We start from the raw sequence: 67,075 nt of genomic DNA, 5'->3' as shown, positions 1-67,075 counted from the left end.
TCTCTCTCAGTGGATTCTGCATCCTTTTTCTCCCAATCTCTCAGGTTTTGTAAGGTTTCCAATGGCTTCAGATCTTTTCTGTGTGATGTATGGGCGCGAGTGCAAGTACGGAGCTCCTTACTTCTCCGCCATCTTGCCCTCTCTCCAAGGAGAAATATTTTTAAAATGTCTTACAAGCGGCACCTGTGTGGCTTAGTCGGTTAAGCCTCTGACCCTTTGTTTCAACTCAGGTCATGATTTCGTGGTTCGTGAGTTCGAGCCTGACCTAGGGCTCCAAGGAGCCTGCTTCGAATTCTCTTTCTCTCTCTCTGCTCCTCCCCCACTCGCTCCCTCTGTCTCTCTTGAAATAAATGTTAAAAAAAAATTTTTTTAATGTCTTGGGAAATGTCCACTTTTCCTCACTTTGTAACTGAACCCATATCTACCTCAGATGACTCCTCCTCCTCCTCCACTAGTTCTAAGTTGTTTAGATGGGATTACTTGACCACTAGTTCTAGGGGGACAGACATGTGACTGGCACGGTGATTGACTGAACTGAAGCACCACTATAGCATTCAGTACTGGGATTTGGATTTGAACTGCTGGGAAGAGAATTTCTTCTTCTGCTATGAGGGAAGCATGAAACTACTGGTCACCATCTTACTGCTCCAAAGGGACAGCCTGCCTCCTAATGAAGCCACCACAAAAGAAAGCTGATTTCAGAAATGAGCAAGAATACACATATGCACAATATGTACATATCTATATCATGAGAGAGATCAATTCCAGGTTTGTGCTCCTGGACCCAGATATACTTGCGACAAAAACTATCCTGGGGCTCTTGTGTCACAAACGAATAAACTCTCCTTTTGCTAGTGGTTTTGATTTGGGTTTCTACTTTCTAACCAAGTGAGTCCTAACTTAGTCCAGTAGAAGAGAGTTAGGATTGGTGAATGAATTAACTCATCATCAAGGAGTAAGGAAGGCACCAACACAATGATAACAAATTTCTACTCAAGAAACATTCATTGAGCACCTGCTAAGTAGTTGGTCTAAGTACTCCATTTGCTAAAATAATCGAGTCAGTACAGGATGGCAAGAAGCTTTTGGCCAACAAAAGAAACTGCTTTTCTTCCTTTGCTTAAATAGATTCAGAGGACCATTTCCAAAGAGGAGTTCATGACAGGAATGTCTTCGGCATAGATAGCATTCTTCTTCTTCTTCTTCTTTTTTTTTTTAATATTTTTATTTATTTCTAGGAGAGAGAGAGAGCGCGTGACAGGGGAGCGTCAGAAAGAGAGGGAGATACAGACTCCGAAATAGGCTCCAGGTTCTGAGCTGGCAGTCAGCACAGAGCCCGACGTGGGGCTCGAACCCACGAACCGCGAGATCATGACCTAAGCGAAAGTCGACGCCTAACCGACTAAGCCACCCGGGCGCCCCCAGCATAAATAGCATTCTTGAGCATTGTCAGAGCATGTTCGTAGTTTCCGGAGGTAACCAATTTTTTAAGAAGACAACAGTTATTTAAGATTATGAATTCTGTCTTTTTAAAAATAGAGTTCTATTTTCTCTCTGTGGTCATGCTTCCTGTGGAAGGTGAGAACACGGGGCAGTAAGGGCAGGATGATCAGCACAGAATACGTAAACTTATTTCAGAGCTGGAAAGACTCCTGGCCACTGTGGGATCTTACTTTGGAGAGGGAGGGTCAGTGAGTGGGGAAAGGTTAGCTCTGTCCCCAGTTCTAAATCTACTTTTCTCAGCAGCATGTTTATCACTCGAAGAGGCTTTTCCTCACGTTAGTTTTTTGGGGTCTATTCTGAGGATAAAAAAAATCCAGAAAAATAGAGTGTGGTTTTGCTCTGAATGATTTCCTGGTTAGTAGCCAACATTTTTAGGTCACTCAAATGTTCCTGTCTCTAGTGATAACAACTCTTACAAATTTTCAAAGAGTTTGTAAGAAGGCAGTAAAAAGTCACCTCTCTACTTCAGTAAGTCAGCAAGTAGAAAAAACCATGATCATAAGAAGCAGCAAGCGATGTCAGTGGGTGGTAAATTGGCAAGGTAATCTACGGAAGGGCAAGGAGAAAAGAAAGAGCATGGAGAAACAATTTGGGGCTGAGAAATATGCCTCAGGAGGTCTTCAGTACTGTGCCCTAAAGTCGAGCTGTCTTTGTTCTACTCTCCCCTGCACACTTATAAGCTAGAGAGGTATTAGGTTCCATAGGTCAATATTTGGGGTACCCTACTGCTTAAGTAGGCTAGTCTGGGAAACTTGCCACCATATATGACTTTGCTCCTATAGGAAAATGCACCCCCAGGGTTGAACAATTGACTTACAAATGTCTTTGTGGAACATAATTGCTGCTAAAATTGGGAACTGCTAAAAATAGATTGCAATCTGGGATTTTCACTCCTAAACCACTAGAGAATTAACAGCTTTCATGAAAAAGCTTCTGCTTGCCTTTATCACAACCTATTTGCTCCAAGGGGTTAGCCAGGTTTAAAGAAGTGACTTTAACTGTGAGCTAAAAGAGATTTCCATGGTTTCTAGTAACGGGATTAAAAGTAATTCCAAATGTTAAGGCCAAAGTGATAAAAGAGTGGGAGATATTCTTTTGGTAGAGAAAAGGCAGCCATATCTCTGTATCCCTTCTGTTTTTCTCCAGCTTCCAGAAAGGGTAGAGAGATAACATTCCCTTCTCTCTATTCCTTTCTGCACTCTACGCCAAGAGGCTAGCTATGTCAGAAGGGGCAGGGCTGTTCTGCCTACTAAAAATGTGTTAGGTAGCTTTAGGCCAAAAAAAAGCTCAAATTTAAGTGTGATCAGAAACACCTGGTGAAGTGGTAAAAAATCCAGATCTTCTCCTATAATTTGGTCAGCAGGACTGGGGTGTGGCCCAGGAACTTCAGTTTTCAAATGAGTACCCCAGACAATTCTGATGTAGATACTTCATGTACCATACTTGAGAAAGAAAGCCTGGACCCTGGGGCAGAACCTAGATGTACAGCTAAGCTGCCGTTTGTGTGTGCATGTGTGTGAGAGTGTGTGTGTATGTGTATGGTGTGTATGTATGCACGTGGATGTGCAGGTGCTTGCTTCGCTTTAGTTCTGGGCTCCAGGAGATCCTCTTGCTCACGCTGAGGTTTTGATGGTACCTAGCTCAAAAGAACTCAACATTTGAACTGTAGCCTAGGCCAAGTGAAATAATAGCTCCAACCAGTTAGGCTGTAGACCTCTGATCCAGACCTTGCTGGGTAGAGCAGTCATTCTCAAACCTTGTTGCACACTGAAACAACCTGGGAAGCTTTAAAAAATATTTGGAGCACCTGGGTGGCTCGGTTGATTGAGTGTCTGACTTGAACTCAGGTCATGATCTCGCAGGTCAGACCCTGATGCATGGGTCTGAGCCCTGCATCAGGCTCTGTGCTGACAGCTCAGAGCCTGAAGCCTGCTTTGGATTCTGTGTCTCCCTCTGCTCTGCCCCTCCCCCACTCTCACTCTGTCTCTCTCTCAAAAACAAATAAACATTAAAAAAAATTACTGATGCCTGGGCTCTGCTTTCAGAGAGCTTGATTTCATTGGTCTGGGTATAATCTGAACTTTTTGGAATTTTTAAAGCTCCTTGGGTATTTCTTAAGTGCAGCCAAAGGCGAGAAGCATTGTGTTAGAGAAAATGATTTTCCTTTTTCTAGGGCCCTAGCTAAAAATAGTATTCACTCTTTTACACCATAGACACCATAGAAGAAAAATTGACACTTGCATTTCTGCAGGGCAAAACAAAAAAGTATCGATGATATATAAGTGATAATATCTTGAATAGTGTTTACTTGTAAATATAGTTAAGGATAATGAAAGTATTTTTAGTCTGGCTTCTTTTGTCCTTTGGCATAAAAGAAAGGCATGGCATGATATAACTCAGAATTCTCTAAAGTATCTTAGAGATAAAGTCAACTATGACAATACTGTTCTCTTCAAAAGCTTCCCCCAAAGAAACAGGGAAGTGTTAAATCTTGATGCTTTCTTTCTCTTTTTCCCGAGACATAGATGAATAGATTCATAGTTGATGTGGGTATAACATTTCAAGACTGTAATTTTATAGTCCTTTTCTAGAGATAAGTGAACAGAAACATATCAGTAGACTACAGTTTTTGAACAAATGGACAATCAAATTCTGATCATTAGAGGAATAATGTCTTTATTAGATTGATAATATCCTAATAGGCACACATTTAGTGACTAGTTTGCTTTAAGCTTCTTTTTCATAGAAATTTGATGTATTTGGATTTTGTGAAGATTAAACCATTTTTGTCAAAATACAGTACAATTCTGTATTTAAGAATGATGACATTTATCTTAGAAATAGCCTACATACGGTATGTCTGAGCTATCTTGGATCTCTGATGAAAAGTTTAAGAGCCTGTAAGTCTGTACTCAAAATTAAGATTCTAAATTGGAGGTCCTTGGACAGAGCAATCCATGGATATTGGGGAGGTTCACAAACTCCGAAACTGCGTAAATTTAAAGATATGTGGAACTCTGTTTTCCTAGAAGAAGGTCCGTAACTTTCATCAGATTCTCAAAGGGGTTATAACCACAAAAGTTTAGGACTCAGACCTCCATATATTTAAAATGAATCCTCCACTCTAATTCCCTTCAACACAGTGTATCACTGAGAACAAGATAAAGAAAAGGAAAAATAACAATCTACTTTGTTTTTCAACATGGCTCTTCTTGGGTCTGGAATTACAAATGGTTAAATGATGTCCTGGCAGTCCTTATGTCTTAGGTGAAAGTGCTTTGCTATAAATGAGCATCAAAGGGACCAGCAATGGCAAATATTCTGCACTTTGTTTCTTTTGCTGTAGGTTCCATACCATTCCAGGAAGAGTAGGCAGTTCTGACCAGCTGAGAAAAACTGCCATTGGCCAAGGGCAATGCTTTTAGTTTACAGAATGGGTACGTTTTTCTAATTGTAGGGCAGAGAATAAATTTTAATGTTTTCCTGGCTGATTCCCCTTCCTATATCTAATTAGATGGTGTCAGCTTTAGGTAGTCATTGTCAAAAGCTGCAAATGCAGCAAAGATGGACCTACCTTTAATCACACCCAACATAGGAAATTATGCTTTATAAAATGGTACAGAGTAATGACTTTATGAAAAAATTACTTTTAATAGAAAGTTTCCTTAATGTTAAAATTTATTCAACTTGCAAATATTAATTCTAATTCCCTTGTAGGATTACAAGGAAATACAGTTTTAGTTTTATTCTAGGTGACATTTAGCCTCATTTTGGGGAGAAATGTGACATTTGTTAAAACAATATTTTTAAATTAAATTTAATATTATATAGTATTACCTTTTCATGACAGAGTAGAGCCATAGGTAAGAAGCTAAATTTTCCCCTGGTGTGAGAAATATGATATCTGAAGTTAATTTTTTATTATAAAGGCCAATTCCAAAATACATGATCTGTATACATAGCTTTCATGGGGACTTAAGGAGTGATAATTACATCTGTACATATTTAGATATGAAGTTAAGCTATCATGCTTTTGTAAACTTTAATGTAAATAATAATGGTTTTAGCCTTTAGGAAAGTTAGTTTGCATTCGCCTAAACATGAAGAAAAAGAAATCTTATTTAACATTGAAAAAGCTGTATCCTTTATTTTGAATTATTGGACTAAATGTAAGATAAAGATGGAAATATTATAAAGATGGAAATTCCTACAAATGTCTAAAATTGACACTGCTGTCATTCTGAAGTTTGAGTAACCAGAACCCATCTAAAGACTGGTCTGTACTTGCTTTTGGTTTTCTAATCAGTTATTGACCCAAGCCATTTTCAGAGACAATCTCTAATTAAAACTTGAAAGTGACACTATATTTGAACTACTCCTGGCTTATGTTCTTGAACAACAAAGACAGACAGCTAAAGATTCCTGTGTGAGAAACTAATCAAATGAAAGCTAATGCTTGCAGCTAACAGCTAATGCTGTTAAAAATTAATGATTTTTTAAAATCCAGTGACTTTCTCCATGATACATAGATGACTGTGGTGGCAAAAATAAAAAACAAATCAATTCAAGTTATCTATTTGCAAACTAAAAATGAACATGACTGACTGCAGGACTCGTTAAAATTAGATATTAATTCTTCTTGAGGAATATGAGTGAAGGTACTATTCTAGGTGACATTTATCCCCATATGGAAGAGTGTAGGTTTTTAAAATTATTGTAACTGGCGTTTTACACCAAGTTAAATTTCTCAAGTATTTTCATACTATTACCACTTTAAGATCTTTGATAGTGGGATGTCCAGATAAAATCCCCACTGCAATTTTGGATTATAAGTAGTAGAGTAGAAGTACCCTTAGCTTATAAAGCTTAGGAAGAAATTCTGACCTATGTGTATTTTCTATATTGTTTATTTGAACTCAATTTAAAAAAATGCTATCACGCTACTTTCCCCAGTCCTGGCTGGTGTTCTTTTGGGGGAAGCTACAGTGGCCCATTGTTTAAAACAACATACAATCTAGCAAGGCACATGTCAACAAGGCTTTAGGTTAGAGCCAAATCTGGGAAATGTTTTTCAAACAATCTTGTCTCTATCCCTTCAATAAGAGGAGGAACTCTTGAAAGTGTGATGGAGGGGCACCTGGGTGGCTCAGTCAGTTAAGCATCTGACTTCGGCTCAGGTCATGATTTCACTGGTTCCTAAGTTCGAGCTCTGTGCACAGAGCCTAGAGCCTGCTTCAGATTCTGTGTCTCCCTCTCTTTTTGTCTCTCCCCTGCTCACACTCTGTCTCTGTCTCTCAAAAATGAATGTTAAAAAAAATTTAAAAAGTGTGATGGGAAAATTGTCGGGCCCTATAAGGGCCCTACTACTCTCATATTCTGTAAATGAAACGGGTGGGAAGAATTGTGTAGGTGCTAAAGCCTCCGGCGACTTCCTTCACTGAGCTTCCTAACATTAGAGTCCGGCTGCTGCCAACGTCATGGCAGCTGGGACCTGGCCTTTCTAGTGGTAGCCACAAAGAGCCGTTAGGCTTAGCTGATCGGCACTGGGTGAGGAGGTGTCAGGATCACTGTAGATCTGAGTCAGGGCTAAACTCAGGATTTCTTTCTTTTCTTTGTAAAATCGCAGTTCTTGTCCTGCTTTCCTGGCTTCCTCCAGCTCCCTCAGGGCCATCCGGAGCTCTTGAGAGAGAATTCCAGGTGATTCCTTTTCTTTCATGATCCAGTCCAGGGCCATGTGGCTGCGCATCTTTTCATCTAGGGAATACTGGGAATAGTAGGAGATCACTTCCTGGGAGCCAAGAGATAAAGTACAGAGTGTCAGTGAAGAGCAACAAAGGCACCTGTGTTCAGGGCCTTCCAACACCTCATTTCCTTTGTCCCTGACAGTCCCCATATCCACACTCAATACAGGTTTTACCAACAACAGAACCGCTCTGATGTTTACAGACTGAAGCCAAATCCCATGATATACTTCTTAAAGCAAATGAAGGACCAAGCTGGTCAGGCAAAGCAGGGTCACTTCAGGCTAAGTCAAAACACACTACCACCAAGAATGACTCAATAATGTTCACGAACAGAACTCTGATCTTGCTAGAAAATGTCTTCCTTTGAAAATGCATTCCTTCACGCATTCCTTCATTTATTCCTTAAACTCTTCCTGCTCAGCATTATCTCCTTCAGCAAGATGGAGAGATGGAAACAGTTATATGGGAGGACTAGGACCGAACTGGATTTGGTCACACCTCCTGCAGAAAGCAGGAGGCTTTGAGTCAGGACAAGACTTAGAAACCAGGAGAGTCCACTTCCTCACAAGAGTCAATTTGTTAGCATAAGGAAGATAGATGACAATCCAAATGGCCCACAGCAACTATAAAAGAACTTTGAAAGTGTATTGTGGAACATAGGCATTATCATTAGTCGATATAATGGTATCTTCATGTACAGTATCTCTTCTGCAAACAATTAAAACTTGGTCACCACTTGTCAATTCTTATGTGAAAAATTTGCCAATACATTGTAACATAATGTATAGGTTTGATGGATACACTTTAAGAAGATCTTATAGAGTGGATGCTTTGCTTATTTTTATTTTCAAGAACATATGGTATTTATTTATGACCTTAACAAATTAAAAACAACCATGGAAAAGTGTTTATAACCAACCCAGTGAATTTCAAAGGGCTTTTATAAAATCAAAGGAAAAGAAAAAAAAATAGCCAAAGCCATTGTCAGCTACTTATTTCTTTTCCATCTTTGACATTTTGAAAGCCAGACTTTCTAACCAAAGAACAACTAGAAACTCCTGGGGCTGCAGTGCATGGAAAACTCTTATATCCACCCATATCACTGACTAGTAGAGGCTTTATTCCTTGTACAAATTCCTGTTAGCAAATTCTCAAAAATAAATGGCCATCTTTCAAAGTCTAATGCTACATAAAGGAAGAATAAACCTTGGAAGATAGCAGGTGAAAGCTGTTCAATACACAGGAGAGGGTTTGCCTTTGCCATTTAAAAAAAAAAAGGCGGGGAAGTGTGCCCCTTGGGGACTTTTGGTGGAGGTGAGAAAAATCTTCCTGCTACTATAAGCTTTTCCCACTCTTCAGTGAAGCAGTTCAGAAGTCGTACATTCTCAAATTTCTTTCTGCATCTGAGAGTAGAAGAGAGTGTAAATTCTTTTTTTCAAAAAAATATAAGGTATTGTCAAGTTAGCTAACATACAGTATATACAGTGTGCTCTTGGTTTTGGGGTAGATTCCCATGAGGGGACAAATTCTAAGGTTTGGCAGGTGCATAGAGTAGATTCACCACTTGACTTAGAAATCAAGTGTGTCTTAATGATCCCTCCATTCTGGCATTTAGTACAGGTAGCTAAATCAATCCTATGTCCAGGCAATATTCTCCTTAGTATGCCTAGGTGGTCAGTCCCTGACTTAAATAGACTGTTTTATATTTTTTCCTGTATCTTCTGCTTTTAATAAATAAAGTACCAAATTTAAACAGAAAAATCCAAATAAAGGAAATCTAGGAAGATGACGAGCTTGTCTGCTCATTCTATACGACATAAATCCGTTCTTAATTGGAAAATCTCACCTGTCGGGAACACTTTGTTTCACGAAGGGCTTTTAGGCTTCCATTCCAGTGCAATAGTTGGAAAATGGTCATCAGCTCCTACAGCAGAAATGTGAAAGAAAGTGTGAGAGCTGGGCAGGGCATAACTCTGATTACCGGCTATCTCAGGAAAAGAGAATACTCAATATCATCAGAACACTTTGAAACTTTTCAAACACCAGAGTCTCTAAGATTCTCAAGCATTCTTTCTTCCTTCCTCTGCCACATCCATATTTGCACAATAAAATGACTAAGTAGTTGAAAAATATCTTTCAACATTAAAAATACATACGCTCGAACAACTCTACACCCAATAAGTTATCTAAATATACCAGCACATCTCAGAATGATGTGCAGGCAAAGTTATTCATTGTACTGTTGTTGAAATTGCCTGAGGCTGGGAATATCTTAAATGCTCATTTTTAAGGGAATAGTTTTAAAAAGTATGAAACTGAAGGGTAACAGAATATGCTACCCCAAAATATGAGTTGAGGACATGCCATTCCCAAACATGCCATTTTGGTATATTGATTATTTTAAGCTATAAGGAACTCAAAAACAGCAAATGCAGGGAAAGGCTTTCTCTGAACTCCCCTAATCTGCCTAAAGACACATTCTTCAAAAGGAATTCTGTTGTGATAAATCTCCTCCTGAGGAATTTCATTAACCAGGGAAGATTGACTCTTATTATAGAAAAGGAAACTGGAGGTCCACACCATACACAAACTTTGTCACAAACTATTATACCTCCTCTTTTATCTACTAAGGGCCTATCTTTCTTAAAAATAATTTACTATCCCCTAAAAGGCCTACATCTCCCACCTCCCCTTTCCCTATTAAGATGGTATTTTACCAAACATTCCAAGCCACCTCAGGAAGATACTTATATTTCTCTGAGTATCTCTTATCTATACATGAGGTATATATGTTAATAAATTTCTGTTTTTCTTGTATTAATCTATCTTTGATTACAGGGGTCTCAGCTAAGAACTCAGAAGGGTAGAGGGAAAATTATTTTCCTTCCCTACAGTACATTCATGCTACTGAATACTTTCATTCACAGAGAAAGGATGAGAAGGACCTCTAGGTTCTACTATAAAGAGTCTTTATGATGTATTAAAAGAAAAGCAAGGTGCACAACATGTATACTATGAGCTGGTATTTCATTAAAATGAATAGAAAACCTCTATACATGTTTGCTTGTAAATGCCTATGAGAATTCTGGCAAGATACAAAAGAACTGGGTAACATAGTTGTCTCTGGGGAGGGAACAGGAATGTCTGGGAGGATGGGGAGGGAGACCTCCTTCTGACATTCTTTGGTACCTATTGAGCTTTGAATCATGTGACAATATTACATATTAAACCATTTAAATTTTAGCCAAAAAGTAAATATAGGTATCATATAATGGACAAACTATAGAAACTATAAAATTCTCCTAGGTTTATAAAGTCAGTCAAGAAAATGCCTAAAAATATGGGTAATAAAGTGGAATTGACCTCAAAACTGATCCACAGTCCCTATATCCAGTGTCTAACACTGAGCCTGGCATTGAGCTTCTATCAGCATCTTTTCCTTTGATGATATGAAGGGTAAGCTAAACTGTATACAGATACTCAAGATTTTATTTCCTTATATAATTAGACATAACATCTTCCATTGAATTTGTCTGCATTTTTTTTTTTTTCTTTTTCGGTCAGAGAGACATCTATTGTGGACTAACAACACAAACCACACACACAGTACAATTAAAGAAATTCCTGGTAAATGATGCTAGTTATGAAAACTTAGCATTTAGACTGATGTCCTACTGACCGTTAAAAAAAGCTGATTGCTATTGTCTTTACCTCTGCTTGCTTAGGAAGAAGTTTAAATTATGAAAATGAAGAGACCTAAGACATTCTAAGATTTCAGACATCTTAAAATTATTGCATTTTAGGGGCGCCTGGGTGGCTTAGTCGGTTAAGCGTCCGACTTTCGCTTGGGTCATGATCTCGCGGTTCGTGGGTTCGAGCCCCGTGTCGGGCTCTGTGCTGACTGCCAGCTCAGAGCCTGGAGCCTACTTCAGAGTCTGTGTCTCCCTCTCTCTGACCCTCCCCTGCTCACTCTGTCTCTCTCTCCTAGAAATAAATAAAAATATTAAAAAAAAATTATTGCATTTTAAAGCTATAAGATGATCAGAAGAGCAAATATCACCATTCTTATGTCTAAAACTGCCAGTCGAATGTAATGGGGTTTTTTTTCCTTCTTTTCAGTTTGGGGTTTTGTCTATATTCTATTATTTGAGTAAGCACTCAGAGCCCCCAGAAATTTCAGTAAAAGCAAAACCATGTGTTTCCATTAATTAAAATAGGACATGGATACCAGTGGAATTACTCCTCCTACCCTAAAGAGAGATGCCACTATCTGCCTAGGGCTTTGGGTCCACTGCCCAGGGAAGCTGCCCCACTTATGCCCTCACTTCTCCACTTCTCCCTATCCTGGTCCAGATTTTCACTCTGTCACATCACTCTGATAATTTGGAAAAGTGAGAGTTGGTTTGTTCTGTAGTTAAATCTTATGTAATCTGCTTCTCACCCCTGTGCTTCTCATCAAAGTAACCCCAGTGACTGAAGCTGGTAAATCTGTGCTGTCTTTCTCACTGTACCTTTAAAACTACTCACTGGACACCTGGTAGCCATAAAAATGAAAAGGAACACTCTTTATGTGGTGATAGGAAACAGTCTCTGTGATGTTACAGGAGGGCAAATATTTCCAAATAAGATAGCTCTTTGCATTTCATGTTTTATTTTGCGTTCTATTATATATATCCAGATTTTAAAATAATGCATACCACCTCCACTCCTCCACTTTCCCCCCAACCTAAGTTTAGAATGGTTAAGCTCAGTTTAACCCAGAAAGATATAGTGAGTTTCTTCTGTGACTTTCAATAGCCCTCTTGGTATTGTCCTTGTGGCCCAGTTTGAGAAACAGCCTACAGGGCTCTTAATTCCATCATCTGACAATTTTTGCCTTAGTAACATATTCTTCCTCCAATGTCTTCGAAGCTCTCATTCTTACCTATACACTAACTGCTGTCCCCCTTCCAGATAAACTCCTGTCATTCCACCCAGCAATCCTCCACAATTCTGCCACGAACAGAGCCAGAAACCATACCCATGTCCCTTGGCAACCTACATCTCTCAAAAACTTCCTCACAGAGACTTGACCTGTTTTTGACCGTGGGAGAGCCCTTCTCCTTGCCCCTTCTGGTTTGTCCAAATTTCTGTTCCATCCCCAAGGAGTTTTTGCTGCAGCAGTAGCACAACTGCCTCTTTCTCCATGATGTTCTTGTTCCTAAAATCCCACAGGGAAGATGACCTTCTTTCTGCCTTCTTACATTAGACCCCAATCTAGTCATTGCCTTCCTCTGTAGAGTTGCAAATCTTACCATCATTATGTAAAGTATATTGAAATATGTCCACATTCCTCCTGTCCTACTTTTATTTCCCTTCCTAAGACCAACTTTACTATCCTCAGATCTTACTGAAGCTGTTTGAGCCCTTCTTTTAACCCCAGGAAATCCTTGTATGCCTCTCATTGATTCCATCAGAAATCCTTGCATTATTGCAGATTGGCAAGGAGAGAGCTGCTATGGTTTTCTGTAAGGATTCACTTCCTAGGTCATCATGATTCCCTGCTGCCTGGTTTTTACGGTTTTGTTTTCTACCCATCAAAGCCTTATCACTTTAAAGGAAATCTGTTTGGCAGACTATCTGCCCTGTTCCTCATTCATGTTTTTGTGCAGTGCTACTTGTTATGCGGCTGCCCTAGAAGCCGGAGAGTCTGGGTAGGCTGACAAGTAAACAAGAAGCTGGCCTATAGGTTGGGTTGGGACTAGGGTGAAGTGAGTGAAACAAGATTTCAGGTGAGTCATGAAAGTTCAGAGTCTTTTATTTAAAATTCTTGTCTGTATTTAAAATTTGATATTTTTTTATGAATTTTCACATTTATTTTGAGTTTTTAAAACACTGCATTATAGGGGCGCCTGGGTGGCTCAGTTGGTTGAGTATCCAGCTCTTGGTTATGGCTCAGGTCATGAACCCAGGGTCGTGGGATCAAGCCTCATATTGGGCTCCATGCTGAGTGTGGAGCCTGCTTAAGATTTTCTCTCTGACCTCCTCTGCCCTTCTCTGACTGTGCAGTTGCTCTCTAAAAAAATAATAAAAATAAAATATTGTATTATAATATTGTCTTTATCACTGAATATTTTGACACTCCTTTAAATTTTCTGTCTGAGGTGAATGCCTAACTCTCCTTACCATAATCTGGTCCCTTCTGGTGAGTCTGTCTCAGGGACAAGGCTGACTTCATGAATTTGTGATCTGTGCAGTCACACAGGACCCCAAGCTTGATTTAAGGCTCCATTGACTTGAAATTCTTAGTAATTTTTTGAACAAAAAGCCCTGCATTTTTATCTTGTTTGGGCCTCAAGAATTATGTAGCCAGTCCTGATCAGTAAAATAAATTTGAAATCAAATGGAGAATCAAGTCCTGTGTTTTCTTCATCTTCAGGAAAAAGTGCAAATTGCAGCTTTTATTCTTCAGCTTTCCTGGTTTGATTTGTCATTTATTCACTTTAAACCACCACCAGCTGGGCTCTGTCCTCACAGTGCTTCCTGGTGTTGCCTCCTTTAGGAACAACATTTGCCCTTTCAGCTACTTTGTGGGGAGAAAATGCATGCTGTTTCTCTCTAGAGCTCTGTCTGGGAAACTCGCTTGGTTCTGTGATTCATCAGAAATAAGAAAAACAAACACTGTAAATGGAGAACTTGAAAAACAGGTGGGCACCATCTCCCCACCCAAGAGAATGGATTTAAGAGGAAATTTGTTTATGGGATGAGGTTTTAAAAGGCGACCTGGAGAATTTAGCAAAGATGTAAATAAACAACTCGTCCTTGGACTGCATTAGGCTTCAGAGTAAATATATTAACCAGCTTCAGTCAAAGTCTGCCTCAAATCTGACCTTGACAAGACCCAGTGGCTAGTGCTGTCGCCATCCCTCCCCCCAAACATCAGGCAGTTTTCTGTATGGCAAGGCTACCCAGCTTCCCTCCCACGAAGTGAACGTAAGCAGAAGCCTATCACGTTTCCTCTGAGTGCTGCCTCCTTGACAGCCCCCCTGGAAAGCCTGCAGGCAGTCAGGAGACACCAGCCTTGTTTTTATATGGTATAGTCATCCATAGCTTAGATACAGACATACATCTATTACCCACCAGGGGTACTGAATTGCTGTGTCAGCTACAAACATCCCAGGTCTGTGGTCAATTCCCATTATGTGCAGAAACAAGCTGATGCATTTAACCCAGGCTACCAAGGAATGTGCTGGGACCCAGCAGGCAACCTAGAACTGGCGGAAGGAAAAGGGATGTGTTCCATGGCCCTCCTCCTGGGTTGCCAGCATCCCTACTGGGGGAGTGAGTTTGGATTTTTCTTGCCCTCACATCTTCCTCTTCCTTTCTCCCCCATCCTGTGCCCAGCTTCTGTTCTGAGAATTTATGAACCATTTCCACAGTTTGAGTCGTTATTATTTCACATATTTAAATACCTTACTACATAGACCACACAGAAAACATACAGCCCATTGCAAGGTATATTAAAGTATTACTAAACGGTAGTTGACAGCCTTTCACAGTACTTGAACAAAATTTTGAGAATTTTTTAAAATCCTGCCTTCCCCATCTTTGGCAGACTAACCTAACTGCACTCAAAAATCATTCTTAATTTTCTGAAAATAGCTACTAAATCACATACAAGCTACTATGTACTGGGGCAGGCAGCATTCGTTTTATAATAAAAGAAGTGCAATTTTCTTTGGTTGGAGTTGAGAGGGGAGGAATTGAAATAAATGAGGTTCATCTTAGATGCTTTATAAATGTAATGTTATGTGCATTCCACAAAAATCCTACACAATGGGCATATGATTCTTATTTTATAGATGAGAAAACTGAGTCTCAAAATAGATAAATGCCCAGGTGGGAGGTGGTAGAGTAGGTTTACACAGAGTTTGTTCAGTTTTGAAAAATTGGTATTCTTTCTCTTGTGTTATACTCCTTCCTTTGATTTTGTTCTCTTTGACTTTAGATTATATATGGGGGAAAAGCATGGACTGTTTACAGTTCCGCCCTTTTATTCTACATCAAGAGCCCTGAAACATTTAGTGCAGGGAGGTTTCTTTTCCTCATTTGAAACCTTTAGGTTAGACAAAGTTGCCAAGGGAACCCATCTGGCAGCCTTTGGCATTTCAAGTAAAGTAGTCTTTCTTCACAAGTATATATATTAACAGTTGTCAATCTTCATTGAGTATTTACTATATGCCAGGAACTGTACTAAACTCAATATTGTCCCATCCAAAGCTCACCATGGCACTGTGAGGTAGTGCCAGTACTATTAGTCTCCCTAATTTACATACAATGAGGAAACAGATTTAGAGGTGAGAACAGAGCCAAGCTAAATTGGACCAGCCCACTTCAGAGTCTGGGCTCAGAATCACTGAGCTGATGCATGCCCCTGTCTATCCCAGAGGCTGTGCTGTAGGGATACCTAATCCTCTTCAAAACCAACACAATGAACATCAAAGGTCAGTGAGACCACTGACACTTAAAAAGAAAATCTTGGTGGTAGTTGGTTAAGTGTCTGACTACGGTTCAGGTCATGATCTCACAGTTTGTGGGTTCAAGCCCCACATCAGGCTCTGTGCTGACAGTGCAAAGCTGTCCTCAGATCTTCTGCCTCTCCCTCTGCCCCTCCCCCACTCATGAGCACTTTCTCTCAAAAATAAATGAACATTAAAGAAAAAAACCCTGGGTGACCGAATGGAGAGAGTAATTCTGAAGGCAAACAAAGGACTAATGAGGGAAAGTACTGATTTTTAAAAATGGGCAGGAAGGACATATCCACCTGCAAAGTGGCTATGCCTTTACAGTCCAGAAAATAGTTGAAAGGTATTCGAAAGCCGTGGTTTCAAGGCTCAGGTGTAACAACACCACTGTAAATGACACCATGATGAACATTTGGGTCCATAAAACATTATAACTTTGCTTCTTGCAATCTAACAATAGAAATACTGGGGGTATAGTCTCTTCATTATAACATTGTGTATTGATTTCTACTAGCATTGCATAAATATGGATATTCAATGTTCAAGTTTAGATTTTTTAGAGGGCACACATTTCATGCCGAATCACTGCTGAATTTTCATCTGCACAGCCCAATAAAAGATAACAGTTGAGGGTGTGAGCTCAGAAATCAGACCCTGTGGGTCTCCTTGCTCTGCATTTGACTGAATATGGCCCATTTACTTCCCTGATGACATGGGGATAATAAATATTCATATATTTATTGTAAGTGTTTAATTATGCTATTTGTTAAAAATGCTCAGCTCAGTAAGCACAGTGTCAGACAAAGGAAGCATCCAACAAGTGTCAGTGAGTATTATTCTTACTGTTAATGTTATTAAGGTAGTTACTTAATTTGCAAATAATAGGTCTTAGAGTTCTTCAGCTCTATTATTCTTTGTCAGCAGTGGATGAAACAGAGTTACAGCTTGCTAAATGTTTTGATTTAGTTAACAATGGGTGGTGGCAGATCTTGTTTAATGGAAATACCAAAAAGGGGGGGGGGGCATTGTTCAATATACACTGTGGGCAACTTCATCTAGGACTTCTGAAAATTAAGAACCAAATGGTCACAACCAACACTTCAAAGTGCTCAATTTGGCTTAAAAGAAACTTTGTACTGAAAAGCTGGTGAATTGTTACAAGGTCTTAAAGTGGTTGCGTTCCCCAGCTGTTCCCTAGGCCTCAATCCTTTACTTCCCTTTAAGAAAGCAAAGACTGCTTTGTTTGCTTGTTTGTTTTAGCCTACTGAGGTGTGGCTAAGCTGGAGCTACGATGCTGAATTCTAAGAGGGTTAAGTGAAAAGGCCCAAAACAAAACAAAACAAAAATACTAGATTATTGGAACAAGAGATATAAGAGTAACATTCTCCAGGGTTTCTGGATTGTGTGGCAAAGTAAAACGTATAGCAGGAAGTCAGGTACCTGAAATTCCAGCATGGTCTTCCCCATGTTTGACTCCAGCATGTAGTGGTAGGCTCCAATGCTGGTGCTGGGGTCATCTGCATCATCCAAAGTGCCCTTGGGAGGAAAGCAGCAAAGGAAAATATTAGGATTTTCCCCCCTCTTCTTTCGGTGTTCATGAATTAATGCTGTGGCCCTACAGTGAAACTTCTACTGTCCTGAACCTTCAGGTGTACTTTCTACCACCAAGTCTCCTGCTGATTTGGGATAAAATTCTTAATCTCAGCATGACTCAGAGTAAAGAGGAGGATTTCATAATCAATATGAATCTAGCTTTTGATTAGAATATTAACTAATTATATACTTGCTAAAAGAATAATTTTCCCAAAGCAGAAATTTCTGTATCTTTGCACAAGGTCTTTCCTGTTGATAGTGGTTATGTTTGAGTAGGTACCCTCTGAGGCCTTCATCTGTTATGAGAAACTTTGAAATGCTGACCCTGTTCTGATTTGATGGCAACCAGGCAAGATTACATAACAGAGGGCAAGAATTCTCTGGTTGTATGGACCATTCATATTTAACTGCTACGATTCTTAATGGGTGTTTTTATAATCCATTGCTGTTTGACCTGGAGACATGGATCTTGGTGTATATTTTTTTTCACTTCTGGACTGTTTAATATTTAGGAAACAAGGTGGGTGGGTGATGAGTAGAAATGAAATTTCCCTTCAATTTGGTTAGGGGTAATGACAGTAAAAAAAACCTAACACGCACACACACACACAAAACTCTAATTGGGGCACGCATCCCCTTTAGTATCCAGGACCTTAGGTTTCTGGGAAAGTGGGCAATGCCTTTGTGAGACTGAACAAACAACTGCCAGCATCAGATAGTAGCAAATTTATAGCTTTTGAATGCAATAACATTAACATGCTGCTGCTGAAATATTTATGTTGGCTTTTTAAATATCCCAGAGGAAATCCATTCAGAGCCTGCAAACCTTATATATTCTCTTTCCTGAGAAATTTCCATGAAAAAAATGATAAATTACATTTACACTGAGGGCCCCTCCCTGCTTCTGAGTAAATTCCACACATATAAATCAGGCATCATTTTCCTAACTCTCTTCCTCAAAGGCACTTGAATTTTACAGGGCAAGAAAATAAAGGCTTCCTTTCATCCTGACAGCAGATACAGAACAGAGCTCCCTGATGTCTTCCTGCCGGGTCAACCACTCTCTGTCCCTTGCCCCCTCTCTTATCTCTCTTGGGGGTGACAAGAGCATTTACAAGGGGCAAAGGAACAAAAAGGTCACTGCTAGTGTGATAATGTGTCCTTCATTTTCAGCACCTTCTCCAAAATGACAGAACCTTTATAATCAGATTAAGGTAATCAGAGAATGTAAATCTCAGATGGGGTTTATCCATGCTAAAGGCAAAAGCAGGAGGTGGCTAATTCCCTCAGTAATGCCAAGTTCCTGTCTTTGGAGGACACACATGGAGATGCTTGCCACAGTAGGAAACCAAGTCTCCATCCATTGTTTGTAGGCAACAAGGATCAGAAGCTCCAAATCATCAAGGGGCAAAACATCTACTCCTGGGTTGCTAAGAAAATATTCTATCTAAATTTCTAAGACAGAGCTTTTGTTCCTAAAGCATCTTGAATTAATTATGTCCATTTTAGAAATTTTCTCTGTAAAAAATTTTCAGCTCTCTGAAAGAAGTAATTCCTATTAAGCATGATAATTCTAAAATCTAACAAATATCGGGCATATGGCTTTTCCATATGTAAGCAGTCAGTCTTTCCTTAAAGATACAGATTGCCAGATCCCTACCCAGACTGGGGAATGGGTACTTTTAATAAGCGCTTAGGATAATTTTTATCATTAGTCAAGTTTGGGGAAAAAAATGAGCTAGCTTATCTCTAGATTAAAGTAGTATTCAGTCGCATGCATTCCCAGACCCTAAAAGAATCAATGCTTTTCAAACAGCAAATATTCAAATAAACAAATCAGGATGGATCAAATTATCTACTTTGATTTAAAGTTTGATTAATGGTGATCCAGGGTGGCTAAAAACTTCTGTGATGTGGCATAGGAAGCCAGTTCCAATTTCTTGATTTCTAGTCCATGTGTTTGTTTTGTTAAAAATCAGTAAAACTTAAACTTGCACATTTTTTTAAAGTAAACTCTGTGTCCAGTGTGGGACCTCAACTCACAACTGAGCGAGCCAGGCTCCCCAAGCTCTTTTTAAAAAAGTTCCTATATAAGGAACTTCCCAAGTTCTTTAAAAAAAAAAAAGTTCCCCAAGTTCCTGCAGAGTTCTTGAAGAATTTGCTCATTTGAGTACTTCCCAAGATGGAAATGCCTCAGTGTTGCAGTGCAGCCAGCTCTCTACATCAGTGGGTACTCACACTGGTGGAGGCGACTGCCTCCTGCACACTCTCCATAATGAATTCCTTAGTGATCCTTCGAGAGGGCAGCTCATTGAAGAGGGAGTTGATGAGGGCCACTTTAGCAGCATCCCGTCTGGCCTCAGCTCTACTTAGACAGCACTTAAGAAGGAAAGAGAAAAGGAGTCATTACAGGATTCAGCATCTCACCATTTTTGTGTGTGTGTCTCTCTCTCAGTGGATCTCTGGACATTTCCATTCATACACTTACTCTCTGTACTTATTCTTTCTTACCCATTGCTAATAATCCCCTGAAGATCATGAGATTATCTTTCTCCCCTAGAGTCCATGCTAATGTCTTGGTTTGTCTTCCATTGATTTTTGTCTTATTTTACCATCATTAAATGTCTACTCTGCACTAGAGGCTTTGCATACTGTTAATAAACAATAATAAAAGTAATAACGGCTACTACTGTGTATTTGGTGATTACATTCGTTTTCAGGGTCTTCCTTAAATTCTTATTTCAGAGAAAAAAATGTAAGGAAAGAAGGAAAATTATATATATATATATTTTTTTTTTTTTGAGAGAGAGAGAGACAGAGTGTATGAGGAGGGGAGGGGCAGAGAGAGAGAGGGAGACACAGAATCCAAAGCAGGCTCCAGGATCTGAGAAGTCAGCACAGAGCCAGACATGGGGCTCAAACCCATGGACCATGAGATCATGACCTGAGCTGAAGTTGGACACTTAACCAACAAAGCCATCCAGACACCCTGGAGATATTTTTAACAGAATAATTAAGGACACAGTTTCTGGAGTTAGACTGCTTAGATTCAGATTCCAGCTATGGTACTTATTTGCTAAAAGACTATAGGCAAGTTAGCCCTTTCTGTGCCTCGATTTCCTCCTCTGTAAATGGGAATAATAGTAATTCATATGTCATCAGGTTGAAGATAGGCACACTTAGTTAATATAGATAAAACTCTGAGAATACCTGGTACATGGGACTATCTCAGTCTCATTTATATGTGCTTCCATGTCCAGGTTAGGATAAAGGAGCTGATGTCAAAATCGATTGTTTTTCTTTTCCACCATTTATCCCCCACTTTCCTTCTAATAATGATTCTCTAATTTTCTTGAGGTCCATCCTTTCCACCTTGCTCACAGTCCGTGTAGTTGTAGTTTAGGTGAGACATGCCCTGTTTGGCCTTTCTGAAGTTAGGAATCTTAGGCAAACTATGATTAGTAACTCATAAAAAAAAAAAAAAAATCCTCCTAAAAGTAATATTGCTCTCCATTCTCCTAACCTTGCTTTCCTGTGGCTCACATGAGTCACTCAATGTATCTTGATTCTTTTCTATCCTGTCTCTTTTGTTGTCAGCTACAACTCCTCTTATTCAAATTCTGGCTTAGCATGCACCCTGGGGCGCCAGGTAGAGGGATGAAGCCCTGTGAGAATTGCACTGTCCTTGGAGCCCACTCCTACTGGAGGGTGAGATGCCATTTCTCCTACAGGTTCCTATGAACTGTCAAGGGTCAGAGAACCTCCTTCAAAACTCCTGGTGGGAAACACACCCCGGAAAAGAGAAGCCCAGAATCGGGTCCTGGTCAACAAGGTGGCCAGGCACCTCTGGGTCTGCTACTTAGTGATCGTGAGACCCAGGCTTCCTGAACTTTGGGACTTATTTTCTCACTGGACAAATGAGGGGGGCCAGGCACTCTGGTGTCCAAGGCTTCTACTGCCTAAAATGCTTGATTCTCAGAATCAGTAGTGTCTGGTGACTGATGTGAAAGAACAGGAAAAATATCAAAGATCCCACTTTATTTTGTAGTGTTGTAGCCTCAAGGATTCACTAATTTTACAGGGAAAAAGCTAACCACATCCACCCCAGTTTGCTTTCCACAACCCCCTCACTTTGCTTTCCATACATCCCAGCCTCTACCTCATCTTCCCCGCACTTGCTATGCCTGCACTGACTGAAGAACACTTCAAACTCATGCTCTTGTCTCCTCCAAGGCTAGCCTCTCCTCTCCATCTCCACAAAGTCAGTATGAATCCTTTGAGGTCAGGCCCTGGCCCTCTGTGATTTTCCCACTTCAACCTCCCTCTTTGGGCAGTTGTGATGACTATTGTAATGATCCCATACTTGGCTACGGACCACTTCTCCGTGCCTCCCTCCTAGCCTCCAGGCCTGGGAAGGCAGCTGGTATACTTCTTGAGCATCCTCCAAAGTGCCTGCTCACAGGGTCAGCACTTAGAAGTGCTCCACATGGCTAGGGTCAAGGTGAAGTAATGACAAGACTTCTGAAATAGGAACATGACCCCAGGGAGGATGGAAAAAAATGTGCAGGAGCCTTAAAAAACAGCAACTATATGCAGCTATTTTAGTTTACAACACAGAGTTCTAATATCTCCTTTTTAAATAAAGAATGGTACTGGGGTGCCTGGGTGGCTCAGTTGTTGAGCATCTGTCTCTTAAAAAAATTTTTTTTTAATGTTTATTTATTTTTGAGAGATATAGAAAGACAGAACGCGAGCAGGGGAGGAGCAGAGAGCAGGGGAGACACAGAATCCTAAGTAGGGTCCAGACTCTGTGCTGTCAGCACAGAGCCCGACATGGCACTCAAACCCATGAACCGTGAGATCATGACCTGAGCTGAAGTCGGACACTTAATTGACTGAGCCACCCAGGAGCCCCTGAGCAATGGTCTCTTGATTTCAGGTCAGGTTATTATCTCACAGTTTGGTTTGTGAGATCGAGTCCTGCATTTTAGGCTCTATACTGACAGTGTGGAGCCTGCTTGGGAGTCTCTCTTTCTCTCTTTCTCTGTCCCTCCACTGCTCTCTCTTCTCGGCCTCTCTCTTTTCCTCAAAATAAATAAATAAAATAAAAAAAAAAGAATGGTGCTAAGTTGTAAAATATATATGAAAGTGGTTCTAGTTTTTTCTCCTTAGAGTTGAGTGACAAGCAAGAAGGCTTTGGAATAGCTTCAAGCAGCAAAAGCCATTCAAGATTTAGCTCTCTCCTGAGGCATAGGCTACCTGTATTCAATTAGGGGGATCTGGACAGATAGGTTGATTTTGTCTTATGGACTTGGCTGTGAATTTATGGAACATTGAGTTCTATGTCAGAAAGCTTTCACTGAAGCTCAGGTGCTACCTCTTCCAGGAAGTTTTCCCTGACCACTCCAAGGTGAGGGTGGATCACTGTTCATGAGAGGCATTCACTACACTGCCATGTAATTATCTGCCAGTGCTCTGCGCCATGACTCTAGGCTCTGAGCATCCTAAAGGCAAAGTCAGTGACTAAGTCATCTTTATGTCTCTGGTCTTGAAATATAGTTTGTTGAATGAATAACTGAATACAGCCTAGAAAATTCAACGAGTCTTTTTTTTTAATTATTTAAAATGTTTTATTTATTTTTGAGAGACAGAAAGAGACAGAACATGAGTGGGCAAGGGGCAGAGAGAGGGGGAGACACAGAATCTGAAGCAGGCTCCAGGCTCTGAGCTGTCAGCACAGAGCCTGATGCAGGGCTCTAACTCACAAACCCACGAACCACAAGATCATGACCTTAACCGACTGAGCCACCCAGGCACCCCGAAAATTCAATGTCTTTAAGGCACCTGAGAAAATGCTTAAGAAATCCTCATAAAGAAGAGAATTTAATATACGTACTTATTATTTTAAAAATCCCATTTCAATATACCCTGTATGATATGTATTAACACAGTAATATAAAAATATATTAATATGTGAATTTCAGAGGGATAATTGGCCATTAGTTCAGGCATGCTAAGATTATCATTTTTGCTTGAGTGTAGAATGTTTATTATTCTTTGTAAAATCAGTTTCCCATCAGAAAGCAAAGTTTTTGCAAATATTACCTGACATCTGTAGGAGTATCCCATTTTAAAAGGTATTTTCTTTACAAAATCTATAATAGAGCCATTGGGGTTTTAGACTTTAGAGAATTAGATTCAGATCTGGGCAATCTTAAGAAACTTTATATAACTTTTTATCTAAATAATAGCAATTTAAACTGTCTTTCATAGAGAGAGACCTAGTAAACACTACTTAGATAAAAGAAGCTATCTATTTTAAATAAGACCAGCTAAGTAGTAGATCAAAGGCGCCACATACATTTACAACCAAATGGCACTGCTTCTGAGATCAAAGTGCTGCTGGGCTGAGAGAACAGAAGAGCCTTTTTCCAGAAAGCATGAAAAAGGACTATGGAGACTTCACCAATATCAAGATTTTAAAGCAGACACATGTCTTTACTTATTTTACTGTTTCAATGTACAGAATCTTTGGTTAAAATGGGGAAGAAAGTGTACCAATTAATAAGTACATAAAATAAAATAAATTCTGAATCATCAAAAGGCTTTCTTGCTATTGTTCTTCGCATTTCTAAAAGGCAAGTACTTCAAAATGTCTATAATGTTAACCAGGCGCTTTCTTCTAAAATTTAGAGCTACAAATCCAAGCCAGTAAAGGCTGTATATTTTTCTTTAGGGATATTTAAATGAGATCTCTCAAACCATAAGGGCCTGCACTTGGGCAAGAAATGTAGCCAAAAGCAATCTGCTTGGCAAATCTAAATCACAGTGTGGATTCTGCTGTAAGAATAGGCACCGTTAGAGTTACCATCAGTAGGAAATGCTGCAAGAAAATAAAATATGGTAAGTGACAGGTCATTTTATTGATGTGTCCAAATCAGTCATCAAAGACATCAGTTGGGGAGTGAGTGAAGTATGATGTTATTTCAAAACAACTTCCTGCTAGAATTAGACTTCCCAGGTCGTATGGTTTATTCTCGGTTTTTCAGCCAGACCTCAATCATAAATACAGATTCGTAAACCGTGCCTTGTCCGCTAACTATTCTTACTTGTTAATATAGAGAGACAACTTTTGTCCTTTGCACTTTGTTAAAGTGCAGAGCTGGAATATTTAATAGTTGAGATTTTACTAAAGTCAGCTGTGGATTTCTCAGGCATGTGAAGCCACATGATTTTCAGGCGGCTAGTAGACCCCACTCAGACATTTATCTTGATGCTCAGATGCCTTTCATTTGCTGGTACATTATAAATCACTATAATAATTTCAAAGCCTCCTGGCTCTAATCTAAAATTAAAGCAAAAAATAAAAAACTAAAATAATAATAAAAGAGTCTGGCAATGCTGAAGAAAACTATTGGAAGGCAGCGGTACTCCTGGCATCCACGCCCTCACGCGGTCCCCTCCTACACTATACCAGGGCTGGTCTTTGTAACCAACAGAATGTGACAGAAGTTATATGGTATGTCCCTTTTAATATTAGGTTATAAATGACACTGTGGTATCTGTCTTGATAACACTTGCTTTCTCTCCTAGATAGCTTCCTCTGGGAAAAGTCCACTGCCATGTTGTAAGCAGTGCTACAGAGAGACGCACATGGTAGGGAGCTAATGCCTTCTGCCAAGAGACATCTGAGTGACATTGGAAGCTGATCCTCCAGAACGGATCAAGACTTCAGGCGACTTCAGCTCTAACTGACAGCTTGAATATAAACCTCCAGTATGAGACAATGAGTGTAAGTTTTGAGGCAATTTGTTACCAGCCATAGATCACTAATATAAAGGCATTTCTCTTTGTTATCCTACTTTGTAGACAAGGAAACAGAGGCCATATCCCAAGGTCATAGAACTTAAAAAGTGACGGATAAAAGATTCAACCCCAGGTCTGCCTGACTTGAGAGTCCAGATTTTTAATTACTACATTATTGTGCCTGTCACAGAAATTGTCATATACCTTGGAATAGACAGAATTTGGCTAAAATTTAATAGCACTCCTCAAATCGATATAGTTCTTTAGCCAAAGCACCTACTTTGATATTCTATGGGTCATTTTGACAAAAGACTTCAAGATTGTCTCCTTCCATCCCTACATGACAAATTCAACTTCATTCAGAACAAAAGGCCAAAGAGGAAGCAGTACACTGTGGCAAGCAACTGTGCTCTTCAGTGAAGAGGGGAATGTGCTGACAATTATTCTATATCTGCTTCCCTTCTACTGTCCTTTGGGTACTTTCCTGGACTATAGGAGAAAGAAAAATGGAAAGAGAGGCCAGCTATGATTAGATGAGGAGATCATATGTCATCTCCTGTAGAAAGTTTCTCATGCTGGCTGGAAGTTAGCCCTTGATGAAGTATGGGACCAAGAGAATTTGCAGTTTTACCAAAGAGTGACCAATAATTTCAGACATGTTTGCTAACTCTTCAAGAGCAAAAGTCATTTGAATGAAATGTCCCCAACTCCATTAGATAAGAAATTACCCCAATATCAGCTCATTCTTGCTTGCTCTTATATTTTATTTGCATGTTAGATCACCAACAAGCCACTAAGAGCCCATAGGGTACACTATGAAGATCATTAAGAAGCTTAGGCCAGGAGTCTGAACCCAGAGTTCAGAAAGTATAGTGTTCATAGTAAGATCACTTGGGGAAATGCTTAAACATGCACATTCCCAGGCTCTAACCTGACCAGCTTAATCAGTTTCTTTAGGTGGATTGTAGTGGGAGGTGGGGGGACTCTGCATTTTAACTTTCTAGGTGATTCTGAGGCAGGCGAACCCAGTATTATTCTTGGGGGCCTCTGTCCCGTTAGCGTCTCATCTCTAAATGTCAGGCGCAGAACCAGGTTTTGCAGGACCTGAAGTTCACACAATTTGGTGTGAATTTGTTTTTTTTTTTTTTTTTTTAAATGTTTTATTTATTTCTAGGAGAGAGAGAGAGAGAGACAGCGTAAGCGGGGGAGGGTCAGAGAGAGAGGGAGTCACAGACTGAAACAGGCTCCAGGCTCTGAGCTGGCAGTCAGCACAGAGCCCGACGCGGGGCTCGAACCCACGAACCGCGAGATCATGACCTAAGCGAAAGTCGGACGCTTCACCGACTAAGCCACCCAGGCGCCCCTGTGTGAATAACTTGTTTAATGAAAACAATATGAAACTATAAATTGAAAAAGTTGGCACTGTGCTTTGGAAAGAACCTAGATAGAAGCTTCACTGGCTTCCTGAAAAGGATAAGCCTCTCCTCTACTATGTGAAAACATTCTACACTACTCTGGTCACCAACACAACTAATTCCCCCATGCAAACGAATTCTCTGTCACCAGCTGGGTGTCCTACATTGTAACATGATTATTAAACTATCTACCTGGAGATAACATCCCACAGATTAATGGCTCTGTCCTACAAGACTGCTCCCACTTCAGACATCAATAGCAAATCCAGGTTGTCAGCTAGGTTTCTGATTAACCAAACAGTTACAAATGAGTAGTTCCCATGACTCCTCCTCTGGTTCTGTCATTTTCTAGAACAACTCCCAGAATTCAGGAAAATGGTTCGTTTACTAGCTTACTGGTTTATTATGAAGGAATGCAACTCAGGAACAGCCTGAGGAAAAGGTGGTTGGGGCACAAATGTGGGAAGGGGCTCAGAGCACCATAGCCTTCCCAGGTGCACCACCCTTCCAAAACTTCCATGTATACACCAACCAAAAAGCTCTTCAAGTTCCAATACTTAGGATTTTTATGGAGATTTCATAACATAGGCATGAATGATTAGATATTTGGCCATCAGTGATTAAGTCAATCTTTAGCCTCCCTCCTCTCCTAGAAGGTCAAATTTTAGGTGTGAAACTTTCAACCTTCTAACCATTTGGTTGGTTCCTTTGGCAACCAGCCACCATCATTAGGGGCTTTTCAGAAATCACCTCATTAACATAAACTCAGGTGTGGTAGAAAGGGTTTTGTTATAAATAATAAAAGATACCTTTTCATTTTTACCACTTAAGAAATTCTAAGTGTTTTAGGAGCTTTGTGCCAGGGACCAAGAAGGATAAAGACCAAATATGTATTTCTTATTATAAATCATGATATCACAATAATAAGTCCACCTCTGCTAACATCAAAACGTTAATTTCTCACTAATGAAGTTGCTTCTACCAAAGAATCAAGGAATGCAGTGTTCAGGTTGAAAAAAAAGTTCTCTATGACAGTTCTAAAATTAGGTGCTTAGGAAGTATATAAGCACTACTGATTTAAGTAAATGAAGTCTCCATTTTCTTCTTCTGCCCAGCAATTTTTATTCCTTTCATGATAGTTTCCCAAAGTGTGGCACTGTACAACGGGAAATTAATCGACCAAGATAAATTTGTGAGCCAGTAGGTTGTCCTGAAATACTGTAGGATATATACAAGTTCTTAAATTAAGTGAAATAAAATTTTGGTAGTCATGTACATGTTATTAAAGTAGAAATGCCTGGGGTGCCTGGGTGGCTCAGTAGGTTAAGTGTCTGACTTCGGCTCAGGTCATGATCTTGTGGCTGGTGAGTTGGAACCCCTCATCGGGCTCTGTACTGACAGTTCGGAGCCTGGAACCTGCTTCTGATTCTGCCTCTCCCCTCCCTCTGCCTCTAACCTCCCTTGCACTCTGTCTTTATCTCAAAAACAAATAAATCTTTAAAAAAATAAAAAAAATAGAAATGTCTAGTAAGAAATTAGTTTTATTGTTAATTATTTATTAAATACTTTAAAGTATTGACAAATGTGTTACTGTTCATAGAAACCTAGCTAGGCTGGCACAATTTAAACTCTGAACAGTTACTTTCCTGAGAGCCTTCATTTGATTAATAATTTTCCCCATGCTTAGTACTAGGAAATAGGCAGAATACATGTGTTGAGTAGCTGTTTCTGGACCTCATAATTTTAGTGTACGTACATCTCAACTACGGTGTTTTCTACAGGAAAGCATGTGGAAAGACATCAATATAAGTAACTTTTCTCCATCTTAAACATCAGACATTTTAGGATTTTTCATGTTTGTATTTTATTGATTGATTGATTTTAATTTTCTTGTGGTTTCAGGTTTTGTTTTGTTTAGTTTTGTTTTTGAGAGAGAGAGACAGAACACAAGAGGGAGAGGACAGGAAGGGGAGGGGCAGAGGATCTGATGCAGGCTCTGTGACGAAAGCAGAGAGCCTGACACAGGGCTCAAATTCACGAACCTTGAGATCATGACCTGAGCCAAGAATTCAGAGCCTTAACCAACTGAGCCACCCAGGCGCCCCTTTAATATTCGTATTTTAAAGGCATTTGTATTTGAAAGACATCAAGAAAGAAAAAAAAATTTGTAGATCCAAAATGTACAAAACCAAGTTAGGCACACTTTACTAGTTCCCTACTAATGATAGCCAAGGAGCTGAAAAATAGTCTATTAAGGAATGAGATTTTTGAATAAGAACAGTAATAGCAAATGAAGCAGATTGAATCTACATATGAATTCAAACCTGAAAATGTTGTTCCCCCTTGGGGTCAACAGCAGGTCAGTGTTATTTAGGTGGCATTCCCTGAATAGCACATTTACCCAAGAGATCTGAGCTGGGACTTTGCAGGTGGCAAAACCAAATAAACTGACTCTGTTAGAGGTGAGAATTCTTGCCCAAATCCGTTAGGCTGTCAAGTCTGTCATCCAGGTGGTTGAGAACGTTTTGCTTTTGGGAATCAGAGTTCAAGTCTCAGCAAGCGACTTGCAGAAGTTGTGTGTATGGGCTGCCAGTTCTGGTCAGTGTCACCAACACCTCTGTTGCATCCTGACAGCAAGGCATCAGCACAAAGAATGCCGCAAGCTAGGCCCTGGTGCTAATTGTCCCCTTTTCAGTTCAAGACCTTGACTGCCCCTGGTCTAAGCATGAACATTTGCATGCGTTCCAATTTATCTAATTGTGGATATATTAGCATTTTTTTCTCCTTCCAGATGGTGATGTGAAAAAGGGCAACCGTTGAAACTCAGTCACCCAAGTTAATATTGTGCCTCTTTCTCTGTAGGTCAGGCTGCTGCAAATATGTTGGGAACAATTTGGAGCTCTGTGTGTGCTGGGAATGGGGGTCTTTGCTAGGTATGGGGGAGGGGAGTGGTCTGGGAGTCCAATTTTCAGAGAAAACTCACCAGTTCCTGTCAACTGAAAGAAACGTTTCATGCACATGGTGGGTCAGAATGTTATTTTTATAATATAAACCACCTGGCCTCCTCCTCGTTTACCTCTGCCACAAATGCTATTCTACACACATACCTAGACCAAGGTCCCTGGTAACTATTACAAAACCATGTTGTGTTTGCTCCTTGAGGTTTCTCTTTCCCCTTTTTTCTTTTCTTCTTTTGCTTTTTTCAAGTTAAGGTGAAGACAAGATGAATTGATCAGGGCTCAGAGTTTTGGTTTATTTTTATAGTTGCTTTGATGTAAAAGGACTTGGCTCTGATTGCACTGAGAGGGATGGAAGGGGGACGAGGAAAGATGGAGTCAGCTTTTATTCCTCACTCAGCAACTCAGGAGACAGTTAGCATCTTCCTAAAGCTCATTCAACTAGGGACTTGGAGACTCCTGCAAAGATAATCCCAAGTCTTTATTTAGTGTGGATTCTCTTCCCAAGCATTCCTTTCACTGAACTCTGTTGTTCTATCTGGAGATCAAGCATCTCTATTCACTTTGCTTGCTAAGAAAAGACAGAAATTAAAGTTAGGGAACAGGGCTGGGGAATAAATACAGCATCTCATTAAAACAATATGTACTCTAAGTTTCATGGCAAGTCATTAAAGCCTTGACATATGACTTTCAAATGGGAAGGGGCTATAACTAACCTTCCTATCTTTGGGTCTCATTAGTTGCAACACAGGGTGCTTTCCTGTGGAAATTTCTACCAGGAAATGCCTCCTTTAGAAGTTAACATTGCATAGTGTGTTGTGCATTTGAGTCAAGGTGTACAAGTCTGGAGACAGAGAAGAGGTCCTGGATGATTTCAAATAGAAATACTTTGCATTAAAACAGCGTTGGTGTAGGGCAAGAGCCTCAATTTTATGGCAAGAATTAAATCTCTATTTGGGACACAGAATGTTGAGGCTAGGACTTATTTAATGATCAGTGAAAAGAGCATTACCATTCCATTTAGCCAAGTCTATGAATTAATAAAATTTTCTCTTAGTCCATGTCTCCTGGTAAAAACTTAATTTCATAAACTTAGTTTATTGTGATTTAAATATACTTTTAATTCCATGGACTTTGAGAAGACTCATTCAATGCATGAAAGTGTAAAACATGTGTTTTATATCTGATAATACAGGGAAAGTGTGCATACTGCCTCAAGTAACTAAAACACAATAAAACCAAACAGCCCTCTCCTTCTTTTAGGTCATATATATCTTGGAAAAGTAATTTTTCTAGGTATCTTCATAGGCAAAGGTTTTGGTTTGAAAACTAAGAGGCATAAAAATGAAAGGCCTTTTAGAGACACAGAGCTTTGCTAGGAGCTCATCTACTCTGTGTGTTCCTCTCACATCTCCCAACTGTGCAGCCGTATTATGCAACACCAAACATTTGTTGAAAAAAAAAATCAATCAACGGCTTGTCTTTAGAAATATTAAATGTCTCAGTACCATGGGGTGCCTGGCAATACACAAACAGCCTAAATACCCAGACCATGTTTAACACCTATATTTATTCTCCGTGAAGAAATATTAACAACAGCAAAATGTTTACATGAAAAAGATGTGATACCCAAATGACTTAGTGTCCTGCCCTTCAAATTAAGCTATCACATCAATGTTTTAGCCAGGGGATACATTTTTTATTCAATCCCAACTTATGCACATAAATAATTGCATAGTCTAGTACTACACTCAAAGGAATTTTTGGTTGTTATTCCAAATAAGAATGAAGTTTCATTAATACAAATCGCTCTAGCAGACTACCTGGAAGGCCGCGTCACTGGTTGGAAAACAAAAATTGAATCAAACCTTTTAATCAAAATAGAAAAGAAGATAAAATATTCAAATAAGTTCTCCTTTTGCGTTTGAAAACAAAAACAGCTGCTGAAGCAGTGAGTGGCTTTCCTTCTGAGTTCACCAAGAGGGGAGCCAGACGTTGATCTGATGGCCTCTGTGTTGCTCTTATTGTAAAAAATGGAAATTACTGCAAGTTTTCATGGTCATGATATGTGGCTAGGGAGGGATTAACTGCCTAGACAAAAATGGCATAAAGAAAATAAGTCCAAAGTGCGTGAATTCCTACCTAATGCTTGTAATATTAGAGGACGATTTCTTTTATAAAAGACACAATACGAACTAAAGTGTTCCAATGTAACTCTCTAAAAAAATAACAATATCAATAGATCATTTTATTCATTGTTTTGAAATTCAAAAATGAATCATATTTTCACTTCTCTTTTTCTAATACTGTAGTGATTTAGGAAGGCATAGTTTAAACAAGATTATGGCTGCTGCTTTTCCCTCCGGCTCTCTTTTTTTTTGTGGCTTGTGGTGTCAAGACTAACTGAAATTCTTTAATTAGTCTTCTTGGACACAAGCCTCCCATTTACTTCAGTGGGAGGTTTCTTTGCATAAAACCAGCGGTTTGTGTCCATCAGAGCCTTTTGACTGCTTTCCTTTGATTAATCAGAAAACTAAAGCTAAGTCTGAATACCATTTTTCTAAAGAATGAATGGCCATAATCTCTTACAGCTTTCATGAAACCAGAAGGATTAATCCTTCAATCCAGTCCCATACTCCACTTCAAGTATTTTCAATTACTTGGCACCATTGGAGGTGACGTCCATGGCTCAGTAAGAAGGCTACTGCTGGCATAATGGTTTCTCCATGTCTCAGCACATGGTCTTGGCATTAATAATCCATCACAAAATGATTTACAATGCACAAGGGTGACATTTGATTATGCAAAAAGCATTGCAGGAATGAGCATATAGGCTCTTACTGGCCAACTGCTGGCAAAAACATGATGAAATGTTATATGGTGAAAATAACATTTAAGATGGTTTCTGAACCAACAAAGAAAAGAGTAAGGTCATTGCTTTAAGAGAAATTTTCTTTCTTTTTTCTATTTCCTAGTTTTCCTTTCTCAAATCATATTTTGGAGGGCCAAATGGGTTAAGGGGCCATATTTGTCAGCCAATCACCCAAACACATTTTCAAAACATTTGATTCAGGAAATTCTGCATCCTTTAAAGCAACGATGTTAACAATCCTCCTGAGAACCTTAAAATATAATGATTTAAACATAAGGTAAAGGAGACCCTGAAATGATTACAGAAATCACCAAGAGACCTCACTGTTGAAGAGTTCAATTTTTTCATTTTGTATTCTATTTTTTAAAGATCACAAGGAGGATGTTGAGTGTACTATCTAGGGGAAGCCCTATCATTTTGAGTAGAAATTTATGAGATGGTTGGGAAATTCATAATTCTCAATGTAGTGAAAGCAAAAACAAAAACAAGAAAATTTGAATTTCTTAAACTAATGTGCTCTAGACCCATTCACTGATTTGTCATCTACATTATATTCTAGATAGGTTGTAATGAATGCACTTACCACATAAGAACAAACAAAATGAACACGTGGGTGAGAGGATGGCCAAATCTTGGTTATTTGTGGGCAGGGGTATAGGGTGGAAGGAAAGTTAGTGACATAAATTAAAGTCAGAGAGACTTAGATGTTTTTTTTACATCAATATTTTTAAATTAAGCCACAGATATGAACGTAATAATATTACCTGATTTTAATGTTCCTGCCTTTTCTTTGCCAGCTCACCATCTTACAGTTAGGTAAAATACCTTAGCTGATATATTGTATTGCATATCGTAATATATATACACACTATTTTATACATCAATCAATAGTGATCATATACAATAATGGACAAATATAAACTTCAGTGATTTTTTTAAAGTTTATTTTTGAGACAGACAGTGAGAGAAGGGGAGGGGCAGAGAGAGAGAGAGAGAGAGAGAGAGAGAGAGAGAGAGAGAATCCAAGCAGACTCCACACCAATGCAGAGCCCAATGTGTGGTTTGAACTCACTAACCCTGAGAGCATGACTTGAGCCGAAATCAAGAATTGAATGCTTAACTGACTGAGCCATCCACGTGCCCCTAAACTTCAGTGATTTTTGAGATTTGTTATTCATTCATTTAGCTATTCCTTCAACAAAATGTATTAGGCACTTATTATATGCAAAGCACAGTGCTTGGAGTCATAGGGATAGAAGGATACAGACTCTGTCCCTGAGGCATTTACGTTTTATTATAGAGACAGACTATGCACATACGTAGTAGCTAGAAGAGGTCAAGGCATAAATTAAGAACAGGTAGGCTGAAGCGCTGAGTGTCAGGAGAGGAATTCAGGGAGATAAAGTTGAAAGGGAAAGTTGGGGCCAGTTGTTGAGCCTTTACTTCCAGTCTAAGGAATTTAGACTTTAATAAAAAGGCAATAGGGAGCCACTGAAAACCTTTTTTAAAATTTAATTTTGCAATTATTTTAGAGTTATAGAGGAATTTCAAAGATAATACAGAGACTTCCCAAAAAGTAGTCAATATCACCTAAGTTTCTTTAAAAAATTTTTTAAATGTTTTTTTTTAATTTATTTCTGAGAGAGAGAGAGAGAGAGAGAGAGAAGACAGTGTGAGCAGGAGAGGGTCAGAGAGAGAGGGAGATACAGAATCTGAAGCAGGCTCCAGCCTCTGAGGTGTCAACACAGAGTCCGATGTGGGGGCTCAAACCCATGAATCATGAGATCATGATCTGAGCTGAAGTCGAACGCTCAACCGACTGGGCCACCCAGGTGCCCCCACCTAAGTTTCTTTTAATATCATCTGAGTTTTCTTGTTTTTCAATATAATTGCTTATGTCGTATTGTTATATTATACTCCTATGATTGTGTTCCTTTTATCATGTTTAGTGTAGTATATGCTTTGTCTTTTTTCTTACTCAGAAATGCCAAAGATTTTTTTTAATTTGTCTTTTCAAAAGAATAGTTTGGTTTTGTTGACCAGGTTTGCTGGTTTTTGCCCTATTATATCAGTTCCTCCGAAGCTGTCTTACATTGAAATTCAATCTATATTAAAATGAAACCAAAAACTAAAACCCAAACCATTGAGATCAATTACAAATTTAGTATAAAAAAAAGCCCTTGATCCATCTTTTAAGCAGAATATTTTCCCTAAGTCCCACGGAGCTCTGTGATTCTTTCATCATGATCCTGTATGGAATATGGTAAGCCCTTTCAATATGAAAATTTGTGATTTCTTTAACTCAAAGAAAATTGCTTCTGTTATTTATTTCTTCCCCACTATTTCCTTTGTTTCTTTCTAGAACTCTTATCAGATTAATGTTTACCTCCAGGATTTATTCCCATGTCTCCTGTATTAATTTTTTTCCCATCTCTTTGTCTTTTTGCTCTATGTTCTAAAACATTTACTTTACTAATAATTTTTTTATTTTGTCATCCTTCACTAATTTGGCTGTAACCTATGTCCACTCATCTATTTACTCCTCTTTTATTTATTTATCTTTATTATTCTAATTTGGTAACCATATTTTTAAATTTCTTGTTCCCTGCTTGCTCCTTGTTTCACAGCTATTTTAAGGATAAATATCCTTCCACAATTTTCTTCTCTTATGTCATCTGTTGCTTGAATCCTTTATATCCTTATGTTTGTTTGACTTGGCCTTTCTCTTGTTTTTGGTTTTCCTCAAATGTTTGGTGGACTTTAGACCACTGACATTCATAGACAAAGACAGTCATTCAGGTGGCTGGCAAGACCTTGCTCTGTTACTGAGTAGGTCTGTTTGCCTAGAAGGTCTCCCCTGAATGAGAAGTCTGATGGAAGCTCTCTATGAGTAGGCAGATTTCACCTTAGAATGTTCGATGAGGGACTGCAGGTTCACATAGATTAAAGAATCCCTTCCTCAGTGGCTGCCTTTCTTCCCCTTCCCCTGCCCCTCATCCTTATCTAAATGTCTATAGTTATATTAAGCTCTGTTTTGAGGCTTCTAGACCTACCTTCAAATCATCCTCATCAGGCAACTCACTGTCATCAGTCAGAAGTCAAACAGAGATCCACTGCTGATCGATGTTCAGGGTAGGAGAAAGCAAGATCTCTGTGGCTGGCTGGGCCAGAAGTTTTGAAAACAGTTCTTTAAGTAGCCTTAAAATTACTCCCACGCTACTGCCAGAATAATCTTTCTGAAACACATTTGAATGTATCAGTCTCCTACTCAAAATCCTCAGGGGTTCTGATTTGATTTGGAATAAAACCTGTTCTCCTTTGCAAAGTATGAAGAACCTTTATGTGACTATTCCAACATCTCCTACCATTTCTCTGCCGCAGACACACTTAGGCTTCCCAAAGTCTGAAAGTGCTTGCGTTTTTCTCTTCCTCCAGGCCTTTTAATATACTGTTCCTTATGCTAGGAATGTCATGTCCCCTGTATTGCCTGGCAAAGACACCTTCAATTGCATATCTCAGCTTGTGATTACATTTCCCGTGAATCCTTTGACTTACTCTAATCAGACATAGGTTTGTAGGTCTATTTATTAAACTATGTTCTCCCGTCACTCCATAAAGATTTGAAATGATATATAATAGATACACAGTAGCAGGATAAAATAAATGAGTAAGGCATACTAGTTTCAAAGGCACAGAAAAGGTAGAAATATAAATAATCATGTATGATGTTAGTCCTTAATTATATGACATTAAGTTTTGTGGACTCACACTACAAAGAGGTACACTGTAAATTTGCCTCTGGGGTTCCTAGTTGTCAAACCTAAGAGGGAAACTTGAATGCTTGTTGAGTATATAGTCCATAAACTATAAATACAGGATTTTTACCAGTTATGGAAAACTGAGAGATAGTTACTGCACTAAAGGAGTACTTACAAAGGTGACTGGTAAACTGAGAAGTTTCTTCTTTATGCTTTCATTGATCCTCATATATAACTCTATTTAATTACTATAATTTTTTGCACACTGATTTCTTCAAGGTATGGATTATTCCCTCATTACTTGGCCCAACGCTTGATATTTCCAAGTCAGTGAATATTTGTCATATATACTGGACAATCAGAAGTTGATGGTTATTATAGGCAATGTTTTTGTGTGAGTTGGTATACAACTAGAATTGCATCATCATTTATGTTAATCATAAAGAAGATAAAGATTTAACCAACTAGAAGAGCCTTTATAATAATTACTAGGGGCACCTGGGTGGCTCAGTCAGTTAAGCGTCCGGCTTCGGCTCAGGTCATGATCTCATGGTTCGTGGGTTTGAGCTCCGTGTCGGGCTCTGTGCTGACAGCTAGCTCAGAGACTGGAACGTGTTTCAGATTCTGTATCTCCCTCTCTCTCTAGCCCTCTCCTGCTTACGCATGCGTGCATTCTTTCTCTCTCTCTCAGAAATAAAAAAAAAAAAAAAAACCCAAATACAATAATTACCAAAAGAATACTTAGAATACCTAGTATTCTAATATAAATATATTGCATATATATCTGATATGACTCCCAACAAACACCATGGATATTATTCCCCATTTCAAAATCAGTGAAATCAAGAAGTTAAAATAAGTTTCTCAAGAATATGAAGGTATTCAAAGGCAGAAGTTGGGCTTAGCCCAGGTGCCTGAACTCAGACCTGTGGGTCTCAACCTTTGCAGTTGGTTCATGCTTTGGTGTTTAGTAGGTTGCTTAGCATTTGATTACAAAATTGATGGAAGGATACTGATGGAAGGACTTTGCAGGAGTTTCCTTGTTCTTTATGGTTTATTCTAAAATATTTTGAGGGAAAAGGCAGCAGCTATCAGCCAAATAAAATGCTATAAAATTAATTTTCCGCAAAGAAATATCAGGGGCCACCCTAATATAAATCACTTACATTAAAAAAAAAATTGGAACACCTGACAAGTATTTTTGTATATATAATGGAATGCAACACAACCTATTTTTCACTACGACCAAGAAAGCTTATAATGTTACCATTTTATAGAACGACTTACTCTCTTTTAACCCAATTAACTTTTACTGACCAATTTATGGTTGTTTCTTACCTGAAAGTTGCCAAAACAGCTTCCCCCTGGGAGGGTCACATAACTCACAAAGGGCGGTCCTGGAGAAGGCAAGGACTCATAGACCACCACGCCTTCACTTGGGAATGCAGCCCTCTGCTGCTGCTTGCTTTCCCAAAATTCCTGTAACATTGACACAACATTCACTGAAAAACAAAAAAAAACAAACCATAATCAGTTTTTAAGGATGAATGTACTTTGGGAAAAACAAAATTTTATTTGCAGGCTGGATTGTGTAACATGTCATTTCCAATTTAAGCAGAACCGTATGGACGTTTATGAGTGGGAGGGAGCACTTTCCTATTTAATGCAAATGTGTTTATTTCTTCATGAGTATGACTAAAGTAGTTGGGTACCCTAATTCTAATAATGTTGCAGTATACTAAATTTACTTTATAAATTAATTTTTAACACCGAATTAAAAAATGTCACTCTTCTTCTTTGAAAATTTGCCTCAATATGCTTTGTTTAGGGCTGTGGTTATCCAGGGCCCATGCTCCCATTTCTCATAGATTCTTAAACCTACAAAGTGAAAGCCAAATTTGGAGGTAAAGCTATAAACAATACCATTTTAATTGGGACCCACGTATTATAAGATTTAAGAGGAGAAAGGCAGAAAGAACACTCTTTCATGCTCCTCTCCATCCCAATCGAAAAGAGAATGAAAGGCAATTGGGTAATAAGCAGGAGGCTGGAAAAAGCCATAAGTGAAACTAATAACATGGAGACCTTGTTAAGGACTACGTCTGTTAGATGACTTCAGAAAACACAGTAATGGCTATAGCCATGTGGTTTAGATTAAATGACCTGTGATAGCCTGCAGAAGTTTCAGATCAAATTTGGTTGGTTTGTTTATCCTGTACTGCAAATTGAATTGTGAAAATTAACAAGGATAATAGAATTGTAGCATCAAAAGAGACTTTACAGGTCATGCAGGCAAAGCTCTGCCTAATGTAGGAATGTCTTATACAACACTATTGACAGCTGCCTATCTGGTTTGTGCTTTAACACAGGCAAGGAGCTGGTACTTGTTACACCTTAAAGCAGCCAGTTTCCACTCCTAATGGTTCTGTGAAAAGATCCTTTTTGGGAGTAAACTGAAATCTGCTGTCCTGTAAGGTTCATGCAAGCGGCCTATTTCTCATTTCTGGGGCTTCACAGAAGTTTATGCCCTTACCCACGTGAAAGTCCACCGCATACATGAAAGCAATATAGAACATTTATTGCTTTTGCCTGCCTTGAATTTGCTTCTCCTCTTTGTGGGATAACACAAAAGTCTTCTTTAAACAATCATCTTTTCTTCAACCATGTCTTCTTCAGGGTTGAGGGATGGGGATTTGACCAAAGCCAAGTCATTTAGAACCAATGAGTTCGGGACTTCTGTTGGAAATGTTGGAAGACTAGATTCTCTCCTTTTTCTCTAGGGTTGCTGAGAGGATTGGAAGTAAGTGTGACACTGCCCAAGCAAGGAGGAAACTTGGCTGAGAAGAAAGCCAATACAAAGAAGGGTAAAACCAAGAGATGGACAAAGAAAGACTAAGTTTCAAATAAACACTTTGAGTCCCTGAGCTAACACATCTGCTTTTTCCCTTTAAATAATTTTGAGTTGATTGTCTCTCACTTGTATATGAAAGTATACTAATACAGACAACTCTCAGGTTTCCTCAAGTTCTAGATTAAATATTTTTTGTTCTTCTAAACAGTCTTTGCATAATATTGTGTCTATGTCTTTTGGCATTCTCCTGAATACATTCCTAACTGTGCTTCAAAATGTTTAGGTTTAATATTTTTCAGGGAGTCAGAAAAGTCACAGAGTTTGACCTGGAGGCAAAAACAATGCACAGCCACCTTCTAAGCTGTTTACTAGAGTACCTGGCTCCTTTACCTCATTCCTAGGTCGTGGATCAGCTTCATAGTGTGCAGTTCAGGCAAATTCTCAAGATACCTAAGGAATTAGATGCCTGTATATATTTTAAAACTGTACTGTTTAGTATTTAAGAAGTGTTTTGGCAAAAAAAAATGGGAAAACATTAAGACTATCAGAGGGGATAATTGAATTAACTAAAAAGTACATGTTGAAGTGGTCAAGGTGAGATTAGTCATTACAGAGTTTTTCATTCATTCAAAACTATTTGAATAATATTTTCTACTAGTTGATGTAATTCTAAATAAAACTTTTATATCTTAAACTGTATTTTGATTACCCATCTTTCCTGGTCTCCCAGCTCCAAGAAAGCAAGGATTTTTGAGCTGGTTGGTTTGCCTTTCTACTTGCATGTGACCTTCAGGACTTAGCAGAATGTCTTAAAGATTGAATCCTAAAACCAAAGCCAGTACCTGTTGCTCTGATAGTCCACAAGGCACAAAAAGCCTGCTATTTTAAGTTAGTTCATTGTTGAATGAATTTTAAGCTGAGAATTGGAGTTGGAAGATGAAGACGCATGTTAGTCTAGATATATTGAACAGAAGAATTTTGGCATGTAAAGCTATGTGCATTAAAGAGTTCAAAGGTATGTAATCAGTAGATTTCTATATGAATAAAAGTAGCAGTTTTCAAATTTTTCATTCTGCAACCTTGGAAGACTTCTTTGATAGTCTTGTGTATGTCATCACCTCTAAAAGTACAACATATGTACATGCACACACACAATCCATCTTTCTATCTCTATCTCCTCTTGTCGACTGGAAAACCAGATGAATGGAGTGCAGAGGGAAGAAGGCCAGCTTGCTATTTGAAATTCCAGAGATCAGTATAGCAGAGGGATACTCTATTTATGAAACATATGCTCTTTTATTTTTTTTTGAATAGCAACAACAAGGTTCATGGGCAATGTCAAAGAAAATGCAAGCAGAGGCTCAAGTTCCACTGAAGAAAACCACCCAAATCTGAGGACAGGCTTCACTACACAATTTAGTCCCTAGCCACAATTGCCCTTTGGCACTCAGCCAATGATTCTGCCTCCCTTGTTACAGAAAAAATTTGGGCTACCAAGCATGTGATATCCATCCCCACATCTAGTGACCCATCTGTGCAAGTGCCCAGCTCCACATTATTTCTTCCAGTCTCAGATGGCATTGTTCTGGTAGTAATTCTCTTTACCTTCTATTTTTAAAGATTTCCTATTTATTCACAACTTCTCAGCAGCCATAGGTATGCTCAAGATAACCAATCAATCAATCAATCAATGAATTAATCAGTTAAATGAAACACTCAACCTTGGGACTATTTTTGGCTACTAGTTATTAATATTTTCCTGTTGTAGGTAAGCGCTAGAAAGAATATTTTATATTACTATCTCTGATTCCTCATCTTCCATTCATTTTTTACCCTCCATAATCTGACTTTCTTCTGCACTTTATTCCACTGATACTGCTCTAGCAAATATCACCAATTCCTAATTTTCGGTTCTTATGTATTTGACCTCTAACTGTATTTGATATAGCTGATCAGTTTCTTCTAGAAACACTCCTATCCCTAGGCTTTTCTGAAATTATTCATCCTGATTTTGCTTTTCTATTCCTAATCATTTGCTCTCAGTTTCTTTTTATGGGTTTCTCTTTCTCTGTCATCCCTCATGTTGATCTGAATAAAAATCTTGTCTTTTCTTGCTCTCTATCATTTTCCTTAAATGTCAGAACCTATGTCCATGACTCCATATACCATAATATAAGCCAACAGTTCCCACACCATTCTCCTATAACTCCAACTTTGTTAATAGATACTTGCTTGTGAGATGTCACACAAATTCGACATTTCCCAAACTCAACTCATTTTCTTTCCCTAAAACTCTACTCTTCCTCCTGAATTACTTAGAAAGTAATATTATGACCTATTCAGTCACCTAAATAAAAAGCTGGCAGGAATCTTAAACTTCATGTTCTCTTTCCATCCTAATAAATGCCCAAGTTTTACCAATTCCATATCCTGATGTCTCCCATAGTCTCCACTTCCTCTCAATCTGTACTACCATTACTGCATTGGTTCATATCTCATCCAGTATACCATAATATCCTCCTGACTTCCATTATTCTCCTATGCAACCTATCCTCCAATTGCTTCCAGGGTAATCTAAACCTCACAGTTCATCAAATCATTCACATCTTCTTCTTTGTAAAAATTTTAACATATATTTATGTTTTTTGTTTTTGAGAGAAAAAGAGAGAGAGAGAGAGAGAGAGAGAGAGAGAGAGAGATGAGGGGCAGAGAGAGAGGGAAATACAGAATCTGCAGCAGGCTCCAGGCTCTGAGTTGTCAGCACAAGGCCTAATGTGGGGCTTGAACTCATGAACTGCAAGATCATGACCTGAGCCGAAGCTGGATGCCTAACCAACTGAGTCAACCAAGTGCCTCTCATTCACATCTTCTTAAAATCCTTCTGTGAATCCTTCGTTACCTACAAGATAAATAACTCCTTGACAAGGCATAGGAGACTCCATGTCTTGATACTTTCTTGTTCCATACAAGCCACCTCTCTCTTTTCTCCTCCAGGCCCCTTTAGACTCCCTTGGGTTTTATGCTACTGGCAAGCCCCTTACTTCTTCTATTCCTCCTCTTAGAATGCCCTTTTCCCCAGTGGCTGTTGACTTCCTGTATGGCCTACTTATCTTTTAAGATTCACTTCCAGCGTCAACTACTTAAAAATAAAAACAAAACCAAAATAACCACTAAATCCTTGCTACAGAAACTTCAATTCTCTGAGAAGCAGCATGTATACCACTTGGGGACATGTCAGAAATGCAGATGCCAAGCCCCACCCCAGGCCTATTGAACCAGAATCTACATTTTTAACAAGGTTTGCAGGCAATCTGATGCACATTAAAATTGAGAAGTCCCGTTATAGGAAGAAGTTGCTATTCTGATCTCCATGTGTACCTATTATAAGCCAGGCACTATGCATTTTCTCATTTAATCTTTATAACATCCCCTAGAAATGGGTATTATCATCACAGCTTATAGATTAGACATTAAAGATGCTCAAGGTACAATCACACAATGACTAAGTCTTAGACCTGGGATTTTTAATCTAGTGTTGTCTATATAGTCTATAGTCTTTCTTTATTCTGAGACACTCTCTAATTGTGCCAGAATTTAAGTTGTTTTCATATGTGTCTACCTGTACTGAAGACAGTGCTCTTTAGAGAAAGAATTACATCATTTCTTTCCACAGTGTCTGGAACATAGTATGAGCATAATAAATATTAGTTGAGTATTTAAATATCATCAAACCATAAAAGATGTTTTTTTCATTCAAGTTATATGACATATTTCCATCTTGGAACTGTCACAATGAATGAGAGGTCTTTGTTCATATGAACAGCTATCCTGATGACCAACACTTTGCTCTGGTTCAAAGCAATGGTGTAAATACTCAATGATTGTGTACCTCATAGAGGGTGGTTACTGGGCCTCCCATTCTAGTCCCTTCTTTCAAGTAAAGATGACTAAAGGAGGAACAAAAGGAACAAGAGAAAATGATAAAAGACTGATGAGGAACTTGGACAGGCTTCCTGGACAGAAGGCCATGAGCAAAGGTCAAGGTCAAGTCTCTCTGCCTAATTGTCAAGAAGCTGTAGTTTGGAACATATATCCTTTTTGGTTATGCATTATTCCTCTGAAAGTTTAGTAAAGTTTTTTTTTGTTTGTTTTTTGTTTTTTTTACTTTCTACTTTGTTTTAATGGACACTAAAGAAAAAGGGCTTTATCCACAGCCAGACAGCCAGGACAGGATAAATTGGTCATCCACAGTGAATCTGGGCACAGGAGAGAGGTAGTGTATCCTCAGCTGGAGACTGGGAGAAAGTAGATGGTTAACAATTTGCTTGATGCTGGAGTCAGGACAAGCTGAACAGCCTTCCTAGTTCAGGGTTTAACACCCACAGGTCATCAATGGTTTTATGTTTTTCAAGATAGCTGATGTTAAACTGGTAAAATTATTACAAAGAAATAGAATATCAAATGGCTGAGAGTAGGGGTGTGAGAGGAAGTAAAGGAAGAGAGAAATGTTGGGGAGGGCCTGAGAATAATAGCATGAAATCTAATTCCTTTTTGTGACTTCTATCAGGTTATAACATCTGAGAGTAAGGAAAGGAATTGAACCTATGCATTTACAGCACACGTCAAACTTCTTAATCCATTGCATTTCCCCAAATTGCTTTCTCAGACACAAGTGATTGACCTTGATATGGACTAAATATTTGTGCCTCCTACCTACCCGTCCTTCCTCCCCCAAATCACCAAATTCGTATGTTAAAGACCTAACTAACCCCCAGTATGATGATATTAGAAGATGGGGCTTTGGGGAGGTAATTAGGTTTAAATGAGGTCATTGGGTTGGGGCCCCCATGATGGGGTTAGTGCCCTTACAAGAAAAGAAAGAGACACCAGAGCTTCCTATCTTAGTGATGTGAATATACAGCAAGAAGGCAACCATCTGCAAGCTAGGAAGAGGTCTATCACCAGGAAACATATATGCTGATAACTTGATCTTGGACTTCCCAGGCTTCAGAACTATGAGAAAATAAATTTCTGTTGTTTAAGCCATCCAGTTTATGGTATTTTTTTGCAATAGCCAGAGCTAACACAAACCACTTTGGAAGTTTTGAATATTTTTTGTATCAAGAAGATAATTTGCATTGTAGCTTATAGGCATTAGTATGGCTATTTTCTTTGTCATTGTGTTTTGAAATTTGAATATGACAGAATTTTCAGAGTGGTAATTCGATCCCCAAACAAATCTTTCATAAATGAGGACTTCATTTTTCCCTTTCTCAAGCTTTTTTTTTTGGTTATAAATAGGTGAACATTAAGGTTTTCACAGAAGGCAGATGACAAGTGAAGACATCCAACAATGTGGAATACCTTGACCATTCAACCTTTGACTTTTCTATAGAAATCCTCAATCAGTTTCAGCAAAGTCTTTACTTGTTCCTAAACATATAGCTCTTATTTTTCACCTGTGCCTTGGTTCAAGTTCTCCCAGGAGTTTTGTTTCTGCTCCTCCTCTCTATCTATCCAACTTACTCCCATACTTCAGAGGAAATACCACCTATTCCATCATGCCTTACTCATGGGTTCCATCCCATATGAATCTCCTTTTCTGAGCTCTCATTCCATTAGTGGCTTTGTGTCTTAGCACTTAATCTCCGGTAAACCATGCTAATGAAATGGATGTGGTGTTCTAGGCTAAACGGATAAAGTCAGACTTGGCTGGACTTCTTTCTGGCCAGAGGAATAAAATGCATTCATCTTATAGAACAGTTTTCTGTTATTTAGCTCACAGCAGACTGTGAGTTTCAGGAGGGCAGGGACTCTGGTTCATTCTTTTCTGTACCCTTCTTGGTATCCATCACAGGGCTATTCACCTGGAAGCAACTGTTGAATTCACTTGGAATATGGGAAAACTCTACCTTTCTGAACCATCTGAGTGCAAATGAATGAATGTGTAGAAGGTAAGTGAAGTCATTACAATTCCTCGAGAGGTCAAGACTTCCTTCTAGAATAGGAGGTTTCATGTATGAACCACCATGGTGCTCACACAGCATAGATGTGGTGGTGGCACTCATCCCTCAGCGGGAGATGGTGGAGTAGGTGCAGAAAGATGAAGCCTGGTCAGAGAAGACACAGGATTGTTTGTGTCTTTCTAATAAGGCCTTTACTTTCTTAATAAGTAGGATTTAGGAAACCCCTGAGTGGAGATGGTAAGTAATTTTGTCTTGGAGTGCCAACTCAAATCCATTTATGTTGGCCGCCTAGAGCAATGTGTTGAAAAGGATTTGAAAGTAGCTTCTGGCATTAGTGGAACATAATTAACCAGCAAAGTGGTACTGGCATGGTTTATCTGATGAGCATGACCTTGACACTATGGATTTTTGTTAGTGTTTTTTTTTTTTTTTAACTTATTTCTGAAAGAGAGAGAGACAGTGTGACCAGGGGAGGGTCAGAGAGAGAGACACAGAATCCGAAACAGGCTCCAGGCTCTGAGCTGGCTGTCAGCACAGAGCCTGATGCGGGGCTCGAACCCACGAACTGTGAGATCATGACCTGAGCCGAAGTCAGACAATCAACTGAGGCACCCAGGTGCCCTGACAATATGGATTTTTAAAAAGTTCATAACAGGCTTCTTTCCATAAAACTTAACAATTTGGCTGCAGACATAATATATATTAATAGAATTAGTGAAGAAAATATTAGAGTGCTACATTGTAGAACAGATTATTTGAAAGTAATATTTAAAACCTAAAAATTTATGACACAAGAATTAAATCACCACAGGCGGAAAGCAAATGAAAGTGGACAGAAAAGTTCAGGAAAAATCTTCCCTGGAGGAAGGTCTAAGCTGAGACACTCAGCTATATCTCAGAAGAGTGAGATATAGACCATGGTGGGAGAGAAGCTATGTTCCCAAAAGAGTAAGGATGGCTTGACAAACAGAGTAAGAAAAATGATACATCAGCCAAGGAATGGTTTAAGGGGGCAAAGGAAATTAGGAAAGGGGTATAATTTGATAGGAGACAGGGTAAGGAGACTTAGCTTTTTTAATAAATGGAAGTCAACCACACTGTCCTAGTGCCCCAGCTTTACCCAAGTGAGTGAGAAAGACAGGAACACAGGATCTCTTGTCTAAGGCACTGTGCTCTTTGTGGTGGCTCCATCCATGAAGACACAGGGCACAGACACTTGGAGACAATGTATGGCTGCTCTTGTACATCTGGGTGAGCCCAAGAGAAGGTTTCTGGGAGGAGTTCGGGCATAAAAATATATGAGAAATGAGTAGGAGATGAGGCAGGCAAGAGAGGGCTCATTCTGCCCAAGGATTATAGAGCGTGTTATAGAAGAATCCTCAAATACAGACACTGGGTCAAACACAAAAAACTGTATACTGTGTCTTCTCCCTCCACCTTTTATCAACTGGCAGGCAGTTTACTTAGCAGTTAAAAGCATGAATCCTGGAGACAGAATGCCTGGGTGTGAATGCTGTCTTTACCACTCTAAGGTACCTACCTAACTGCTCTAGTTCTTTCTGTACATGCCACACAGTTTCTGTAAGTCTTAAATGGGAAATGCTCAGAATAGAGCTTCACACATAGTAAGCACTAGAGCATTAGCTATTATTTGTGGTTAGAGAAGGTGATGGAAGAAAGAAAAAGGCATGATTATATACTTGCATATTGTGTCTTTGAAACTGACTGTTCCTGGGTTAGAAACCATATCATTAAACATTCTAAAAAAGTCTGCACATCTGAAAATTCTCTAATTGTACACATTGTGCTATTTATTTCCAAAATATGCAAAGAGTTCAAAAATGGTAAAGAGAAGGCTCTTTTGATACTATTCACTGGTAAAGTCAAAGCTTCATAAAAGCCAGAAAATAAATGGATAAAATGCTACATCTCAAAATCTGGAAACAGGGATGTTTGTCCAAATTATTCACTTTATAATGGATGCTAAAGGCAATACAACTGCTTTTAGTAAAATGACAGCAGTTAACCTTTACTTAAAATTAATGTTTAATGACTGTTTATGCTTTAGGAAAATAGAAACATTATAGTTTGTTGCCCAGTTCAACTACCTAATATGAGATAAGTCCTAAATGGGAACAGTCATTTTTTAGCAAAAAAGGATCTTAATCGTATGTTATAAATCTATCAAAAAAAGAACCACTTTCTTTTTTTGCCTTACAGAGAAAAATTCTACTGGGTAAAATATCACTTGCCAAAAACAGTTAAAGACAAACTGGAAAGGCTACCATTTAAGGGTAAGTTATTAAGAGGTTTTCAAGATGATTAACATATTTTCAAATTGATTCTCTGCCTCTAAACAGATGGATTTGTGTTATGCAGTATTTTAATATAATCTTTAATTAAATTAGCCTTAACAGGTGATATTTTAAAATAAAGTTAATTAGTATTTTCTATTCTAGCAGTTCAATCACATACCACTTGCTCTTGCCAAATGTTTTTTCTTAATTTTTTTTTTTTTTTGAGGACAAAAAGAAAAAGATCCCCAAATAATCTAAGGGGCAAGCTTAAGGTATGATGCCAATTTGTGATTCATGCCAAATGGGTAGTAAATTGGGGAACTTTGGGTCTTACATTTGGCATGGTAACTTCAGGACACTGACCAACAGACCTAGTGGTCTCATCATTTATAACCATCCTCAGGTTCTGCCAGGTTTTGGTATGGTCAGTGGAATCTTGCTGACAGTTTGTCAGGTTGGGTACAACATGTAGGAATCCTGGGCCCCTTTTTCTTATGTGTAGACACTCTTTCAAAGGAAGCCATAGCTACACAGCAGGACTGAGACAGCTTGAAGTCTCACTTTGTTCCCAGGAGAGAAACTTTCTTTTCGTCATGTACCAGAGTCAGTGCTTAGCTCCTTCAGCAGCTGGAAAGCTGGCTGTTTTTCTCCTTTTGTTTGCTTTTTCTTTTCTTCTGCTCTCGTCCCTATGCTCTTCCCTGAATATTTTTCTTGAAATGATCCTTTGGGTTGTTTTACAAAGTTAACCTCCTGGGAGATTGTCCAAAATGTACAAAAAGTATCTCATTCTTTTTGGTTTAATTTTGAACTTCAGAATTTAAAATTATGGAACTGTATATCGTTTGAGGAGATATTTAAATGACATTTATTTTCGGTGCACCTGGGTGGCTCAGTTGATTAAGCGTCTGACTTCTGCTCAGGTCATGAACTCACGATTTGTGATTTCAAGCCCTGCATCGGGCTCTGTGCTTACAGCTAGGAGCCTGGAGCCTGCGTCAGACTCTGTGTCTCCCTCTCTCTCTGCTCATGCTCTGTCTGTGTCTTTCTCAAAAATTATAAAATGAAAATAAATAACATTAAAAATTTTTTAAAAATAAATGACTTTTTTTATATCTTTGGAAATACTGAGTAATTTTTAAAGAAGGCAAAGAGGAGAGAATATAAAGGAGCAAAAGGGAATCACAAAGACAAATGAAAATAAAATAAAAGATCATTAAGTATACCAGAATTAAACAGCATCAGCAGCATGCTGAGTTCCCATGTGTGGTTTATATGTGCACCATGGTCAGATGATGTCATCCAATCACAAAAGCTACATAAAATAAAAACCTGATGTAATCTATTTAACCAATCAGGAAATATATATCTTTCTCATGTTCCATCAGGTACTGACATTACATTGTATTTAAGAGACTTTGTAGGACTATTGATTTTAGATAACTAATCAAAGATTAAGAAAAAAAAGAAACACTGGTTGCTTTGCTGACCAATTCTGTTTAGTTAAAATGGTCAATCTGTGCAGATGTGGCTTTAGGCATATAAAGTACTTTTACTAGGAATAGTCATTATAAGAAAGCCTTCCTGGAGTGCCTGGGTGGCTTAGTTGGTTATTCGGCTCAGGTCATGATCTCATGGCTAGCGAGTATAGGCCCTCCATCAGACTGTGCTGACAGCTCAGAGCCTGGAGCCTGCTTAGAATTCTATGTCTCCTTGTATCTTGCCCCTCCTCACCTCTCTCTCTCTCAAAAATAAATAAACATTAAAAAAAAAAAAGCCTCTCAAGATTCTGTGATAGCTGTCTAACTAGGGTTTATGTAGAAGTATGAGGCTTAGACAGAATTTGGCCCTAAAGAGCATAGTGCTCGGCCTTTGGTGACCCATGGTGGAGGTTAGACCCTGAGGATGAATATAAGGATTGGTAATCTAAGTTATTGTGCCAATGTGGAAAATGGAATGATTTGAGGTCCTCTTCCATGACCAACCCCGGGAGTGCTATGGGTAAGTTGTCTGAGGTGGCTGTTTATTTCCAGAGCCTTTTCTTCCTCCATCCTATTTCATATGGTTGTCAGTTTAACCCTGCATGCAGTTAAGCTGTGATTAAGGTGTCCCTGTATGTGATGTTTTAGAAGGTTCAGGTACAGTTTATTTTATAATAAAGGAGGACACCCGACAATAGGAAAAATCTTCCTTCCTTTTTGTGAGGAAGACCAACAAATCAGCAACCAAAAAATGTCTTTTGTGAACCTGCTAGGTGCCTGACCCTGTGGGAGAGCACATGAAACTGCAAGGTATGGCTTTGCCCTTTAGGACTTAACAACCTAGGTATGGACAAAAACATGCCAGCAAACTCATAGTCCACAAGAGAAATGTAAACTTTATACTACAGGCCATAAGCACCAAAGGAGTGGTGACCAAATGATGGGTTCCCACAGCTGCCTGATGGGATGAGATCAAAATAGGGATCAACTGATTATCATCACAGCAGGGGAAAAAAAAAAAAGCCAAACCATAATTCAAATAGCATTCCATGGACACCGGAGAAAAAATATAGAGAACTACAGGGAGTGTAATAATTGACTATTTTGTCAATATTAAACTTTCAATAAGAATCTTCTTTTTTCTTTTTCATTTAAAATAGGATTGTTTTAACTACCTTGCCAGACTAAACTTACATGAGCATTTGAACATGGAAGCAAAGAAGTAAGAGCCTTTGGGGTTAAAACTTCAATATGAAATGTATTAAATACAGAAGATTCCTTTATGAAAGGCTTCTAAAGTTGTCTTACATTTCTTAAATCAATCTGTAGCACATAATCAGTAAAACCGTATCATTTAAACAGAAAAATCATGACTTAGAAACTCACCCTTGTGCAGCTGTATCCTATTATGGGCTGTAACTTAACACATGAGTTTCAGAAGTTGTTAAAGTTGAGATCAGGCTAACAAATCTTAACTGTTACAAAAAACAAAAAAAAAAAACCTACGTTGAGATGAGACAGTGGACCATGAAGAAGTTCTAGATTTGATCATAGGATGGATATAGATCATATTTTACTCTGGTTTGTTAAATCTTATGTATTAAGAAATAAATATATTAAGACAGATGGCCATTAAGCGATCAAGAAGCCATTTTTTTCCCATTCTGAAAAGTTTTCCTCTGGGGTTGAGACTTTTAGAATGTAAATTTTACCAAATGTATCTACTAAAAAAAGGGTTAGAATACAGTGCTTGTGACACTGATAGCTGAACCGAAATCTGAATTTGTTTCTTAGTATAACTAAAAGAAAACTAGTTGTATCCTGTAATAAAGTAAAACTAGCATTTGAATAGGCTTCAGTAGAATGGACATACACAGTTTAGATGCTAAAATTATCAGAGTTCAAATTATTATAATTAAGATGCAGTCATTAATCCAAAATAAGCTGGTGAGCAGTGAAGGTTTTCTTTTTGTTTTTTTGTTTTTTTTTTCGTTATTTTTTTAAATCATATTCTTTTAGGCACACTTTGTGTGGTGGAATGCAGTGCAATATTTGTAGAGATTTTACAGCACAAGTACCTTCATCCTTTACGTCCTACTCCATTTCTTTCTGTGAAATGCAAAAACCATAAATGTATCATCAAATTTATAGATTTCAGATAACTCCCACTAAAAACCATGGGATGGGAAAATACTTTACTCTTGAGTATTTTTGCTATCTTGGGTTGCATACAGCCAGAACCATGATTACTAAGATGGTTTTAATAGTTTTATAGTATGGTCCAATTTTTTCAAAGGGTAAAAATGAACTTTTTGAAGTGTTCACCTATCTGATATACATAAAACCTTTCATGCTGAAAAATGTTACCCAAATGGAAGTTAACACACCTCCAATATGTGAGAAATTTTCTTCTAGTTGTGCAATGTTTAGTAAAGGAAACTTCTCATTTTTTCATGATGAAATTTGGGTATAAAACATACAAATGAAATCTAACATCTCATCAGTCAATGCTGGAAACTACACATTCTCATGGCTTTAATGACAACTATGATAGTTTTTTTTAAACAACCTATTTTAATAAAGTTTGCTTTATTTGGGTTTTCAGTTCAGTCAGAATGATTTCTCACTACAGGTATGTTTACATTTGCAAATCTTGCATCTTGCCTGAATGGGCAAAAAGATTTTTGCTGTTGACAAAGCTAAATTCTCCCTAACTTAGCATCAAGAAATGTGCCTCCAAAAGATGTCTATATAATATTTTTCCCAATGCAACATAAAACCATAAACTTGCAGAACGAATCTAGGATTATGGCCAACTCCAATGGTTCGCTGTTGCTTACACTTCTGCATGACTCCACTTGCCTTTACTGCCTTGTCTCCACCTACACCAAAATCTTGTTCTTGTATTGCCTGATCTTCTTTGAACAAGCTGTTCTTTCTCCTCAAACATACCCTTTCCCTCTGACCCTCCTGCCATACTCCTGTTCAGATGTGCCTATTTAATGGGTTCCCTCCATACTTGCAAAAGAATTCATTTCAATTCTTCCTTCCCTGTCCCCTCTCCCATTTTCCTATAACAGCACAAATGACATGGTAATGTAACACCTCTGGGAAGCAATGTCTTGTAGTGGCTAAAGGTGAATTCTGGCTCTATCACTCATTTAACAGTGTCACCTTGGGCAAGTCGCCTTAATTTCCATGAGGCTCAGTTCCCTCACCTATAATTAACAATAGTACCTACATTACTGTTTGTTTGTGAATAAATGTTCCTAGCATAGTGCCTGTCATCACATGATGAGAACTTGATATCCTAGCATTACTAGGAATGGATAAAGAGTGAGCCCAAAAATGGCAGATAACATACTATGCCCTTGTCATGTGAAGAGTTAACACTCAGAAGAATCTGAATGTGCAGCCATCTTGAAATCCTGTGGATTTCCTTTGAGAAAGCACATGAGGAACTGTCAAACAGTGGCAAATAAATAGTAAGCTTGCACACACTCTCAAAAGAGCTGACAAGGGCCACTCTTAGGATAGCTCATCTTTGGTTGTGACATAGGACAAATGAAAAGAAATTGAATGTTGCACAAAGCCAAGAACAGGAGGCAATATGGAGATATGCCTTAATTTCTCTGTAAAGAGATTCTGTCTGGTGGTGTAGAGACTTCTAGTGCTACTTGTTACAAATATGAGACATTTAAGTAGTAGAGAACAGTCCAGTGACAGCTTAGATGAGCAAATATTAAATTGAGACCCCATCTTATTTAAAATGTCTTTGCATTGTTTTTCATGTGAAACATGAAATAGGGGGAAAAAGAAAAAAAAAAAACTTCTTATGGAATTCATTTCTTTCCAGGAAAGAAAGTTAAAAAAAAATTGCAACTATTGCTGGGTGAACACCTTGTCTAAAACAAATGAGAGATTTAATTCATTGCAAAATGCTATTGGGTGCCTCTTTGGCTGAGAAAAGCGTCCAAATTATTATTTCTTTAAATGAATGTAACTATCCCCATGTGTATCCATCTCAGACCAGAAAACTCTCTGGGTGCTTTTCCTGACCAACTTGAAGAGAAAATTCAATTTACAATTGCTTGTTTTTAAATAAACCAAAAGCCACTGAACGCATAAAATTAATCAAATGATCATTTACATCCCTTGGATTATGTGTTTCCAAATAATGAAGAGAAAAAAACCCCATCTTTGTATTTATAGAAGAAACATTTTAAGAAAACCATTTTTAGAGTATGTGGTGTGTGTATCTTTTAATACTCCTTTGTTCAACTGTTCTGGGTTTTAAAAATTCTTGGATTGGCTTTTCATCTTGCAGGAAAGCAAGGTAGCAATTTTTCTTAAGGGTTTGGCAGTGATGTGCTCAAGTGCTTAGCCCTTTCCTTCTGGCAGGAAGAGACTGGACTAGGGTGGGGCCAGGAGTGACTAGGAGGAGAGGAGGCTGCTCAGAACCTGCCTTTCAAGGCTGATGGCAGCTTTTTACAAGCTGTGTAAACGATGAGTGTGGTGGCAGCAGTTTTTGAGTGTGCCAAAGAAAATGAGTCCACGTGCTAACCTCTGGCACGTTCATGATAGGTTGCCAAGGCATGGCATAACCCCCAGACAGACTTTTGATGTCCTGCCCCAGAAAGTGAGTAAGCCCGTTCCCATTTATTCCATGAGGATGGTGAGTGGTTGGATGTTTCAATGTTATATAAAAGACTGCTGATGTAGAAATTTGGCATTTGGCTTACTTTCATTTAGTCATTTTTCAGATTAGAAACACCTGAAACGAGAGGATCAGGAGTTTAATACTCACACCTATTAAGCCATGCAAGCAGTTGCAGAGTACAGCTCATTCCAGGGTAAGTAGGCAATGCTATCTGATCAAATTTGAGTTCTATGTTAATGAATGAAATATATAAAATTGGACACTTCTTTATTTTTCCATAGAAAAGAGTTCCTGCAAAGGTCTGGATGACAGAACATAATGTGCACACTTTATTTAAACCCTTCCCTTATTTTATTCTATTGGCTAAACTGTAAACAGTTCCTGGGATTTAGTACAATTTAAAAAGTAGACCATATAATTTCAGAGTAAACTTCTTGAATTCACAAGAAATTCAATGAAAACTTGCTCCTCTATCTTTTTTTTTTTTTTTTTTTTTTTTTACAGCTTCCATTCTCCAAACCCGCAGCATAAGACCCCTGGTTCTATACAATTTATCTAAAGCTTTGAGCAGGTCAAGAGCCCTTTTATACTTCACTAGTGAATTCAGTACTATTGTAGGAGAAAGACATTCTTTCCTTCCCTTTTCACTTAAAGAAACACACTAAACCTGAATAGACTCCAGGCTAGATTGGGGGAGGGAGGGATTTTCATTAGTCTAGCATAGCTATTGACATATGCTTGAAGACAATATTAAAAAAAAAAAGACAGAAAGACGGAAAAAAGTTAGGAAGGAAGAATGGAAGGAAATGAAGGGCTTTCACTATGCCATTAAAGGGCATACTGGTAACAATTTAATTTCTAAGAAGAAAATTTTACAGGATAAAATGGCCTAACATTTCTTTATCTTCATCACACATATGAGAAATATAAACTAAAAAAACATCTGGAAACTAACATTATTCAGCAATCAGAGAGCAAAAATCCAAAGCATTGATGTTTTGATGGAAACAAACATAACAAGATTCACAAAGAAAGCTGTAACTTATTGAAGAAAAAAAAATTCCATATGCATTTCACCTTTTGGGCAGTTCCATAGCAAAATTCTATTTCAGAAGCCCTTTGTAATATGAAACTCAATGTAGATAAGATACAACATGAAGATAGCCTGTTTTGCAGCCGCAGAAAATCAAATTGGTTCCAGAAACTAAGTTACATGACAAACGGTATAATAGTATTGCTAGAATTGGAGAGCTTGATTGAATTATTTTTCATAATCATTAAAAAAGATTTTGAAATAACTTTGCCATAGCTATTTAGATTTTGGGGGATGGGGACATTGCAGATGTGGGATGACTAATTTTACTGGCCTTTTAACTAAAGTGTTATAATTTGTTACCAAAATATAAGTGCTTACTGGTGATTAATTATTGTTTGTTTGCAATAAAAATTTTCAGACAAACACAATATTTGACTTAACACAGTTAATATATGTTATGGAGGGTTAAACAGGTTAACAAATATAGAATATTTATCATTTCTAAGTTATTTTTAGTTCTTAACCTCATTAGCAATCAGCCTTGTTTTATTTAAAAAAAGCTTCTGGAAGAGTTCATTAAGTCTTAGGTGAGGCTTATATTTTAGGAAAGATTTCCAAACAGTTAGCAAGATGTATCACTGACAAAATAACCCAGCAACTAATACTCGTAGGTGAAATGAAATCATTTTCCTGACTGAAGTCAGGAACAAGTTAAATATCACTTAGACCACAGCACACGACTACAGAGATTTAGGAGAAATCATACTTAAATAGGATGTGACTAGACGTTTAGGACTATTTTCAGAAAAGTTTTTCCCCTTCAGTACTTACAGTCTTTGAAGACTAGAGCCGGGTCTCTGTGAGGCAAGACTTGGGCAATGATGTGTCTCAGGGATTCCAAGGTTCTGTCCATCTTGGGTCTGCCTGTGTGAGCCTGCTGCACAGTGTCCTCATGCCTGAATTCTTGCAGTCCTGGACTGAATTTGTGCAGCTCATTGATGCACAGGATTACCAAAGAATCCCTTTTAACATCTGCCAATCAGACATTTCCCAGAATCTAAAGACCCCTCAGGGGGCCCTCCTCCCAGGCTCACTTATCTTTGTTGTATGCTGAGCTAATTAGCTCTAAAGGCTGGCTGACAGGCTTTCCCATTGCTTCCTTCTGTTAAACACACCCACCTACAGGCTAGCTGGGGAAGCTCGCTAATCATGGGACCAGCTTTCCTCTCCAAACGGATTTTGCCTGAATGGTGTGCAGCTTTCTGACTTCGGTATTTCTTTTGGTCCTCCATCTTCAAATGTGCTGTCTCCCAGTATAAAATCAAGAAGGTTATTTCTCAAAAACATTATTTTAGTAAAAAAGGAATTTCCAGCTCAGGACTTTCAGTTCAGAATTAGTATAGTCTAAATTCTTTTTTGGTAAATATATGCTATAAAGAGTATGGATAGAGCCAAGTACCAGATTATGCTTTTTATTTGAATTGAGCATCTCTCTGGGAGCCAAGTTTAAAAGTGTTTTTTTTTTCCCATCACCCAGGTTATAGTCACTTCTGATGGGTAGTGGCAGGTAAAACCTTGGTGTGTCTTTTGGCTTGCCTAGGAATGTTTATTTTTGTTTTGTCTCCTCAAGGCAAATCATCCCCAAGATTGAGTTTAATGAATTCTATCATTCACTTCCTTTTATTTTGTGGTAATTCTTTCTATTAAAAATTTCAGGAGAAGGAAAAACATATTTTTTCAGTAGAATATAGGTAGTTACTAAAATATTTTAACAGATTCTTTCTCTATTTCCCATACTAGGTTAAATAGTCTTTCCACAGGAGACATAAACATAATTCATGAGATTTCATTGCCATAACTAGGATTCATACTAGATATAAAAGAACTGATTTTAATGGCTATAATCTATGTTAGTTTATTGAAGACTTGTTAAGGATTACTTTACTTTTATTTAAAATACTTTTTCAGAGTATGCAAAAGAGATTGCTCTCCAAATTCCAGATTCCATAACTATGTTGTGTTACATGATTAACTGAAAACAGTCCTTTAAATGGGGTGCCTGGGTGGCTTAGTTGGTTAAGCGTCCGACTTTCGCTTAGGTCATGATCTCACAGTTCGTGGGTTCGAGCCCCGCGTCAGGCTCTGTGCTGACTGCCAGCTTTGAGCCTGGAGCCTGTTTCAGTCTGTGTCTCCCTCTCTCTCTGACCCTCCCCTGCTCACGCTGTCTCTCTCTCTGTCTCCTAGAAATAAATAAACATTAAAAAAAAAAAAAAAGAAAACAGTCCTTTAAAGACAATGTAAAAGTAAAATGTTTTCCATGCGATAGGCTTCTTCAGCTAGATGATAGAAGGGTGGGCTTAATAAAAGGAAACAGAAGAAATGGGGCTGTTATAATAAGTCTTAACATAATGACTATTAGTAAATGCCCACATGGAGTATATGTCACATACAATAGAGACATAGGGCTGCCCCACTGTGCAAAGATATTATTATAAAAAAGGATGTGAAAGAAGCAGCACTTCTTGTTAAGACATTTATTTAGGGTCCCAAAGTGAACTTTACTTTACATGGGATGCACCAAATAGGAAATCATCAGTATCTTTGCCATTCATGAGCTTATAATGTAAAAGAGAACTAGATGGTTTATAGAAAAAAAAAGATTATACATTAATTGGACGCAGAGTATAAATGAATTCAAATACTTTCAGTATGATACTGAATTGGAAACCAAAATATATAAGATTCGCATTAGAGGGTAAGGAATTATCAAAGGAGTGAAACGATAATGTAAAAACTGGGCTTATCTTTAGTATTATATAAAAATATTTTGGTTGTGCATTGTGGTGGAAAAAATACTGAATTTTGTATTAGTAGGATCTAGGATTTGATCATTGTTACCTGTATAACTTTGAAAAGTCACTCATCTTCTCTGGGCTTCCTCATCTAGGAAATTAGGGGATTGAGCCGAATGATTTTTTTCAGATATAACATCTATGATTCTACAGCTATATTACAAATGACCACAAATATTATCACACATTTTCTAGCCTTCTGAAAACTCTTGCACATATTTCCTAAAATCTGGACTGATCTTCAAACAGATCACTTCTAATCCCATAGTAAACTTCATATCCTTTCAACAATATGAGAAGCAGAAATTAATAGGGTGAGTTCAAAGATACTCATCACACAACACCCCCCCCCATACACACAGACAAAAGAAAACTCCAAAAACAAACAAAACAAAACAGCCCAAAGATACTCATCACTAATGCTAACTAAGATGAAAGGTAAGAATTCGTTAAGAAAATTAATTTTCAATTTCCACAAGATTTTTCTAAAGAAGACAAACTATGAGTGTCTGCTTAGAGAATTCTAAAACAGCTTTGCAAAAATAACTCTAAAAAAATCATGATATTTACTTTGTTATATTTGAAGAAATGAAAAAAGAATTCTAGAAAGGTGGATTACACAACATTCTAGTTGGATAGTATAGTTTATTCTTTCTCATCAGGCCCAATGTTTAAGCAGAAGTTTTCCAAATCCTCTGCTAAGCATTTATTCCTTGTCTATTCATACAGACTTCTCTAGAGTGTTGTTGTAAGACAGATTAAAAAAAAAACAAAAACAAAAAAACAACAACTAACTCAGTGGTTTCTCACCCTTTTATGTCTTTGATGTAGAAAGTACCTGAAGGAGGTGGGAAAATCTGAGATAATCCTGTCTACTGAGTGCAGATTCTACAGTTCACATGTTAGATTTCACTGTCAGCCTCAACCAACTGTAGGCATATGCCAAAAGCAAAACTTAAGTATTAAAACAAGGATAGAGGACTAAAGTGAAAAGCAAAATGTTGTTTTTATAAATCCTGTTAGAATGCTACTCAGATGTGTGAGAAATGCCATCCAACTGACATATTTAGTGATCAAAACTTATCACCCAACGGTAAAAGGGAAAGACTCAGTACAACAGCATAACTTACTAAGCTCCCAGGGAGTACAGAACTCTTTGAGAAGATGAGAAATCAAGGTGGTATATTGTGCACTGTTTCATGCACAATGCAACAAAAGAATCTATGGAATCATTCATTTTGCTGGTAAGGAAAAGAATATTTATTCCTATCATTCTAGTAATATTTTTGTTAAGCAGCTCATAACAGGTACAAAAATTACAGGGAAGTGGGAGTCACCAATTGAAATAATACCCAGAATGTTAAAACATAACAAATACATGAAAGAATCATCCTTAGCTAAAAACACCTCCACTATCCTCCTTGCCTCCTCACTTCATGATCTGTTCTGGCCTGGAGGAAGAGGCTGGGGAAGGTAAAACAGGAGAATGGGCCTGTAGGTGAGGCTGTAGTGAAGAGATGGTGAGATTCCAGGCATCAGGCATGCAGACTCCATAAAAAATAGGCCTAGGTAAATGAGCCTGAGCCAACTTATAGTTACTTATCTCTAGGAAATCAAGTGACTAAAGAAGGTAGAAGACACTGATTGAAATTCAGGAAGATTATCTTCCCTGAAATAATTTCTTCACTTTCTTGCTAATGTATTGACTCTTAAAAATTTACAATTTAAGATAAAGTTAATAAAATGAAAAATAATTCAAGTCATGTAGTAAAATACATTGAGAGTGTAAAATCTTTACAAAAATAATGGGGAACATAGCAGCTCTATCCAGATTCCAATGAGAAATGGGTGAAAGGAGCTGGAAGGCCCTGAGAGCTGGATTGGCACAAGAGGGTCAAGGGCTACCTGTGTGCAGGACTCTTTCTGATGGTGTTCTGGAGGGTGAAGAAGGGCAAGGCCCTGAAGAAACGGACTTTGCTGAGGTAATAACTAATGATTGTTTAATGTTAGCTAAACAAAACTGAAGCACCAGTAGGAAGAATAAATAGCTGGTTAACATCATCTTTGTTAACTCTCAGCTGGGAAAGGGCCGCTGAGATATTTGAATCAAGGTATTTATTGAGGGTCAGTTGGAAAGGCAATTTCTGACAAAAGAAATTCCAAAGACACAGGTAACAGATAATAATTTTATTTCAGACATTTTTACCCTGATATTTCACTACATTTAGGAAATCATCAGTAAGTACTAATCTGTTTAACTATATGAAAAGGTAATTAAAAAATTAATATCCCATTTACAGATTAAAAGAATGTACATCTCCTCATTTTCATACAATATTACAAAAATTGCTTTCTTAAAATAATATCCTTCCCCACAAGATAAAACTGCTAGTGAACTGCTCTTTATCCTTGTCAGGGCAGTCAGAATCAGCACTCTTAACCAGAAAGCACAATGAAAGTACACCCATTTATCTAAACCTTCTGTTACATATATATGTTATATATCTGGGGGCCTGAATGAGTCATGTCATCTTGACTGTTTTAAGTTACCAATTACCCAACCCTGTCTTGGTATTTAGTCTTGGAAGAGAAGTAAAAATTGATTCTTTAAGAAATACTTTAGAGGCCAAAGATATCACCAGAGGAGGTTTTACTAGTAAGGTGAGAGAATTTGAATGTTCATTTACAAGACTGGAGATATTGATGCCAAGACCTTGGGTCATTAGGTATGTGTTCTGTGGAAAAGTGAACAGATTACTGTTAACTGTGGCTGGCTGACTTCCAACATAATATATATTTTGGAAAAAAAAGTTTAACATTTTTTGTTTTGGGAGTGACTTTTTCCAGGGGACTTTACAACAACATTTTCTTTCATAAAAGTCTATCTAGTTATTGGCTCCTCTCCCTCTGCTTGCATTTTCTCACAGGAACCATCCCCTTACCACCTCCCCGTTGCCCTCACCTTCTGCTATCCAGGACAGTCCGTGTTGCTGGGTGTTCAAGAAAAAAAATATACAGGTTGTGGCTATAGAGTTATCACATTGATTCTAAAAAGGGTGTCTGAACTCCAGCTGAGTCTTTGAGCCTCTCTTTCAATGAAGAGTTGAGACTCCTATAAAGAAAGGATAGGCTAATTGAACCTAACTTTTTGTTTTCTTTAGATAGTCACGTTTCTGGGAGTATGAGTTCTTTAGAATGTTTACATCTTTGTAACAGTAATGAGCAAAGTAAAATGAAAACCTAGGTTACAAAAAATATTAATAATATTAGATTAAAACAAACCCAGAAAGAATGTTTATTGGCTGTAAATAAATGACTTAAACCTGAGATTAGTTGATGGATATCAACTGAGTTCAAGCAAGCCAGTAATTTCATACCTTCGTATATTTTAGATGAAATTTCCTGTAAAGATTGCATCATTAGTATACTCTTAATTCAATTCAGGCTATATTTATGGATATGCTTACATTAAGATAAAAGCCTTGCGTCCATCCATTTCGCACTGTAAACTATAATTTCCATTTCACTTCCTATGCAGTCACTACCAGAGTACTGCACTTAGCATACATCCTGTTGACATAGAAGAAATATTTCTTTTCAAAATTTGTTTGAAAGAGGAATAGAAAACTGCATAGCGAGAGGGCCTATTTTCCTATGAATTGAAAACTAGAGAAAGACCAAGTTAGAGAATAATACATTCTTCTGATCCTCTCCAGTTACCTCAGTAGCCTTGAGCTCAAGGAAAAAGTACTACTCCTCACCTCATCACCCTGCTCTCCTCCTACCTCCTCATGAACAACCAGAAATGTTCCAGGTAAGGCTTTAGTCTGCTGAGATGGGTTTTCTTGGGCCTGTGAGAAAAATGAAAGGCTAATCATGGAAAAAAAATCTGTTTTCTAAAGGGAGGAAATTTTGTAAAGAATAGGTCTCAAAACCTGGACCTGGCTGTAAGGACTGTCTCCTCTCATACTTCTACAACACCAGGAAGACAAGACAGTTTGTGGACCTTAGTGACTTTGCAAAAGGGACCCCTGGGCTGGATACAAAGTCTAAACCACATGCATACTCTGGTTTTTCTACCTTACACCTTTCTGGTACTTATCAATTCCATCTTTTCCTCCCACCTACTCCCAACTCAATTCACTCCATGTGACTTTGGGCTAGTAATTTTACATCTAAAAATGTTTTCTCATCTCTAAAATAAAAACAAACTAATAAAGAATCTCTACACCACCTTCAGTATAATAATATTCTATCCCAGATTGTCTAAACATTAATACTTACACAAACTGGGCAACATTTTAGCTTCTGTTCAAGATTCTGTCCAATCTACTAACATTGACAAAGTTTCCTTAGTTCCCCTTTCCACGCCTTTTATTCTCATTTTTTATTTAAATTTTTTTTTTTAATTTTTAAATAATGTCTACACCCAACGTGGGACTTGAACTTATGATCCCAAGATCAAGAACCAGCCAGGTGCCCCACCACCCTCAAAATCAAATCATTACACTGCTCAAAATCTGTAATTGCTCCTTTTCCAATACCTCAAGGTAAATTCTAAAAAAAAAAGTTTTAAAATCATCTTTAATTTGGTCATTTGCTGCACTATACCCCTTTCCTAACCATAGCACACTACATTCATTTATTTGTCTTCTGCATGATGTCCTCTTTGCAAGCTCTTTTTTCAGTTTACCTATTCAACCAAATCCCTCTTCCTTATAACTCACCAAATCATTCTGGCCTTTCACTTATCTACTGTCCTTGGTGATATCAATGGTTCCTCAGTGAGATCAATGGTATCAGGCTCTTGAGTACAGTTGACTTTGCACTGCCCTGTAATTGTTGCATGTTTATTATTGTTTCTTCAAATATAGTGGAGGCTTTCAGTCAACAAAAATTTTATCTTAAAAGTTTATATACTCTCTATCTTTAGACATCAAGCACGCGCAAAACGTATATGTTAACATTGTATTTTTCTTCCTAATGTAAGCCAAATCTCTTCTACTAAAAGCAGCTATAGTAAGCACCTTTGATTCATTCGTTTCAAGTGGCTACTTTTTTTTAATGGAACCATGTAATATTGTGACAGATATTCTAAGGATTGTTATTTTATTTGCATTATGAGGCACATTCCTATTTATGGAATTAAGCGTATATAATCTGATTCTAAATGTTACATAAAATGCTAATTTTAATGTCCCTATTACAATATTAAGGCAAAAGAAAAACTTGTATGTAGAATGTAACAGTATTAGTCCCTCACTGGGTTGTAGACTTTGGAGTTATTCCCACACTTCTAGTTACTACACAACTGTGTAACTCATGGTTATTTTGAACTTTCTCTCATTCCCAGCCTTCTACAGTTGCATAAGATGGCTCCAGACCTTCATACAGCAAATCAAGGTCAAACTGAGATATGGCCTGATGCCCTATAGGGAGATATTCTGAAGAGAGATGAAGAACAATGGAGATGGTGAGCCTTAGCCACCCAGAGTATTGAATGTGACTTCAAATAAACTTGTACCTCAGGGAAGTACTCTCCCTGAAAACTTAATGAACTCATCCCTCCACCTTGTGGAAGTGGCTGGTAAACCTCTGGGCTGTAGGTTTACCTGTTAAGTTCTTTAACTAGACAACTATGTGTTTTGTCATAAAGTCTACTGAGTACTTGACTAAAAGAATGATTATCTGCTAGTTAGTAGCCTTTAAAGTTCTTTAAAGGTTCTGGAGAAAGTTTAAAGACAGCCAGCTATGCACCAAAGAACAGACCAATGGCTACCAATATCACTGAGCTATAATATATATATATATATATTTATCACAAGTATAAAATGCATTATGTTGTAGGAAATAACTTATTTAATGGGAGCAACAAGTAGAGGATGCAAGGTTACAAGCAAAGCATTTGCACATCTAGATGAAAACACCACCAAAAAGATCACAGGTCAAATATCACTGACCTTGGAAATGGAAAAGATTCCCCCTGAATCTTTGTTTTGGTAACCTGAAATCATTTGGGCAATACTTCCCAACATAGAACATGTATCAGGCATTGTGCTAAGCTTCTTATAGATGTTATTTAAATGTCCTCATCTCATGAATCAAGAAAGTGAGGTTAGAGAGGTTACATAAGGCACTTGAGGTTTGGGAAGTGGCTGAACCAGGATCTAAGTTTGGAACTGGCAGATTCAGTGTTTTATTAATAATCATAGTACATTGCTTCGACTACATTAGTAGTACTTGTTTTTGCTTATTGTTCACTATGGATGTTTTAAATGTGAGGGTTACAACTTGTCTGATGGACCAAACTCCAACTTCTAATTGATAACTACCTTAATTCAGTGTCCAACTTCAGCTTAGGTCATGATCTCGTGGTTTGGGAGTTTGAGCTCCACATTGGGCTCTCCACTGTCAGCACAGAGCCCACTTCAGATCCCTGTCTCTCTCTCTGTCCCTCCCTGGCTCACGATCTCTCTCAAATATAAACATTTAAAAATTATTGATTAGACACTGAATAATTTGTTTAGATTTATGTATTAGACGTATTCTGTGAACCACAGGAAACCTGAGGCTATTCAGGATAGAGCTGTTTACTTGGCTTTCAAAGTTCCTCAAGTAATAATGTTTTTTATGTAGTAGGTACCTAAAAGCGGACTGCATCAACTGAAAAAAACTCAGTAGGATGATGTCCTAGTAGGATGATAGTTTCGTTCCCAGTTTTCCTCTGATACCCTAAATATAATATGTAATCCAAGATAAATATTCTATAGTTCTATTGTCTTCAATACTATTTTGTTATTAAAATGATTTAAAGTATATCTACTTAGTAAATGCTGTGAAGACACACCTAAAACTCAGGTATACACTTCTCAAATTAGCATTAATTTTGAGGGAACTGAATTAGACATTTTCTTGTGTCTATATTATTAAAGGTTTTTATTAGATAATGATAGGTCTTGCAAAAAGAATGAATTTTACAAAGGTAAAAGGGCTATCTTTATCATTCTTGGAAATAAATCTGCTGTTATTTCCTTTGGTAGATCATGATCACTGATGCAGGTAACTTTACGACTTTCTGGCTGGTGACTGTGGAATGGCACTGCCATCTAGCGGTCATTTTTTGCCATAGGTGATGCCCCTCTTCTGGCCCACTGGGTGATGCAGACTTGAGTATCATCAGGTAGACATACTTGAGCACTCCTTCACGTCTCACTGGATTAGAGTCTTTGTATTACAATGTCTTATGTATTTTCTTTTTCCTAGAGTAAATACTTGTTACTGTTTAAGTGAAAACATGTTTTGTCCACCCAGCTAAGAATATTAGAAAGAGGTTTTCACTCCTTATCCCTCCTACCTCCTTATAGTCCTATTCCACTTCTGCTCAGGCCTCCATAAAAACTGACAAATATGGAAACTGTGGTGAGATTATGGCAACTTTCTGTTCCTATGATCATATTACCAATTTAAGTAGCAGAAAACAAAATTATGCATTATAGGCTGATCCTTAATACTGGAGCCTTGGGGCACCTAGATGGCTCAGTCAGTTCATGTCTCTTGATACTGGCTCAAGGTCATGATCTTATAGTTAGTGAGACTGAGCCCTGCATTGTACTCTGTGCTGACACCATGAAGCCTGCTTGGAATTCTCTTTCCCTCTCTTTCTCTGACTCTCCCTAGCTCGTGCCCATACTCTCTCTCAAATTAATAAACACTAAAAAAATATTGGAGCCTAAAAAATAGATGGCAGTAAATTCTCCCAGTGGTTAAATAAAATAAAAACAAATTGTTAGCAGAATATTAGAAAGCTAAACATGATTATAATCATTCTATCATTCTAAGGGCTATATTTTAATGAATGTTTATAAAGCACTGGGCATTGTTCTTGGTGTTTCTGTGTATTACACAACCCTATTAAATAGTTATAAATCCAATTTTAACAGTAAGAAAACTGGGTAGATAAGTAGAGAGGGAAACACATATATGACTTGCTTAAAGTTGTTTCCACCAGCAAGTGGAAAAACTGGGATTTGAAATCATGGAATCTACTTGTTTTAATAAAAAGCAACACAAATAGTGATATTTAGATTTTAGCAGATTAACTAATCTAAAATATTTGGGAGAATTAAACTGGTTTAGCAAAATTACTAAAATTATTCTTTAGAAGACACATACCAAATGAGTCAAATTATATATGAAAGAATTTATTTTTCTATTTACATATCTGCCTTCCTCTAGAAAAGACTAAGGCGGCTTAACAGGGGGATCATAGTAAAGTTTTGGAAAACATTCAAGATCTTAAACTTATTACTCTCCCCAAAAGTTAGCTGCTTCCAAGCTTGATTTAATATTTTGCATGTTTTCTCTCCGTTGTTTTGTAAATATATTTGCTTCTCCTTTCTGTAATCGACGTCTGACAGCTGATTTTTGCTGTTTTGTCAACTGACGTTTCACTTTCTGTTTCACCAATTCCTAGAAAGATTTCATGAATTAGTATTACTGATAACTGAACATTTTGATAAGGAGTAAATATTCAATAAAACAAACATTTACATTGCTAATATTTTTCATATTTCTTAAGAGCATGAATTTCTTAAATTCCAAACATTGACAGTACTATATGAACCAGCAACAAAATAAACACCAAATTAATGGTTATAAAATAGGAGAAATTAAATTTCAAACACAAATACAGATGACCGCAAATAGTCATCCTTTGAATAACAAATCACAACAGTGCCACCTAATGTCCATGAGGAAAATTGAAAACAAAATCAAAAAATACACTCAAGATAAAAAACTGCTTGTTCCTCTACTCTTGAGGTTAAAGTAGACATGGCTTTGTAAAGCATTCATTACTGGCCAAAATGTACCCAAGAGTGCCTTCATAACTTTAGGTGTATAAATGACCTGATAGCAGCAGTTACATGGTAAAGTTTTCACACAGTTTCTGGGAGAATGCTTTATCAGTAAATAATCACAAATTCAAATTATTTCTTATTAAGATCCAGGCTGCCACTGTGACTTACAAGATGAATAAAAGTTTGAATATTCTGTTCCGAATAATCTTTTCTTCTTCTGAAGCACTACAGCCTGTTATTTATTGCACATACACTTGTACCACCCAACTTATTTCGTAAAAAAGAAATAAACACTGCAAGGGTTGAAGCAAGGGTCTCTTGTATATATGCCCTACCCTATGCTAGGCACAAAGAAACATTTATTAAAAATCTGTCAAGTTGAAAAAAATTAAACAATAATGGATCTAAGGTAAAAATGCCCTAGGAGAACCCATCTGCTTAACAGTTTCTTGGATTGTACACGTGTACCACAAAACTTGGACCAGATGAATTAAAAGCAGATTGCATTTTTACATAGTTAAGCAGACTATATTTAATTAACAGGCTTTAACAAGTTACCCTCTTAATTTTAGTCTAATGATTCCCAGTGGGAAAAAAGGTAAGAAAATAAAGGATGGAAACAGATGGAAAATTCGGATTTCAATTCCCTGCAGAGGCTGATATCCCATGAGATGTAGTCCCCTAAACCCAGTAAAGCAGGAGACTTAGAAGAAACTGGTACCTCAGAAGTATCAGAACTGAAAGCTGTAGAACAAGTGTGACTGGGTTCTAGGACCCTTGCCTATCCTATGAGGACAGGCAATTATAACCTCCTCACCCCAGCAAGAGACCAGAACCATGAATAAGAAAAGCATCTTCTTAACTACAACAAAGACAAGAGAGCAATACTTCCATAATTCTGAAGTAAAATGATTTCCAAACCTCA

The 67,075-nt window shown here is 38.0% G+C and overlaps 2 protein-coding genes and 1 long non-coding RNA gene across 3 annotated transcripts in view; 1 reads left to right on the top strand and 2 right to left on the bottom strand.

The window, feature by feature from the left end:
- Positions 1-6,839: 6,839 nt before the first annotated feature.
- LIX1 (limb and CNS expressed 1) lies at positions 6,840-55,416 on the bottom strand. Its single transcript, XM_039224684.1, has 6 exons — positions 55,272-55,416; positions 37,491-37,654; positions 19,583-19,723; positions 17,192-17,287; positions 9,094-9,171; positions 6,840-7,291 (listed from the first exon to the last, which is right to left on the bottom strand). The coding sequence occupies exons 1-6, from the start codon at positions 55,351-55,353 to the stop codon at positions 7,004-7,006; spliced, it is 849 nt and encodes a 282-aa protein (XP_039080615.1). The 5' UTR covers positions 55,354-55,416; the 3' UTR covers positions 6,840-7,003.
- Positions 55,417-61,009: 5,593 nt separating this feature from the next.
- LOC120226495 overlaps positions 61,010-67,075 on the top strand; it is a 19,554-nt gene continuing 13,488 nt past the window's right edge. Inside the window, exons 1-2 of the long non-coding RNA XR_005527031.1 lie at positions 61,010-61,106; positions 62,646-62,765. This is a non-coding gene — a long non-coding RNA (uncharacterized LOC120226495). The remainder of the gene's footprint in view (positions 61,107-62,645; positions 62,766-67,075) is intronic.
- RIOK2 (RIO kinase 2) overlaps positions 65,473-67,075 on the bottom strand; it is a 21,144-nt gene continuing 19,541 nt past the window's right edge. The window contains exon 10 of the mRNA XM_039224683.1: positions 65,473-65,761. Coding sequence (XP_039080614.1) covers positions 65,597-65,761 — 165 coding nt within the window. The 3' untranslated portion in view covers positions 65,473-65,596. The remainder of the gene's footprint in view (positions 65,762-67,075) is intronic.

The sequence above is a fragment of the Hyaena hyaena genome, unplaced genomic scaffold (assembly GCF_003009895.1).
Source record: "Hyaena hyaena isolate Hyena2069 unplaced genomic scaffold, ASM300989v1 scaffold_1706, whole genome shotgun sequence".
NCBI classification, from domain to species: Eukaryota; Metazoa; Chordata; class Mammalia; order Carnivora; family Hyaenidae; genus Hyaena; species Hyaena hyaena.
This window is presented reverse-complemented; position numbering and strand designations above follow the sequence as displayed.

What these genes read in the sequence shown, in the direction of transcription:
- LIX1 (XM_039224684.1), bottom strand. Translation starts at nt 55,353, where the DNA reads ATGGACAGAACCTTGGAATCCCTGAGACACATCATTGCCCAAGTCTTG. An exon ending in GCTGTTTTGGCAACTTTCAG is followed by an intron (nt 19,724 to 37,490) that starts GTAAGAAACAAC and finishes TTCCTTCTTAAG; the next exon opens with TGCTGTCTAAGTAGAGCTGA. An exon ending in AAACAAAGTGTTCCCGACAG is followed by an intron (nt 7,292 to 9,093) that starts GTGAGATTTTCC and finishes CTTGGCTCCCAG; the next exon opens with GAAGTGATCTCCTACTATTC.